This window comes from Sinohyriopsis cumingii, unplaced genomic scaffold (genome assembly GCF_028554795.1).
Source record: "Sinohyriopsis cumingii isolate HCF-2022 unplaced genomic scaffold, ASM2855479v2 utg003151l, whole genome shotgun sequence".
NCBI classification, from domain to species: Eukaryota; Metazoa; Mollusca; class Bivalvia; order Unionida; family Unionidae; genus Sinohyriopsis; species Sinohyriopsis cumingii.
This window is the reverse complement of record NW_028316410.1, coordinates 28,037-100,125: the sequence shown is the minus strand read 5'-3', so window position 1 is coordinate 100,125 and position 72,089 is coordinate 28,037. Positions and strand designations below refer to the sequence as shown.

The 72,089-nt window shown below is 34.4% G+C and overlaps 1 protein-coding gene across 1 annotated transcript; it reads left to right on the top strand.

Annotated features, from left to right (window-relative positions):
- The first annotated feature begins 29,206 nt into the window (after positions 1-29,206).
- LOC149769857 (uncharacterized) lies at positions 29,207-34,757 on the top strand. The gene is made up of 6 exons (XM_089949734.1): positions 29,207-29,286; positions 30,351-30,524; positions 31,305-31,433; positions 32,664-32,780; positions 33,172-33,301; positions 34,549-34,757. Exons 1-6 carry the CDS (start codon positions 29,284-29,286, stop codon positions 34,644-34,646), a joined length of 651 nt encoding a protein of 216 aa, XP_089805860.1. The 5' UTR covers positions 29,207-29,283; the 3' UTR covers positions 34,647-34,757.
- Positions 34,758-72,089: the final 37,332 nt, after the last annotated feature.

Genomic DNA, 72,089 nt, shown 5'->3' with positions numbered 1-72,089 from the left:
AATCCTAATACCGTATGTACAAGTTAGAACGTTAGTCCCTGATAAGAAAACTTCTGTAGAACATTCGTATTTCATTTGGATTTTTGACACGGGCCAACCTTCTCGCACATGCATATGGTTTGAGAAAAGTTGCATTCATCCCTACAAGGGCTATTTCTGCAGTTTGACACATTTGATGAAATACTCTGATCATGCCACTATTCGTTGTCAATATAATTTGTCCCAAAAGGTATGTCTACACAGTGGACACATTACATTCACATGAAAAATATATACGCACTTACACTCATGTGTAACATACGTGTTAAAGCGTATATTTAATGTAGTCAAATTTATCTCATAAAACATACACAAATGTCAACACCATTTCCTGCCACATAATTCTTTTAAATTTGCATTCATGTCATTGGCTCTAAAGCAGGATGGAAATTTTCATTGTAATTTCCAACTAACTGCTAAAGATGGAAATAAGACGTCACTTATACAATTTAGATTCAGAATTTCTAATAAAACGTAAAACGATTGCAACATATTGGCGAACTCCATATTGATATACTTCTACATTGTCAAAATATATCTTGGCCAATCTAAATAAATACCGGACAGAAAGAAAAGGTGTTGATCCCTCAGAATTGAAATTGTTCAGTCAGAATAGAAAACCATTATCTCGAGTTCGTAGTATATAGTCCCAGTAGATGTTGGACATACAGACTAAATATTGGTAAATCAGATTAGGTGGCATTCAGTCACAAGTAGGTATAGTACACTCACAATAAATATTGGTTAATCAGAATATCGTCATTCAATATAGGCAATGGTGCGACATTATATGCATTAGTGAGTAAAACAGGTATAGGTCCCGCAGAATAGGCATTGGTCACGAATATATTGTACTACATTATAACTTATGTTCGTATCACAGAAGATGTTTTCCCGTTCAAAATAGGTGATGGACAGTCACAAAAATCTATTGGTCGGAAGGAATAGTGGCTAGTCGGTGTTTATTAGTGACTGGACCGTGGCAATGGTGGTTGATGAGCCAAAATACGTATTGGTCAGTCAGACTGAGATCTTGCCGCTCCTCCCTCTCTCTCTCTCTCTCTCTCTCTCTCTCTCTCTCTCTGTAACAATAACAGTGAATAATGTCCCACTTCAACAGTAATACAGATATATAACTTGTAACAATGTATCTATGTTGTGATATTGAAAAGGGCACTGAGTACGCATAATAACATTAGTGAATTTTAAGCGTGTTTTCTTTGTGTTTTAAAACGAATATTTGGTTATTTATCTCTCCGGTCCGATTAATATTCAAAAACCGGGCTTTAGTGACATTATTGATGTTGCATTTTTATAGGGCCCCATAGTTTCCTACACTAAATGTATTAATTAATCTCAAAAATAATGTTAATTTCGTATAGATCTCCATACATTCGAATGTTTGCTTTATTGACTATTTCCCACGTACAGTAGCAAATGTTGTGATGATAAATTACCATATGCAGCCTCCCCATAGCGCTGGAAATAGAAATTCTTTATGTGGTTATTATTATTATTATATTTAGTCACTATAAACTAAGCATTATATAACAAATTGTTATCTGCTGCGTAAGGCAATTTGAATTTTATCTCTCTGCATTAAAATCTTTTGTTTCCTTTTGGTAGGAATTATTGCCCCAAAACAAGAATTCCTTTCTAACATATTTGTTTAACATTTTGTGTTCACATTTATATGTATCCGTGAAAGCATATAAATATATAGGTAAGGGGTACAAAATGCATAGAAATCAAACGTCTTAAGGAAAACAGACACTTTAAAAGCACATGAGATAGAAATGAAATAAAAAAGGCACAACCATCAAGAATAACATGGTAAAGAAAATGCAAAATTCTTGGAATAAATAGAATTATTTACATTTGAATGATACATCTTAAATCCTGGCTCACCTTCGGAACACGAGGAATCAAATAGATGTGAATAATATAGATAGTAGTCAAAAACAAAGCGAGTCTATTGACCTACTATAATACACAAGCGTAATGGCAGCTATTGTGTTCAAGTTCATTTGTTCTTCTGTTCTGTGATTCTACTCCTTCTGCCACCAAACACATGAATTTGTGACATGTTAGATCATCTGTACACGAAACGTTTCTCACGCTCTTACCCAAGAAGATGTGATGTACATAGTCACTGTCCTGACATGAAAGCTAGTGTGAGTCTATTATGTATATTATGTCTATTATTTGCTGAGACATAATACTGCGCTCATCTTTTAGGGCTTAGCAGCAAAGAAGCATATACTGGGCTTTGTCTGCAACCAATCACTTATAAAGTTTACAGTTTTATTCAAGCTAGAACGAAATTGAACACACTGTTAAATAAGCAAGATTTGCAAATTACCAAAATCCATCGGGCGAACATTTTCCGAGCCTTATGACAGCAAATGGTTGATGATAAGTATCGACCGTTGCATAATATAAAAGTTCAGGTCTTCATTCCAGTTTAGATCTCTTCGAAACAGTGTCATATTTTGGAATAAAGTATAGAGCGTTCACGTATTGGTGGAAAAAGTCTCATTGAACACTGTATAGATCTTTACAAAACCAATGCTGTCACTCTCGTGCGTCAGGAAATAAAGAAATCGTCTGTTGATTACGAGTGTTTCATGCCAAGGAACCCTTAGGTCTGTAGAATAAGAAAATTAATTTGATTTTATCAAGATATCCTTCTATTGACCATAATCCATGACTTCTTACTGTTGTCTCTTTAGGTGAGATCTGATCAAGACCTAGTACTAATATTAGTACCCTTACTCGTACCTCGTGGACAGGGTACTAACATGAGCATATACGTGTTAATGGAGCAAGCCGGGTGTGATTCACACCCGGCATTCTTTTAGCCTAATAATAACACTTTAAACATAGTCCTTGCATATAATCCAATAAATTGAGTAGTCCTCTTATTTAATACCGGAAGTATCGAAAATCATTGTAGAAATAGTTGTAAAACCTGGTTTACCTTTTTTAGCCGATATTTTCGTTTAGATCGTCCACCATATTATTTCAAATAATGATTACTTCCGTTCCCAGCCTCGTTTGTTTGTGTGCCATATAAGGACACTGAAGCCATATTTGGAAATGTAAACAAATCGTAGTAAAAATTTGGCGCCGTTTGGGTCAGAAATTCTGCGCAATAAAAGTAAATACGGTTTATCGGCAACTTTGAAATTCCGCCAAGAAGCGATTATTCGCACTTAATTGATAATAATTTAGCGTAGAATATCCAAAATATGGTCTGGCAAGCCTTACGTAGAAAAGCCTCTTCAGTGTCATTTTGCTTTATGGTATCACACCATTTATCGTATGTCCCCTCTTCAATATTTGAGTCCTCGATTTTCTTCATCGTGCCCCTAATTTCATCTGCAAACGATTTATTGAAATCAACATCAGATGTTTCAGTTGCTATATTTCCAAATGAAGACATCATGAATGATAAATCAAATGAGGGTGCGAATTTTCTAAACAACTTCTTTTGGCAGCACTGTATTGAATAAACCACAAATAATCTAATATCCTATCTGACCATACTCATCATAAAGGCATTCCACAGTTTCCATTACTTATACTCATCTAGAGGTGGAAGGAAACTACACACAGAACATGAATAATCTAACAGCGCAAACGAATTTCACTTGCAATAATTATGTCATTACCGACGTTTTTATAGGACAGAACGGCAGTGAGTTTCGATAGAGAATTGCAAATCCTTTAAATCCGAAAGGACATCCACTTAGCCATGGACACATATGAATTTAGTTATCCGGTGTATCAAAAGTATTAATTTTTTGCATGCTTTGTAAAATGTGAAGTTGTTATGGCGATGGCAAATGCTCGTGTATGCAAAAAGTATCTAAATTATAGAGTAAATAACAAATATAGGACGTTCCTGAAATAATATCCTTTGCTTTCCAAGTCAATATGTTTAGAGTAGTCATGCAAATTATAACCAATCACTCAACCGCACGACGTGTATTTTGTAGTATTCGAATGTTTGTAATATTCAATCCGAGATTCAATGCATGTCTGTACATTACATACTTTAGCTGCTCTGGGCCATAATATGCCTTAATACGAGATAACGAGATAACAACTGAAAGACATTTCGCTGCTTCGTACATGTATTAGGTTAGATACAATATTTGTAGTATTCCTCTGAAATGTTTTGACTGGGGCATTTCTATTTATCGATAGCTGATATTGATTTATTTTCTTATCTCCTGTTTTACCTTTAACTGTAGCTCGTATACACCGTGTGCTGTCTTGTTTGGGGTATTTGATTCCGGAGATTGCAGCATTTCTGTCGTTCTACTTCATACTGTCTGAAGCCGATATTTCCTTAATCCTTTTGGTCTGACATTTGATGATGATTATCGATTACACTTATAATCGGTGTTATGTTTGGTACATTTGTTGAATTCGTAGATAGGCAAGAAAAACTGGCCATCTTTGCCTATGAGCATGACAGCTGTATACAGTTTGTAAGTTGAACTTGAATTCCATGAATCTTTGCACTTACTGTTTCATTTTGCTTCTCTTTTTGGCGTGTAGCTTTCCAATAAACCATTGTTTGACTGTTACTACTGCCAACGCACGCAGGTCTGCCACCAAACGTATTTCCGACTCCCTTGCCTTGCCCATGCTAGATTCGAGTTTTCTTAACTTTCGCATCCTTTTTTGTTATCATCTCTTTCACACGAGCACACTCATTTCTGCATTTTTCCATAACATTTGCAGAATTAACGTTTAGTGTATCCTTCACAAATTGTTTAGATCAATACACTTTTCATGTTGCAATATGGAAATGTTGGTATCAGTTTTCTCATTTTGACTATTAACATCCAAAATCGTTTTTTTTACATTCTCTTTCAATTGATCCATATCAATATATTATATTGTTCTATTTCTTGCAGAAACTGTATGCAGCTCAGACCATCGATTCTACTCTATTTGCTTTTGCCATATCCAGTCATACAAGCTCTCACTTAACTAGTGTTAATATCACCCTCTAGAAAATGAAATATTGCATATATAACGGTTGCTGCGTTTTCTTTCACAGGAGACGAGAGCGATACCGTAGGTAGCTAAGCCTACCAATATCATATAATGATCTACGAATATGGCGACGGGACGTTATATCAGGACTATTTTATAGCTCTTGCTTGAATGATTGTCTGTCTAATTTGCCATATTTTTCTCTTATACTATGTTGTCATAGAGAAGCGCACGCAACAACACTCTTTTGCATATTGGGTGCTAATTCTTATTCTTAGAATCTTATAGTAACGGATGACCCCTAATTTTAAGGATATTTATCACACTTAATACGATATTACGGTAACCACGGAAGGCATTCATTAATATAGACTGTTACATGTTCATAAGAACAATCTGGAGGTTCTCTGGAGGAACGAGTGAACTCAGCCCAACTCGAGGAACATAAATGAATGACACTGAAAACAAAACGAATAGTTACATCCAATCACACAGCTGGCACCATACATATTTAGCGCAATATCTTAACATCTATTCAGCATCATATTGGATCAAATATACACTTAAAAGAAATCACGATAGACAAGAAAGTCATCATAACTTGATGCATCGAAATGGGACGAACGCAGTACAGTAGTTAAATTGTATTTCCTTGAAAGTGAAAGGCAGCGTAAACAAACACTAGTTACAGAGTACTCACACCTTTCAGTTCTCAACTTTTTCACAAAGCAAATATTTTAACACGAGAATGACACTGATCAGCACTTCTAAAATATTGCTTATTTCAGCATAGCTTGTACACATGTCCACCATCTGGTGCTGTTTTGGACATAATATATATGTATGTTCGTATGTATGTATATGTATGTATATCTGTCTGTGTTCGGTTTTACGACACGTTAGGACAGTACCCAATGTATGTTACCAATGGACAAGTAAGTCCTGAAAACTCTTATTTTAATTAATGCTTAACGAAATGGGTCCTATCGAAGAAGTAAGTTCGCTTTTTATTTGCTTGATGCTAAACTCATTAACAAACCAAAATTGAAAACAAATGTATAAGTTGACCTTATTGAAAATCAATATGCAATACTGCATATTGCGTCGAAAAGCAAACGAAACGGTATCTTCACAACAAGGGTCGCTAATATTAATTAACAGACTGATCATTAACGATTCGTCGAATTTTATGCTGCTTCCGGTAACAGATCAATCATATGAAATAAGTTTATAATAATGCAGCCGTAGGCAGCTTACTCAGGATAGTGATGATTAAAAGTACCATTATGGGGTAAATGTGTCCGGATAAAATCAGGTCGATGCTGAATGCGGAACGCGGAGTCTAGGTTGCACATAACTGCACTAATGTATGATAGTAAGTGAACATGGTCTCTCTACAGCATTTCTAGAGATTATATCAACTTTTAGAACTGTAAAACCTTTAGATCACTGATATATAGGACTATCTAGCAGAGTCAATATTTAATATTCTTATTCTTACTAACTGTACTTCGGGTTCTTTTACAACATTCTTAAAATCCAAGCTTGAATTGTTTTTCGATAGAGTGCAGTAACTGCTTTTGCAATACAATGATGATGATAGTTCATATATAGTTAGTGTTAGGACTGGTCGGCCTGGTGTCAGGATAATGTGACTGGGTGGGACATCATGCTACATGTCTGCGGCATGGTGCCCCAGTGCTAGACATCACTATAAACTGCCACATTGCAGACATCGTAGCGATATGACTGAAAAATTGTTAAAGCTACGTTAAATCAAAATCACATCACACATCTGGGAAGACTGATTGTAATAGTGCAAAGTTTAAAGCCACATTGTCCATTTGTTTAAACTGTCAATGTACTTGTAGAATGTACAGGTGGGCAGTGAAACTATCGGTACGAATCAACCGCTTGTGTATAAGAAGGCCTGAAAGACTCCATTTTGCCTAAGGGCACTTTATACTATGTAATACTGGCTACCAACATTAGCTATTTAGTTCATATCGTATTATTTTTTCAACAGAAACCGGAGGATTCTGACACAAATGGAGACGAAAAACAGACTTTCAAAAACTGAATTCTGAGATAACCAAGATCGACATCACTTTGGACAATAAACTGATTGAACAGCGTATTCTAGACTGTGAAAAGGTATAAATACACTGGTCAACAGTGAAATCATTACTGACTTGAAAAGGCCCTAATCTGTAGTATTTTGGTGTGCCGAACACGAATATAACCGTGAAAAATTTGTATTGGCTCTCGTTTTGAAGATATTCATATACCTCATTTTCTATGTTGCAATGTGTAAATTTCTCCAGTAGGACTGCAGCAACATCCGGAATAATGATGTAACATTGCATAATACCATCATGCTCACATCATCCACAGCTGATTGCATCATTTTCTGATGCAATGCAATACTAATGCCATGCGGCTGCTGAAGTAAGTTGACGTCAGCAGTGTACTATACATGTGTAGGCCTATTATACTAATGCCAGGCGGCTGCTGAAGCTGACGTAAGCAGTGTACTATATAAAGCCCAATCAGATAGGTTTAGCATTTAAAATATTTTAGACGTTGTGCGAGACAGTTCAAGCTACTGTTACATAAAACTTATTATTTTATCCATTTACGTACAATAAAGAACAGTAATGCCTCGAAAGTGTGTTAATACCGCGGACAATTTTTGCTATATTTGTGGGGAAGTGACATTTGCCAACCAGAAGAAAAGTATCAATTCTCAAGTGAAGAAGGCATATCATCTTTACTTCGGATGCAAGGTTGGTGACCAAGACAAGCCTTGGGCTCCGCATATATGCTGTGCTACATGTACAACACAGCTTTCACAGTGGTTGAATTGCAAAAGGTCATCAATGCCGTTTGCAGTCCCAATGGTGTGGAGAGAGCCAAGCAACCACCTAAATGACTGTTACTTCTGCTTGGTTCCTCCTCTTTCCGGCGGAATAACGAAGCGAAAGAAGTCGAGAATAGTCTACCCAAACATTCCGTCTGCATTGAGACCAGTTCCACATGGTGAGGGACTTCCTATTCCAGAACCTCCAGCAGAATATTCTCTTGATTCATCTGACGAAGACAAAGGTGAGTCGACCTGTTCTTCTCCTGGTCCATCAGCATGCAGTGATCCAGATTTTCACTGTGGTGCATCATCAACCCCACACAGAATAACACAGGAAGAACTAAATGACCTGATTCGTGATTTGGACTTATCAAAGAACAAGGCAGAATTGCTAGGATCAAGACTCCAACAATGGAATCTTCTAGAAGAAGATGTCACAATTACTGCATATCGAAAGCGCCACCAGCAATTGGAGCCTTTCTTCAGAAAGGAAAGTAATCTGATATTCTGTTCCGATATTGAGGGCCTCATGAATGCTTTAAAAATCACTCATGACCCACAAGAATGGAGACTATTTGTGGACTCTTCGAAACTGAGTCTCAAGGCTGTGCTTTTGCACAATGGAAACATTCTTCCATCTATTCCAGTAGCGTATGCTGTCCACATGAAAGAGACATACGATAGCTTAAGGCAGCTACTGAATTCCATTGAGTATAACAAGTACAGCTGGCACCTCTGTGGTGATTTGAAGGTAGTTGCCCTTTTAATGGGACTGCAGCAAGGATATACAAAATACATGTGTTTCTTATGCGAGTGGGATAGCCGAGCAAGGGAAATGCACTACATGAGGAAGGAATGGACTCACAGGCAGAATGTAGCCATTGGAGAGAAGAATATCCAACACCCAGCTCTGGTTGAGGCTCAGAAAATCTTGCTACCACCCCTTCACATCAAACTAGGTTTGATGAAGAACTTCGTGAAAGCCATTGACTGGACTTTGCCAGCATTCCGATACCTGCATGAAAAATTCCCTCGACTCAGCGAAGCAAAGATTAAAGAGGGAGTTTTTGTGGGTCCTCAGATTCGAGAGCTTTTCAAAGATGACCGGTTCAACAACTTGCTGGAAGGTGACGCGAAACAAGCATGGAATGCTTTTCGCCTAGTTTCTACAAACTTCCTCGGAAATGTTAGGGCAGAAAACTATAAGGAACTAGTAGAAGACATGTTGATGAAGTATAAGAAACTTGGCTGCAATATGTCTCTAAAGATTCACTTCCTTCATTCCCATTTGGATTTCTTTCCTAGCAACTGTGGTATTGTTAGTGATGAACACGGCGAATGTTTTCATCAAGATATCGCAACAGTGGAACAAAGATACCAGGGAAAATGGTCCACTACAATGCTGGCTGACTACTGCTGGACACTCCTCAGAGATGCTCCCGAACAGCTGTACAAGAGACAGGCGAAGAAATCTAAGATGTAGTCAATGATTTGATTTTTTATAGGTAGGCTATTACAGTTGACCTTTTACTATTGGAATGCATTTCGTTATGTAAACATTAATTTCTTGCAGATTACAAAAAAACTAGAGCCAATTTTGCAATTTGACTGTCATATTCGTGTTCAGCACATAAAAATTGATAAGAATTGACTAATTTTATTTCAGTAACATGACTTTTGTAAAAATTTGTTGTCCAGTGATATTGACTCAACACTGTGATAAAATTAAAATTCTTCCTACATTTATCCATCTTTCCAGTACCTAAATAGGTATCCCACGCACTAGATTGTTAGATACATGCAAGCAACATGATGAATTGTGTCTATTTAAAATGATTCTTGACTTGTAATACTCTATTATAGGTTATAATCGATGATGTCTTATCATTATAATCCTAACCATAATTGATGAACATCACTGAAGATAAATTAATATAGAGATTCACTAGAAACGAGGTATAATGCAACAACAGTGCCAGCAAAGCTTTTGTTATTAAAAGTGTCTTTCAATAGAATTCGGACAATTTTAAAATTCATGTTAAATAGTATACCATTGTGAATCGCGATAATCTTCATCACATATGTGAACTCTAGTAGTTATGTATAAATTTTCATAATTTTTAAGCAATTTCCGTTCCATTCCAAAATATGCATGCAGCTGTATTATTGTCTCCGATAAACATACATAATTTGATCCCTTCTTAGTGAAAGCAGACGTTTTCTTTTACCTGATATTTTAGAATATGGTGACACTTACCAACAAATCTGTACACTACAAGCTTAGAGACTTTAACTTATTGGAATTAGAATGTCTCTATTTAACATGTCTCATATTATAGATCTTCGTTGACAATTTTGCGCATTCACGGAATCTAAAGCTAAAGTGAGATTATATCTCAACCACAATATCTGATCGAACAATATTTGTTTGAGATTGTTATTGTTATTGTTGTGGGGTTTAACGCCATTTTTCAGCACACGATAGGCTATACATGGCGGCCAGTATTATTGGTGGAGGAAAAACCCAGGAAAACACCGGAAAGAACCACCGACCCACGAGAAGCTACTGGCAAGCTTTCTCACATACCCACATTGGCTGAATCCTAGACTCGAACCGCCGCAGACAGAGGTGAGATGGCAGTGATCCGTAACGAAGAGCGCTTTAGACCACTCGGCCACTCGGGGCCCCTTTGTTTGAGATAGTAATTATTATAAATATTTGATATACCAACGTTAGACATCATATATATGATATACATAAGCCTACGTGAATTCGAATTCGTAATCTTCTATATGTCATTGCTTTATTGATTCTGATATTTTGTCATCATATTTTAGATAATATGATTCCATTGTCGCTTCTTACATGGTTTTAATGTTCCACGTTGGTAGTTTAGGAATCGATTATTGGCTCTAGCTAATATTAGGAATTACCACAATATTATTTTGCAATTGATTTTGCAATTGTTACCAAATATCTTCTTGTGATCATTATGAACATGCTTGACTGTTATGGGACATTATTCACGCTTCCTATTTTGTATAATCAACATACTCAACACACAGGGGTACGAGATGGTCATTACCAATAACAATGGTAGAACGAAGATAATTGAAGCTGGCTACCTGCACAAAATGGATCATGCGCTCGTTGATTACGTCTGCAAGGAAAAAGGAGAAAGGGTATGTTCCTAACTTTACTATCATTTCAGGCTTCTTGAAAACATAAGCATATTGGCCTACAATTCTAAATTTAGTCTTATGGCATACACTGCTAATTTTAACGCAGAAGCTGTCAAATTCAGTTATTTATGTTCGAATGCAAGATTCACAACAAATTGCAATGTATACCTGATATTTAATGTTTCTTTTAAAATTCACCATACCTAATATAAGTATCCATTAAAACCTACATAATCTAGAAAACTAACCGCAGAACAGTTGATGTTGTCCAACTATATTTAGTGTAATAATGCATTATCACCGAAAGCACCCTGCTATTCAACGAGAAATTAAACATTCTTCCAAAGTGGGGATTTTAATTCGGGTATACCTTATATGTTTTATATTGCAGGATATTATAGTCTACAAGATAAAGCAGGAGGTAAAGGACAAAGATTTCCTATCCCAAGACGGCCCTGACAGCGTCTGCAAGAATCGGCCGATGTTTATGATTGTGCCCGTAGAAAAACGATGCCCAACAGGTCCTCTATAGTAAGATCAGGATTTGTGTCATCGGATGCAAATGCAATTTAAACGGTAAAACTAGTATTACTCAGGTTGATTCTTTCTTGCGTTGAGTGCCATAAACTTACACTCGCTCAGAATTTAAAAGTAAATACCATCTAAGAGCCGTGGAACATGCAAATAATTAACTAGGAACGTATTTGAAAATGACTAATTGTGGCAAATAAATGACATCTCAGAAAAAACGCAATTCACCTTTAGAAATCTTTTACGCGTACGAAATAGTCAGGTTTTATCTGCCCTTGTTGACATTTGTAAATTCGTTGGTTTTGTTATCATCTACAAAACTAAGCTAAAATATATTAGAAAATGACCAGACTCAATGTAGAAAGAATTTAAATATTGTCTCAGTTGAATACAGAAATCTTTACGCAATTTGCTGCCATCATAGAAAGACCATGTTGCACATGCGTACTACATGTTAACACTCTTAGGTTTTATGCCCTTTTTACACGGGAAATATCACAAATTAATTTTGAAATCATATAGACCTAAATTTTAATATTCATATTTAGTTTCGTCATTTTTGCCCGAGGATATCGGATTCTTTTCCATTGAATCTTTTCATGAAATTATTTCACAGGTACATACTATAGCTGTTCTCGTATATTTACTCTTTCGACCTCCTCGTGTACCATTACAATAACACTAGAATTTTAGGCTCTTGGTCGTGTTTGAGAAGAAATGTGTTTCTTCTAACCCATATCTTTAGATGTGTACCCTCCATCTGGTACATATCGATAACAAATAAAGTAATCTCTAGTTCTCCTTTCATTTCTTGTAACCGCATATGAGCATTATTGAAAAATAGTTTTACAAATTTAAATGTAATGAGACATATTTTTACAACGTAAGGTTGTATGTCTATCAGGCCAGTTTATATTTCTTATCATACTCATGATGCTTTGACATGATCAAATTTGGAGTCTTTTTAGTTATGTTACATACTACCACCATTACACATACATGAAGATAAAAAGCTAACATCCTCACAAAAGTATATAATTATATTGTTGTGTTTCAAACAATGTACATGTATCAGCTTATCTATATGTTATACAATCATGTGACCAGTTGTACATCAGTTAAATACATTTTTGCTTCTTGGTAAATCAGATGACAACTGATATTATATTTTTATTTTATTTCCAGACGCATCCAAAGATAAAAGATCTTGTTCTCAGTAATGCTGCTCATGGGGTTGGTGGTGGGGTCGAAATACTTGCAAAGCTCAGTGCATGCAATGCTGAATAACTAAACAAAAGTGAACATTCACTTTGCATGCCTAATTCCAACAAATCTGCTGTAAGAAAATGAAAATCATTGTATATCCGAAGACAATAAAAGTCTTTTAGATTTGAGTATTGTGTATTTTATTATGCTAATATATCTACTTAGGAGAACATGTCCGAATAATTACAAGAATACACATCATATGCATTCCATCAGTGGATGTACATTATTTAATGATAGATATTAAACAAAATTACATAGAAAATGAAACCACTTGTCATAATTTAATCTGCTGTTTGATTAGAATGTTCATAGTGAGCTAATATGTTTTCACCTGAAATTTGTGAGATACATCAAAGAATATTATTCGGTCGGTAACTTCAATATAGCAAATGAAACCACGCCATCGTCATACAAGCACCTACTGGTAGGAACACGAATAGGTTTACGACATAAAATGTAAGGACAAAAAAACCCACAATGAATTATAAAGGATATAGAAAAGTCTGTCACATTAGCCCCACTTAATTTAAGGCTGATATACTTTAATAAAAGCCGATATTTCTATATAATTTTTTACGGAACAAATCTTTCCTGTAGCAATGTGTTCTGTATGGCTCAAATTATTCCTGGACAGTTGCAGTCATTCGCTAAATACAATAAAGGTTCTAAAGGAAATACAATGAGTAGATGTTAGAGTTACAATAGTCAAAACAAATAAAAATATTGCTAGTCATGAGTAAAACTGTTTTTAGTAGCTTTCAGTCTAATAATGGTAATGGATTAACATAGTGAAACCTTTTATATTCCAAAATGAATAAATTCTTAATTTCAGGATCGATTAGTCGGAAAGTATTAAATATACATATGTATGACGTGATTTCTAAGCTACAAACACACACGCAAAACACACAACTTTGAGACAACTTCAGCTATTGAAACCATAAACGTACCCTCTATCATCGACTGAAGGCTATGTCAAGACGAGGACTATACCTTAAAAATGTAAATTTAAACGTTTGTCCGAAGAAATGGACTGGTCATATGAACCATCTTACCACTACTTACATATACTTCACCGAGTATATTAATGATTCCTCTTACATATAGATACAAGCCGATATATAAAAAAGAAGACTAGAGAATGGATGGAAAAACGTGGAATGAAGTACACATATGGCAGTCGTCAGCATACAACATATGGACTTTTTAGAACTAAACGAATACCATTAATGATGATAGAATTAAATGTGTGAAAAGATTGCAAACTTCCTCCATAAATTTGCACCCAAAAATATATTAAAGATATACGGTATAAAACTTGAGCGCAATAGAAAATACAATTCCGAACTACAAATATAAGCAAAACGAGAGAAACAACTAAATAGGAATTAGCAAAACCATTGCAAAAGAGAAGAAGAAAGTAAGAAGCGAGCGAGAAAAAAAAATACTGAATATCTTAGAGTTTATAACTTACTTAAACTCTTAGGTTTCCTTGGCAATTCTAGTCTGGGATTCGCCCATTGTGGGTATGTACAAAAGCTTGCCTGTAGCTTCTCGTGGGTCGGTGGATCTTTCCGGGTTTTTCTAGGGTTCTTCCTCTACCGTTAATATTGGCTGCCATGTATACTATCATGTGCTGAAAAATTGTGTTAAACGGTACAACGATAACAACAATGACAATGCTTCACAATTAGTGATAGACTTAAGATTTTATAGACACACTAACAATCATTTCACTTCATCCCACTCCAGCAACTCAGTATAAGAATTTAATTATCCGAAACATTTAACAGAATTTTAAAAATGTGCTCCACAGGAAACAACTAGTTTACATGCAAGACGCTAAATAGCTATGACAAGATCTTTTTAGGGATTACTTGATTGTCAGGTTGGAGTCCATGGTGTCATATGAAATTCTGTAAGAATTAACTAAATTTGGCAATATGTTAACATTTAGTTGCTTAATATCTTATTCGAATGTCAAGGATTACAGGCTATCAATGTTAATCAAGTGTGAATACAATTCTCATTTTTACCTGAAATTAGAAAAACATTTGTCTGAACTTGCAGCTGTATTATTTTATCTGATGATCAGGCCTTTAAGACAACCACGAAGGCATATCTGAAACAATATAACATAATGTGCAGTAGCTTTACGATTCCACAAGACGTAACTGTTTCTTTTATAATAGACAGGAAGAGCAATATAAAGTACACAGAGGTTTTGAGCGGCCTCGACCAAACTAAGTTCAAGACATATACACGCTTATAGAGCTTTGCAGCAGTAACGTATGGATACTGGTAACGATTTGTGTCCCAGTGGAAGCTAATTCTGAAACCCCGATAGTAGTATAGACCTAACAGAATAGACTGAATCAAATATGAGTCTCATGAGATATTAATCTTGGGTGCTCGGGTCAAGAACAATGTTTTTATCGAATGTATTATAAGCATAAAAGAAAACAAGTTGTTATAAGTGCCGTAGTAATCTTGTTAATTATCGTAACTTTCTCTTTAAACCTTTCTCTTTAAGAAGTTTGTGGTAATTATATAATGTTGTGTCGACTTCTGTTTATTCCTCGTGAATGGCTCTATTGGTTTCGTTGGTTCATTTTTGTTCTCGGAAGCTTTCATTTATGTGATTTTGTACAATAATAGTTTCATAAGTTTTTTAAGTCCTGCAGATAAGATTATTTAATGCTTGTTCCTGATCATATACATCTGAAATTCAATTACCACAGTAGTGGCTGCAGAGTTATGTGCCAATTGTTTATTTGGACCCACCGTTTTGGAACATTGCTTTGGGTTTTGCCTGTTTATTAGTAGTACAATGTGTTTATTCGGCTTTTGAATAAATCTTAATTAATACCGGCTTCCATTTGATTAAGGAATTATGAAAGTTGTACATCGGCCACTTACTCAAAGCTACTAGAGTGAAGTAGCCAGAAAGAAAGGATCTCACACATTTCTTTCAATTTATAAAAGATTACAATATATCTTTAAGGTGCTTTAATTGTCTTGCACGGCCCTTCGCAGTTTATTTTTAATTCCGAATGACAAATAAAGCAGAGGAAAATGATGTGACATTATTACAATAATTTAGCTATGAATTAAACTTAACTACAAAGTACATTATAAATTAGTCAATCCCGTTGTAAGTAAACTGAAGCAGTTAGTAACCAAATAAAATGAAAAATAATCGTATTTCAACTTTGACTAACCCATCAAATGTTCTTATTTCTAAGAGGTCAAGGGCTCGGTCATGAACAGAAAGTTATACATTTGTTCGTCCAAACAAACCTCAGTTTTATACTATTATGGAGAATAATGAACCATTCATGTCCACATGTTCTATATCACATATTAATCGTTCTGCCATACATATATCTATTAAAGGTTTAAGGGACACGGGAGCTTCTTAGAGTTTTTTTATTATCCTTTCCTTCTTCCTTTATGAGAAGTCTTCTTTTAAGCGTTTTTATTCAGGGAGTATAGTACAGTTTTTTTTCCTCTCCACTGTATAAATTTTGTTCTCATCAGACTTACTCTCAGGACTCGTGACAGTTGGAACAATTAAATTTCTGCCCATCGAGGGTATTCATTTATTACCAGACACTGACCTAGCTTCAGAAACGTTTCTGGTTAATACACATGTTACTGACAAGCCTTGTTTGGATCAGAAAGCCAATCCAATTGAAAATAAAATCCCTGATAATAACCCACCTTGTGCAGTTACAGTACAAATAAAGCTATTGAGGATGATGCTGGTTAGAAAATTATTCCTTCAGATGACATTTATTGGTCAGCCTTTTCATGAGGTCATTTTGCTCATCGAATTGATCAGTCAATAGGTATTGGTCTCTCCGATCCTATTATAATTATTCATTTTTTTTTCCATTCAGGGTGACAAACAATAATGACTCATTGTCGAACAGGTGCAATATCCTAAGATCTTCTATTTGTTTCTAAAGGTCATTAGAGAACCGTAAACCACACAAGTACCTGTGTTTGATTTTATTGACATAGAGCCTTATGCGAAAATGGAGAACCGCTGGTGACACCTGGCCAGTGAGCTGTTACATTGTCGTACCTAAGTCGTATCGACTTGAAATTCTTTGTCTAGTCCATGAAAGTGTATTGGCTAGTAAAACTTTTGACAAAGTCTTTTTTTAAAATATTTTATACAGTTTGGCTTTCCCAAATCTGGCCAATCTGATCAAGGGTCAATTATTATGTAAGGAATTTTTTCAACAGGTTATGCCTGAAGTAGGCATCAATAATTTACATCTTCTGCGTATCAACCTGATACCTCCTGAAGTCTACACTTCCCTGTCTGTACAGCAACATGCTCACTACGATGTAGTTAAGGAATGTATATTGAGCTGGTACCTGTGGCCTATCGAGAAGGGTTTAGGAACTGTAGAAAATAAACTGGACAGACAATGTGTCGTATTTTCAAAAGAAAAAGAACAATGTAATAGGTGGTGCTGAGCCAAGAAAGTATATTAAGTTTATGATAACCTCAGACAGCTAATGATAGTTAAAGAGGCATGAATTGCCTACATTGTGACCCAGACACCTAACTGGATTGGCAAGGGATCAAATCTGTCGAAAAAGCTGCTTATAATGATGATTCAATAACCCACAAAGCTTCATTTGTGAGTACGTCCTCCTCTTATCGAATGTTTGGTATAAATGCATCTCTGTCTTATATGAGAACTTCCAAATCTCGATCTAGCAGAACATTTAGATATCAATGATAAGACTGTTCACAAATCCTTATTTCTTTCTGCGCTCTCTTATCTCTATTTTGTTCCCCTCCATTCTGATACATTGTCATCAGACTTAGTCTCACGACTTATCTGCACACTGAAGGCTTTCATTTATTCAGCAATGCCCAAATTGGAAATAAGGGTGTCTTTAATCCACATGAAATTGACAAGCCTTGCTTGGATCAAAATGTAGATGCTATTAAAATTTAGGTCTCTCATTTATTCCGTGTTTTTGCAGTTGCGTTTACTATGGCATAAAGAAGTTTTGAGAACGATGGTGGTCAGAAAATTATTTCCTTATTCACCGCATTTAATGACCAGTCTTTTGATTCCTCTTGGTACTCATTAATCAAAAGGCACAACGATAAAAATTCTGCTACTCATCATCTTTAGTTTCATTAATGTGATTAAAATTATTCACTCGCTACTTGCAAGGAACAAGATCCTGAGATCTCCTTTTTGTTTCAGAGGGCTATTATAGCACCTGAAGCCATGCAAGTACTGATTCCGTTGTTTTGTGAAACATTGGGTCCTTGTGTGAAAATGAAGACAACCCGTGGTACCCACGGGTAAGGCGTGTTCAGTGTGCTATCAAATAATTGGCATTCCTAAGTCATACTGACAGGGAATTCCTTTGACAAGAAATTGCTTTGATAAAGATTGTATAATAATATGGCCTTCCCAAATCTGCCTAATCTGTTCAGGGGTGAAATATTATGTCGGGAATTTTCAAACATGTTAGGCATCCAACAATTTAAATCTTCTGTCTATCGACTTGAAAGGTCGTGAAGTTCACAGTCAAGTCAGCATAGCACAATGCTGGCGACAAAGTGGTTAATGAATGTATGTTAAAGGGTTATGAGCTGGTACCTGTGGCATATCGACAAGAGATTAAGAATTATAGAAAATAAACTGGAATCACTTTTGTCAATTTTGCTATGCAAAAAGAATTATGTGATAGGCAGTGCTCAGCAAAGAATGTTTTTCAAGAGTATGGTAATCTCCGACAGTTCATTTTAGTTAAAGAGTCCAAAAATTGAGTCCATTGTGACCTCCAGACCTATTTTGATGAACAAGAGGTTGCAAAGTTCGGAAAAAAAGCTGCTCATAAAGATGTGGATGATTACTTAACTCACAAAGTTTCATTTGTGAGTAAGTCTTCCTCTCATCGAAGGTTTGGTAAAACTCGTTTCTGACTCATATAAGTACTTTCAAATCTCAATCATGTTATTCCGATGGCTAGTCATTTGTGGATAAAAAAGACTGATCAGAGTATCTTCAATAATTTGTATTGGCCGAAACTTATAAGTGATATTCGTAAATCTTTTTACACTTGTCAGATGGTATGAAAACCCAATCAGGAGATACCTAAGGTTCATTTGCAACCTATTCCTGCATTGAACAAACCATTTAGCAAGAAATAGTAGACTGCGTTTATCCTTAATGTGTGTTTCTACAAGATTTCCAGAGGAAATTCCTTTGAGGATTACCACAATTAGAACTGTATTAAAAGCGTTGATAAAGTTTAAAACAGTTTATGGTTTTTCTAAATCAACTGAATCTTACTAATTTCTGGAATTTTCCACCAAGTAATGCAAGAATTAGGCACCCAACAGCTTAAATCAACTGCCTATCACCCTGAACGTCAATTGGCGTGGGAACGATTACAACACACTTTAACGAATATGTTCTGTTCATTTTGCTTTCATAAGGAAAAGATTGAAACAATGGTGTTCATTTGCTAACCTTGTTGGATTTTGCTACTCTTTTTACTTAGGTTGAGTCCCTAGAGTCGCATTAATCTCGTTTAATTTTATACCACAATGATATTAAATTTCAAATCAAATGAACATAAGAGGTTTAAATAAACGTGGCTTAGCATTGTCAATTTTTGTCTGCAGTTCTTGGGTTTAAGAAAGCAGAGAATATATCTTTTAAACGTTTCATTTTTATGTTTGACATATTTACTATCTTCTGACCAGCACAATGCATTTTGGTTTATAATGAAGATCAAACCTCTGATTCATGGTCAAATTTTACCCAACCATGTATTGTGATCGTCGATCCAACTATTATGATCATTCAACCTTACAATACTAACATCAATATAGATAATGCTTGCTCCCATTAACTTTCTGTGTTCAAACAATTCTTTCAACTAATGATACATTCATTTTATCCATTTCATTATTTTTTTATCATTTGATCTGTTTTGTTCTTACATCGAATGTTTCTACTGTTTACGATTTGTTTTATCATGTAACACTCTTTAAAAGTTTTACTATTGTCCGATTCGTCAATGCTTCATTCCACCTTATCAATATCATGAACAATTACATTAGATAGATACATACGTACATACATGCATACATATACACATACATACATACACACACAAACATACATATATACATATATGCATACATACATACATAATTGCATACATATATACATACATAATTACATAATTACATACATACATACATACAAACATACAAAAATAAATACATACATACATACACAAACATACATACATACATAATTAACTACATACATACATTCATACATACATACATACATACATAAAAACATACATACATACAAAAATAAATACATACATACATATATACACACACATACATACATACATACATACATAAATACATACATACATACATACATACATACATACATACATACATACATACATACATACATAGCCACTCAAATGGAAAGATAGATATTAATGTCTATAAAACGTTTTCTGATAGCATTTGTTCACTTGCTCTCCATGTCTCTATGTATTTAACCTATAATTCTCCAAAGTCTTAGGAGCATAAGGAAAGACAAGTTTCTGCACAAAACCTTTATTAGCTGCAACAGCTTTTCTATCAAATCTGCTCCGTTTTTTACACGACTGCTGTTCCAGTGTAAGGCATTGCTGAGTGTCTGTCTTAGTACATCGTCTTTATTTTATTTTCATCTTTCTCTAACATTTAGAATTAATCACAGGGAAATCTTAAAGATATTTCTGTCACTTGTTCAACGTGCATAGGCAAAGAAAATTTGCTTTATATATTTTAATATGCAATTTGTAATTGATATATCTAGCATTACCATCGTACTGAATTTATGAAGGCGAGAGGAAAAATAGTTTAATCGATACGAAGTCTAAAATGGAGAGACAGAGAGAGAGAGAGTCATTGCAATATCTCTTTGTACTGTTCTGCTGATGAGGGAAACTTTACAATTTAATGCTCAGCAAACCGACTCTGATTCAGTAAGTGTATTTACATATCTCACAATATTAAAATTGTGCCTAGTGGGACAGAGTGGCCTCAAGCACTCCCCTCCTCGGATCATTGCCATCTCACCTCTATCCACGCGGGTTTGTATCTCACGATCGGACAGTCTTCATATGTGTGAAAGCTTGCCAGTAGCTTCCCTTAGGTCAGTTGTTCATACTGACGTTTCCCAGGATTTTCCTCCAGCAGTTGAAGAGAATGTAAATACAGTTACACGATCCTGTGTCTATCATTATATCCAAATAATCGAATGCCACATTTTGGGACGAAAATGATATCAGTATGAAACACACTCCATGTATGGATGGATGGCTCTAAGTTTCAATGTCTGTAATTTTATATGTATGTATGTATGTATGTATGTATGTATGTATGTATGTATGTATGTATGTATGTATGTATGTATGTACGTATGTATGTATGTATCTATGAATGTATGTATGTATGTATGCATGTATGTATGTATCTATGTATGTATGTATGAATGTATGTATGTATGTATGTATGTATATGTGTGTATGTATGTTTGTGTATGTATGCATATATGTATGTATGCATGTATGTATGTATGTATTTATGTATGTATGTGTGTGTGTATGTATGTATGTATGTATATGTGTGTATGTATGTTTGTGTATGTATGCATATATGTATGTATGCATGTATGTATGTATGTATTTATGTATGTATGTGTGTGTATGTATGTATGTATGTATGTATCTATGTATCTATGTATCTATGTATGTATGTGTCTATGAATGTATGTATGTATGTATGTATGTATGTATCTATGTATGTATGTATGAATGTATGTATGTATGTATGTATGTATATATGTATGTATGTATGTATATATGTATGTATGTATATGTGTGTATGTATGTTTGTGTATGTATGCATATATGTATGTATGCATGTATGTATGTATGTATTTATGTATGTATGTGTGTGTGTATATATGTATGTATGCATGTATCTATGTATCTATGTATCTATGTATGTATGTGTCTGTGTATGTATGTGTGTGTGTATGTATGTATGTATGTATCTATGTATGTATCTATGTATCTATGTATCTATGTATGTGTGTGTATATATGTATGTATGTGTGTATGTATGTATGCATGTATGTATGTACATATGCATGTATGTATGTATGTATATATGTATGTATTTATGTATGTTTGTATATAATATGGTATATATGTATGCATGTATGTATGTATGTTTGTATGTTTGTATGTATGTATGTATGTATGTATGGATGGATGGATGAATGGATGACTTCATTCCTCTTCAAACGAGATTTCATTTAGTTATTTTCATTATTATGTAATAGTAACAGGAACATCAAAGTGACATTAATGAATATACAACACACAAAACATGTAATATATGTACACAAGTACAATGATAGAACGTATCTCTGTATATTACATGATTTTAACTCTTCTCGACCATAGTCTGCCTTTTTTTGAGATAACTAAAGCGATTTTGCTTTGATGCTTCTCTTCACTCCACTAAAAGTCATTTAGTTGATTCGTACTTGTATTTGGTTAGATACCATATATGTAGTAATTTTGTGACATGTTTTGCCGGTGGCATTTCTGGTGAGCAATAGCTGATTTTGAAATGATGTCTCTCATTTATCTTCTCTTAACATGTTTTCCCTTTTTTGATGTTCGTATTACACTTTGTTTTGTAATGCTTTTGAAATTTCATGCCGGAGATTGCAGAATGTCTGCAATTATATTAACTTGATTTTTCTCTCTCTGACGCCAGAAGTTGATTAATTATAGAATGAGTAGCAGATTAACAACATTCTAAAGGACGTTGTAGTAGAAAACGCACAAATATTGTCATTGGTAGGCTTGGAAACTCATCGACCATTACAATGCAAGTTGAAGATGATGTCATCAATGACAACGCTGAAAAGCGAAGCTTCACCGTCATTTATCAGATGAAGAAATTCGCGCGATGAAAGAAACAAATTTAACTTCACACAAAGAAGAACAAATTAATAATGTTTACGTGAGTAAAGTATAAGATGTTAGGTAGCTGTATGTCGTTAGGTTAATGGCACATTATCACAAGACTGGCTATATTTTACTAACTGAAATTAACAATTAAAGTTCCCAAACAAGCCTTCCTTTCATCATTATTTAACGCCCACACAGTTACACATACAAACATATAAATGTGGTGTGTGTGTGTGTGTGTGTGTGTGTGTGTGTGTGTGTGTGTGTGTGTTGTGATATCATACTACAATATCTCTGGTTCTTCGGTATCGCGGTGTTCCAAGTTTTCTTTATATTTTGCATAGTGACAGCTATCGTGTACTTATATATACTAGACAACCATCCGTTACTAGTTCTGCATGACGAGCTGATTTCCGGAAAATGTTGGATATATATATATATATATATATATATATATATATATATATATATATATATATATCCTTCTTGACCATACGATGAAGATATGTTGTGCATTACATGCAATAGGTATCATAGTGAATAGTCATCTCCTTGATAGTTTTGTCAGCAAAACAACCTTAAGCGAAACTTGACTCTTTTCCAAAAGCTTGTGTTATCGATTTAATCTTAACATCGCTATTGTTTTCTTTATATTGTCTACGTACGCCTAATGGTTAAAAAAGATTCAAAAATTTTGCAATTTGAGCGAATGGATTTGTTTCAGCCGCTAGCATTTTTAAATCAGATATCCATCTTTTCTGACACATTGTTTCTACTCAAAAACACTTTACATCTGTATTTAGCACGAGATATTAATGTGCGCTGCAGGTATTTTCTGTGCAAACTTGTATAAGAATTTTACTTCGATGATATATCGTTTTTTCACATGGTCGAACGTACGATTAAGAACTGCGTCAGTCATTTTGACACACTCTACAGTTAAAATAATTAACATCATCTACTGAAATAATTTGTATTTTTTGAACGTTTTATTAACATAATATTTCAAAATATGGTATTATGTTCTCTATATTTGACAACATTGTTTTCTTGTTGTTTTCTTTACAAATAAGGAAACAGCAACATTTTCTTGTTGTACGATGTGTCCAAGGTTATTTTTTGTATGTGGTGTGAGTCGTATCTACCTGCAGGCAAGATCTAATACAGCATTAGCAAAAACATTCATCTTTGTTAACAGATCATCCTAAATTACGTCATATCAGTAAACATAATTTTTAATACACTGATTATGGGATAAAGGGGAAGATAAAAGTAAAGAGACTGAGTCAGAAACACAACTACTCATATATTTTTTCTTTCAGGGATCAGTTGCAGGGATATAATTATGCTTACGATCGCAGCCTGTCTAATTGCAGTCAACTATACATGGATATATCACTTAAGAAAGTTGTACTATGTCCGATTGACTGTGTTAACTAATAACGAGGAAGATAGTTACGTCAAACGCATTGCTCACTCTCTATCCTTTATTTCAGTAATAATATCGGACTACATAATATCTTCTGGAGTTTATGGTTGTATTTAACTGTAGAATGGAACGTTTAAAACAATTAGAAATATATAATTTTTAAATACTAATGTAATATATATATATATATATATATATATATATATATATATATATATATATATATATATATATATATATATATCGGTCTCAATCTTGATTATTATCATGAAAGTTGCTTCTTATGGAACTAATCTGCACTGAAATGACACCATGTATTCAGAATATACATCTACATTAATGTCAAAAACAGACAAAACTGGACAATCCCATCCCACAGAGCTCCTTATTACACAAAACCTATTCACAGCACAAGGTTATTAAATGATTTTGATTGTTTCTCACTCCTACGTTACATTAAATGCAAATATAACGTATAGTGATTTTTCTTGGATAAAATCTTTCAAAGCATGATGTTTTATGTTTCCTCCAAAACATTAATACAGGAAAAAAATCAAGTGTTAGTTTTCCTGTTGTCTTCAAGAAGAAATGATATCGTGACTACTAGTAATCATGAAACTTTGAGGTCTGTTGGTATGATTGTTGCTGATGGTTTAAAATAACAGTAATTAAACAGTACAGGTTCGATCGTGCTGTGGAAATCTGAGCTAAGTGCCTTACCCAAGGTCTCACTCAGGCACACAACTCCGGATGGCATAATATAGAGGATTGCATCATTATAGCATATGCTTCTATGAAGCAGCGTGCAATTAGTTTAAAGGAAAATCATCATATGTCTGACTAAATTCTGGTAACTGAAACGAGAGTTCAAAATAGAAGCCTTTTTTTCCTTATTATTTAACGGCACACACATGCAGACAATATATATATATATGTGTGTGTGTGGGAACGAGGCTTGCGGAATTTCTTCTTAATTGAAAAGCTATATAACGTGCGCTTTAGCATTGATACAGTGTACATACTATACATATATTTTATTTATATCAGATACAAATACACAACTTCTTGTACTCTGAATGATTAGGCATTCACGAACTGGTGTATGGAAATTAGTGCGAATAGAATATAAGCGAAACGACGAACCAAGAAGAGGTAATTACAATATGTTAACATATTTACAGTTGATCTAAGTCATAAATCCCCTTTAATTAATATTACTATCGACCTTTCATTTCATCTCTCTTACTCTCTCTCTCTCTCTCTCTCTCTCTCTCTCTCTCTCTCTCTCTCTCTGTCTCTCTCTCTCTCATTTTCTTTTGATCGGTTTGGCTTAACTTTACCATCATTCATAGGTCCAGGGACATCGTCGTAAGACACAAGCGAAAATCCCCATCGCTCATATTCTCATGGATTTTCGACCATATCTAGAGAGAAGGCGGCCTTTTGGACATTTTCATATTTAAGTAATAATAATCGATATTAAGAACATTATAATAGGTTTGAAAAGCAACGACAACAACAACGACAAAAAAGTTTTCAATACGTTACGGTACGTGTGTCTCGTAGCTGGTAAATTTAAGGTATAGTGTCGACAGGTTATTGCAACTTTGCATCATTGATATTCTGAACACTGTAGACAGATCCCAAGGAAAGTGTAAACATACCGTTTGTTAGGACGAACCATATCCTTGTAGGCTGTTTGGTGCAAGTTGAGTTTTAGCTGTTTCATCCAGCCCAAACTGCTTTTCTCTCATTCCAGATTGCTGCCTTTATATCCTTATACATGAGAGAGGAGAGGAGAACGGAAATAAGAAAGGATTGCGTTGAAATTGATTGCCATGTTAAATTTGTTTAGAAAACGGGGACTGTTTATACTTTGTATCGTTATTTTCATACGTCATTACTGATTAATGAGTGGAAATTCATCATTGATTTATAGGCCTGAAAGAAATTGTATATATTAGTACTATTGCGCCATGGACGAATCACAATTTGATACACCAATAGTATTGGTATTTCAAATTGCTTTATGCCTACACTTTAAAAGCCATACTATTGTTAATGTGTGTGATCGCGATTTAGAGACTCTCATGTACAAAAACTTGCTATATAAGCCACAAAAAACACGAATAACAATATAATATACAAACATTTGGGCAATAAACAGATTCCATTTTCCTATTCTTCTGAGGACAATGAATCGTGAGGTTTTTCTTAAAATACATTGTTTAATCATACGAAATTTAAAAGCAAATATTTTAGGAACTCAACGGACCGATTCAAAATGTAAAACACATTATCATATTTTAGATAATAACTGTTGCATTTTGTTTGTGTATTCGTATTTATGTCATCTGATAAATCTGCATGTTCCCTTCTTTTGAAACAGTCAATGCATGCATTGGAAAGAGGTTTATCCCAAGTCATCTTCTTGAGAGCTTTGTCAGCATAATTTTAATAATGTTAAACAAACCCTGACTTTTTTCTAAAGACCTATGTATGTAATCGGTTAAATCTAAACATTGCTTTTGTCTTTTCCATATTGTCTGTATACGCCAAATCGTTAAACAAAATCACATAGTTTGAAAGTTTAGCTAATGATTTTTTGTCATCCTTCAGAATTTTTAAATCAGATATTCGTTTTTCTGACACATTGTTTCTACTCAAAAGCACCTTACATCTGTATTTAGCACACGATATCATTGCTGTGTGCTGCAGTTATTTTCTGTGCAAACTTGTATAAGAACTTCTCTTTGTTGATATATTGCATTTTGCCATTGTGAACACAAGTTCAAGAATATACCTCAATCATTTTAACACACTCTTCAATTAAGTTAATTAACATGACCTAAAGAAATAATCTGGATTCTTTGAACGTTTATTTAGCGTAGGAAGTTAATTGGCAAATAAGCACAAATCACTGTTTCCTTGCGATCAAGTTTAGCCTTATTAGGTGGCCTGAGTCGTATCTACCTTCAAGCAAGATCTAATACAGTTTTAGAAAAGTATTCATCTCCGTTAACAGATCAGCCTAATTTTCGTCATCATAGCAAGTTCTTTTCGTAATGCATGCACCTCTTTTTTAAGCAAACGAAGGAAAAGAGAAAAAGAGAGACTGTTCTAGAAATGGTACTAGTCACACATCCATATCCGTTTCAGGGACTTGATGCGGAGAAATAATAATGCTTTCTATCGCAGACAGTCTAACAATGGTAATACAGACTTGCATCTATCAATGCAGAGAAGTCTACACCGTCCGATTGTCTATATTGACTAACACCACGAGAGATAGACGAGTCAAAGCGGGTATATATGTATTTCTCGTCGTCGGAACCAGGTTTCTCTAAATGTCTAAATAGTTTCCACAAACTCTTGATTAATTAGTTAGCATGATCTATAGAATTAATCTCTGTTGTTGGAACAATTTGAATGTTTGTATATTTATTTATCATAGTGTTTCAAAATATATGATGAATCTCTCTATAATCTTCAGTATTTGTTTGTGTTATTTAAACTCGCGAAGCACCATGTTCAATTGTTAAGTTCGTCCATAATTGTCTTGATGTATGAGGCATAATGTTATTTTTCTTTATAAACATCACTCGAAGAGTGAAAAAAGAGAAAAACTTGTATAACTAACTGATGTATACAAACTTTATGAAAATTTGTATATTTACAACAACACAGAGCCTAACTACGGTCACACATTCCTGGCCCTACAACTGCTGACAATCTGAGTATATCTGATTTAATTGTTCTATTAATACTTAGGATACGGGCTATTCATGACTATGTGCATTTGACTTTTTCATGTCTCCTTGACACCATCTGAAACATTTTCAGTGATTCAGGTTCGACAAAAATCTGCTGTTTGTGTCTATTCCAAAGATTCCATTGTCCAATTTTCACTACGTGCATACACCAGGTCATTTTTATGAAATACATCGATACTAGTGTATTACACGGAGTGAATATTGTTCCTGTTGCACATTTATTGAAATCATATCAATCTTACCAAATGAATGTTACACATCAGCGTTACCTATTATGGTGATTGGCAATTGAAACTTAAAGACCTTATTGACCAACTGTCATTGTTAATCAGATACAGAGGAGGTTTAATTGGCCTCGTAATCAGTGCACATATACATTTATTATACTGTGTTGTGTGATTTGCACCTTGAATTGTTTGATAAAGTTATGTAACTTTACCAATCATATCTAGTTAATTTTATCTAACTCTTTCTAGAGACCTACCATTTTCAACCATCGAACTTTCAGGGAAAAAATCAAGTTAACAACCGAAATTAGTTTAAATAAATTTTGATAAGAATTAATAAAGGTCCAGTGTTTTTCTCAACTGGTCACCGGATCAAGGGATGTCAAAAAGGTGTTACCCTTGATCTTTTCACTAATACTGATGGTCATTCCACAACGAATGTTAGACCATATCACTTATCTCTATGCCGGTTCGTGCATATTGTACATGGGTTTCTAGCCTGGCACTACAATAGTTCTCGGTACATATATATTTATCTTGCAATAAACCTCCATTAAGTGCCAAGTTGTGTCATTTTGCTAAGCGATGAATTTGCATTCCTATGACATTGGTCTTGCAAACTTTGATAGCAACGTTTCAGTTCTTAAGATGTTTCTATACAAATGAGTAGATAGAAGAATGTCAATTGTCTTTCAGACTTATACGATCAAAGCAGATTTGTATGTTACAAACAATAACATCGGTTTGATCGTATTGGTCGGTAGTTATCTTAGATCAACCCAATAAGAAAGTAGAAACTGTATATATTGGGATGTTTCAAATAGTGTCACAAAGCATCGGGTGGAGGGAAAGAGGAAACGTGAAAGAATCATTTGTAATTCTGGTAAAGGCGAAGGTATTATGGTATGTGATACAATGTTGTTTTCATATATATATATATATATATATATATATATATATATATATATATATATATATATAATTACACCTCAAGAGAATTAATATTTGGATGATTTTACCTTATTCTTTGATATCAAACTTTATTATTATTTTTAGACATTTTTCAATTTTACGCTTCTGGAAAGGAAGAACCACGTTAACCACATTCCCTGTCAATACTGTATGAATATGGTCGTGTTATTCAGGAATAATTGTAGACTCTAGCTATGCTAAATGACGAACGTTCTGTGTACGTCTATTACATGCATGTTTTCACTGACATCTGTTTTCATAGATAAAGGTTACCATCACATTTATGTAGTTATTCTCTTTCAAAAAAAAATAAGTGTGTTGGTATCTAAGATAATTACTAATTTTGTTTCACACCATTACAAGGAATATTGTTGTCATTCCCTGACTTCTGTGATAATCTCTAGTACTTAAATAGTCTCATCACGAGACCACAGTCAGCACACAGAACGTATTCTCGTGCGCCTGAAGCCCTTATGGACGAACGTATTGCGCAGAGAATTCGGGCGCGGGAAAGCCAACCGACATGTTCCGTTCCTGGCGATGCGGGCTTGATACCAGTCCGAGACAGATTCGTGCCCCCTTCTGTTTGATTAAATTGGTCTCATCTCAGACATAAATATTCTCAGCTCAGTAGATACACTTGAAAAAGGCTCATTATGCACTGACAAACAAAACAAGAATCAATAAACGCTGATCATTTTCACAAATGTATCATTTTTTACCAAAATTCAACTTGTTGTGAAAATTTTACAAGCTAACATGCTTTTTACTTTTTCCTCTCAAATTGAAAGTGAAATTGTTTGAAAATAAGGAATGGCAATTAAAATAAATTTCATTTGACAGGAAATGTTGTGAAAGTATGAATAAAATTTCAGATTTTGAAAGAGCGATGCTCTACAATCTTGAGTCAGTTTGACTGGCAAAACAGACCCACAAGCCAATCTGTGTGTTAAACTTTTGTCTTAGTCATGTGTTTGGTATTATTTATTTTTCAGATGGCCTCTATTATGGTTCGTCTGACTATAGTTGCTTGCTGTTTACTCTTGTCCTTTGCTATGGGTGGTCCAATCGACGAAGGCAGAGATATTGACCAAATTAACCTGGATGATCATCTTGAGGAAAGACTTCTGGCCCGACTTGAGGAGTCTCAGAGGGAGACTGCACCACAGGTAGGTATCAAGGCACATACAATATATCTCCAAGGTTTCGGATTTCGGTGGCCAAATTAATTTAGGTATGGGAATTACAATGTCGTCTAATCTTGGTCGTGGCTTCTATGTTATCTCAGAAGAATGTTCAAATTCGATTGGACAACATCAACAGCAATATTCTTCTTATTCTTGCTGAGATTGGAGAATTGAATAACAAATAGAAAAGGACTATAATAGATGCATGACTACCGCAATCATGTAACGAATAATCTTAAAATTGTGGGTGAGAATTAACCACTTGTGTATAAGAAGGACTGCGACACTCACTTTAGCCTTAGAGAATTTTACACTTAATAATATTGAGAGACAAAATTAGCTATTTATCTCATGCCCTATAGATTTTTCATATATTCGTATGAAAACAAATTGTTTTTCGATAGAGTGCTGTTGAAATAAAATGATGAAGAAAGTTCACATATAGTAGAATATGAAATCTCCTCTTACATCAAGGAACCTCTCTGATCTGCGAATATTGATTGCAATAGTAAAAAGTTTACAACCAGCTTGTCCATTTGTTTAAACCATCAATGTAATTGTAAATTGTTCAGGATGGTAGTGTGAGGCTAGTCGGCTTTATGTACATTCTTTTCTTTCTTTTCTTAAAGCTGTCGGTAAGAATCAACCACTTACATACAATAATGTATGTAAGACTCGCTTTTTCTTAATGGCAATTTATACTATGTAATACTGAGTACCAACTTTAGCTATTTAGCTAATATCTTATTATTTTTTCAACAGAAACAGGAGGATTCTGACACAAATGGAGACGAAAAACAGACCATTCAAAAACTGAATTCTGGCATAACCAAGATCGACATCACTTTGGACAATAAGCTGATTGAACAGCGTCTTCTAGACTGTGAAAAGGTATAAATATTGACTGAACACTGTGATAAAATTAAAAATGTTCCTAGAGTTATCTATCTTTCCAGAACCTAAATGTGAATGTCATAGATCTTTAGATAAATCCAACCAACTTGATTAATTGCGTCGATTTAAAATGATTCTTGACTTGTAATACTCTATTATATGTTATACTTGATGATGTTCAAACCGAAGGACTCAAACCATTTTTGATAAAGATAATAACTAAAGTTGAATTAGTAAACAGAGACACTGGAAACTGTGTAATGCCACAACAGTGATAGCAAACACCTTATCATTAAAAGTGCATTTTGCATTTTAATTTACTTTTTATATCTTATCATAAATAAAATTTTCTTGTAGTCTTGCACAGTTCTATGCATAATCTGTGAAGAATTCCATGCTGGCATAATTAAAGGGGTAATCCTTGTTCTAATATGTTCAGTCGTAGTCGGACAACTTTAATGGTCATGCTAAATAGTATACCATTGTGAATTTCGATAATCTTCATCGCATATGTGAACTCTAGTAGTTATGTAAAACTTTTCAAAATTTCTGTACAATATCAATTGCTTTCCAAACCCTGTTGACAGCTGTATTATTGTCTCGGGTAAAAAGTCGTAATTTGATCCATTGTTAGCAAAGCCAGACATTTCATTTTACCGGATTTTTTAGAGTATGATGATACAAACAAATCCGTACAATACAAGCTTAGAGACGTTAACTTATTGGAATTAGAATGTCTCTATTTAACATGTCTCATGTTATAGGTCTTCGCTGACAATTTTGCGCATTCACAGAATCTAAAGCTAAATTGAGATTATATCTCAACCACATTATCTGATCCAACAATGCTTGTTGGAAATAATAATTATTATAAATATTTGATATACCAACGTTAGACATTATATATATGATATATATAAACCTACGTGAATTCAAATTCGTAATGTTCTATATGTCATTGCTTTATTGATTCTGACATTTTTTCATCATATTTTAGATAATATGATTCCATTGTCGCTTGTTACACGGTTTTAATGTTTCACATTTGTTGTTTAGGACTCGAGTATTGACTCTAGCTAATATTAGGAATTACCACAATATTATTTTGCAATAGATTTTGCAATTGTTACCAAATATCTTCTTGTGATCATTATTAACATGTTTGGACAGTTATGGGACCATTAATCTGGCTTCCTATTTTGTATACTCAACATACTTAACATACAGGGGTACGAGATTATCATCACCAATGACAACGGTAGAATGAAGGGAATTGAAGCTTGTTACCTGCACAAAATGGATCAAGACCTCCTTGATTATGTCTGCAAGGAAAAGGGAGAAAGGGTATGAATCTAACCTTACTATCATTTTAGCCTTTCTGAAAACACATACAAACATATTCGCCTACAATTCAAATTCTTTTCATATTGGCATACACTGCTAACCTTAATGCAGAATTCTCAAACTTCTGTTATTTATGTTCGAATGTGACATGTCCAACAAATTGCAGTGTATAGATATTTAATGTTTCTTTTAAAATTCACCATACCTAATATAATTATCCATTAACATCTACATAATCTAGAAAACTAAACTCAGAAAATTGATGTTGTCCAAGGATTTTTAGTGTAATAATGCATTATCACCGAAGAACCCTGCTATTCAACGAGAAATTAAACATTCTTCCAATGGGGAGATTTTAAGTATAGTAAACCTTATATGTTTTATATTTCAGGATATTATAGTCTACAAGATACAGCAGGAGATAAAGGACAAAGATTTCCTATCCGAAGACGGCCCTGACAGCGTCTGCAAGAATCAGCCGATGTTTATGATTGTGCCTGTAGAAAAACGAAGCCCAACAGGTACATGGATATTTACGGCAAAAATATTAACATGTTTTCTTAGAAACCTCAAAGTCCTCTGTAGTAAGTCAGGATTTGTGTCATCAGATACAAATCCAATCTAAACGGTAACACTAGTATTACTCAGACTGATTCTTTCTTGCGTTGAGTGCCATAAACTTACACTCGCTCCGAATTCAAAAGTTAATACTATCTAAGAGTCGTGGAACATGCGATTAATTACGTTCGAACGTATTTGAAAATGACTAGCTGTGGCAAACAAATGATATCTCAGAATAAACGAAACGCACCATTAGAAATCTTTTACGTGTACGAAATTGTCACGTTTTATCTGTCCACGTTGACTTTTGTCAATTGGTTGGTTTTGTTATCATCTACAAAACTAAGATAAAATATATTAGAAAATGGTTGGACTCAATGTAGAAAGAATTTAATTATTGTCTGAGTTTAATAAAGAAATCTTTACGCAATTTGCTGCCATCATAGAAAGACCACGTTGCACATGCGTGCTACATTATGTTAACATTCTTCAGTTTTATGGTCTTTATATACGGGAACTATCGCAAATCAATCACGAAATCATATAGACCTAAATTTTAATATTCATATTTAGTTTGATCATTTGTGCCCGAAGGTAGTGGATTCTTTTCCATTGAATCTTTTCTTGAGATTATTTCACAGACACAGTAGAGTTGTTTCCGTATATTTTCTCTTTAGACCTCCTCATGTACCATTACAATAGATCTAGAATTTTAGGCTCTTGGTCGTGTTTGAGCAGAAAAGTGTTTCTTCTAACCCATACCTTTACTTGTATGCCCTCCATCTGGTACATATCGATAACGAAAAAAGTAATCTCTAGTTCTCCTTTCATCTCTTGTAACTGCATATGAGCATTATTGACAAATAGTTGTACAAATTTAAATGTAAATGAAATATATTTTTACAACGTAAGGTTGTATGAGTATCAGTCTCGTTTATATTTCCCATCATACTAATAATGCTTAGACATGATTAGATTTGGAGTCTTTTTAATTTGCTACATACCACCACCATTGCACTTACATGAAGATAAGAAGCTAACATCCTCACAAAATTGTATAATTATATTGTTGTGTTTCAAGCAATAAACATGTAGCGGCTTATGTATATTTTATACTATCACGTGACCAGTTGTCCATCAGTTAAATACATTTTTGCTTGGTGGTAAATCAAATGACAAATGACATTATATTTTGTATTTATTCCAGACGCATCCAAGGATAAAAGATCATGTTCTAGTTATTGCTGCTCATGGGGCTGGTGGTGGGGCCGAAATACTTGCAAAGCTCAGTGCATGCAATGCTGAATAACAAAACAAAAGTGAACATTCACCTTGTATCCCCAATTCCAACAAATCTACTGTAAGAAAATGAAAATCATTGTATATCCAAAGAAAATAAAAGTCTTTTAGACTTGATTATTGTGTATTTTATTATGCTAATATATCTACTTAGGAGAACATGTCCGAGGAGTTACAAGAATACACATCATTCGCATTCCATTAGTGGATGTACATTATTTAATGATAGATAAAAAAAAAATTACATACAAAATGAAACCACTTGTCAAAATGTAATCTGCTGTTTGGTTAGAATGCTCATAGTGAGCTAGTATGTTTTCCCCTGAATTTGTGAGATACAGCAAAGAATATTATTCGGTCCGTAACTTCAGTATAGCAAATAAAACCATGACATCATCATACTTGCACCTACTAGCAGGAACACGAATAGGATTGCGACATAAAATGTTAGGACGAAACACCAGAACAAATTATAAAAGTTATAGGAAAGTCTATCACTTTAGCACCACTTAATTTAAGGCAGATATGCTTTAATAAAGGCCGATATTTCTATATAATTTGTTACGGAACAAATTTTTCCCATAGCAATATATTCTGTGTGGTTCATTTTATTCCTGGACAGTTGCAGCCATTCGCAAAATACTATAAAGGTTCTAATGGAAATACAATGATTAGACGTTAGAGTTAAAATATTCAAAACAAAGAGCAATATTGCTAGTCATGAGTAAAACTGTGTTTAGTAGCTTTGAGTCTAATAATGGTAATGGATGAAGATAGCGAATTTTATATTACAATACGAATAAATTCTTAATTTCAAAATCGATTTGTCGGAAAGTAGTAAATATACATATGCATGCCGTCATTTGTTATGATTTCGTACGACGTTGACAATATGCCGTTGAATCTAGCTACAAACACAGACACACACAGAGAGAGAGAGAGAGTGGAAACGTCATCTATTGAAAACTTTAATGTACCCTCTATCATCTACTGAATGCTATGTCAAGACGAGGACTATACCTTAAAAATATGCATTTAAACGTTTATCCAAAGAAATGGACTGGTCATATGAACCATCTTACCGCTACTTACAAACACTTCACCGTGTATATTAAAGCTTACTTTGACAAATAGATATCAGCTGATATATGCGATAGAAGAGTCTAGAATAGATGGAAAAACGTGGAATGATGTACACATATGGCAGTTGTCAGCTTACAACATATGGACCTTTTAGAACTAAACGAATGCCATCAATAACATGATTAAATGTGTGACAAGATGGAAAATTTCCTCCATATATTTCCAACAAAAATATATTAAATATATACGGTATAAAACTTGAACGCATTAGATGATACAATTCAAAATTACAAGTATAAGCAAAGCGAGAGAAACAAGCTAAATAGAAATTAGCAAAACCATTGCAAGAGAGAAGAAGAAACTAAGAAGAGAGTGAGAAACAAAATACTGAATGCCTTAGAGTTTACAATTTAGTTAAACTCATAGGTATGCTTGAAAATTAGTGATGGACTCAACATTTTAAAGACACATTAACAATCATTGCACTTGATACTACTCCAACAACTCAGTATAATTTAATTATACGAAACATTTAACAGAATTTTAAAAGTCTGCTACACAGGAAACAACTAGTTCATATGCAAGACGCTTAACAGTTTTGACAACTACACTTTAACATCTTTGTAGTGATTACTCGAATATCAGGTTGGAGACCAGGCGGTCATATGAAATAATGTAAGAATTAACTAAATTTGGCAATATGAAAATAACTGGATGCCGAATGTTTTATTCGAATGTGAAAGTACACAGGCTATCCAAGTTAATAAAGTGTGCATAATCCTATATTTACCTGAAATTACGAAAAGTTTTGTCTGAACGTGCAACCGTTTTCCTTAACATCAGGCTTTAATGGCAACCATGGAGATCAGTGTGAAACAATGTAACATACCGTGCAATTACAATATAATTCCACAATATACAACTGTTTGATTATTAAGAGACATAAATAACTATAACAGGTACATTCAGGCTTTTAAACGCTACAATAGATGTGAAGCAGTAACCGATGAGTACTGGAGACATCTTGAGTCTGAGAGGAAGCAAATCTTGAAAACTTGATAATAGTATAGCCCCAACACTAACCGAACAGACAAAATTGAAACATCGGTCACATGATAAATTTATTTTCGGAACTCTGTCAAAAACAAAACCCTTGACACAGTCCTTTCGACTCTACATTGTTTGCCAGTTATTGAGAATAATAGATTTGTCGAACAAGGTTATTGCTGAGATAGCTTATTGTGACAAGATTTAAGCAATATAATTCTATCAGCTGATAAGCAGCCAATCGTAACTCGTCAAAAGTTAGGAACATGGGTACACCTTATCTAGACATGAAGAAATACAAACAGGGAAAAACACTTTAATGTATATATATATATATATATATATATATATATATATATATATATATATATATATATATATATATATATGTGTGTGTGTGTGTGTGTGTGTGTGTGTGTGTGTTTGTGTGTGTGTGAGTGTGTGTGTGTATCTGTGTGTGTACTTCTCGTCGGTATATATATATATATATATATATATATATATATATATATATATATATATATATATATATATGTGTGTGTGTGTGTGTGTGTGTGTGTGTGTGTGTGTGTGTGTGTATGTGTGTGTATCTGTATGTGCGTGTACTCCACGTTAGGAATCATTCATCATTGGGCTTAAATAGTGACGCATTGATGTTGGCTAGCAACTCTAGGTACAAGAGGTGTTAGATATTCACTGGAGAAGAAAAGATTCTAAACTGACCGATAAAGGAACGAAACACAGCAACTAAATTCTTACAGTAATAAGATTTATGATGATTTAACCTTTACACATACACAAGCGCATATGCACACAGGCACTTTCAGCTATTGAAGACTTAAACGTACCCTCTATCCGTTACTGATGATTACGTTAAGACCGGGACAATACCATAAAAGTATCAATTTGAACGTATGTTAGAAGAAAGTGACTGTTCACATGGACCATCTTACCACTACTTACTTACACTAATTTAAAGGTTACTATGACAAATAGATACAAGCTGATATATAAAATAGAAGAGCAGAGAATGGATTGAAAAACGTGGAATGAAGTCCACCAATGGCAACTGTCAGCATACAACTTGTGGATTTGTTAGAATTAAACGATAAATTTCATCAATACATTTCCAGCAAAAGAAAAGTATATTAAAGACATACTTTATAAAACATTTTTCATAATTACAAATATGTACAACAAAATAGAGACATACATCCTAAGATGAATTATGAAAACAATTGCATGAGAGAAGAAGGATCTAAGAAGCAAGCGATAAACAAAATATATGTATGTCTGTTAGCTCATAATTTTGTTAAAGTCTGAAGAATGCTTGATAATTAAATGATGGACTTATGATTTGATTTTAAAGACAAATTAACAATCATTTCACCTGATCCCACTCCGACAATTGAGTGTAAGAATTTATTGATCCGAAACATTTAACAGAATTTTTTAAATCTACTGCACAGGAAACAAATATTTAACATGCAAGACGGTATAAAGCTTTGACAACTACACTTAAAGATCTGATTATTCTATTGTCAGGTTGATGTCCATGGTATCATATGAAATTCTGTAAGAATTAACTAAATTTGGCAATATGACAATAACTAGTTGCTTAATATCTTATTCGAATGTCAAGAATTACAGGCTATCAACGTTACTAAAGTGTGAATACAATTTTAATTTTTACATGAAATTAGAAAAATATTTGTCTGAACTTGCAGCAGCATTGTTTTATCGGAAGATCAGGACTTTAAGACAGACACAAAGACATATCTGAAACAATATAACATAATGTGCAGTAGCATTACGATTCCACAAGAAGTAACTGCTTCTTTTATAATAGACAGGAAGAGCAATATAAAGTACACTGAGGTTTTGAGCAGCATAGACCAAACTATAAATTCATGACATATACACGCTTATAGAGCTTTACAGTAGTAACATATGGATACTAGTAACGATTTGCGTCCCAGCAGAAGCTAATTCTGAAACCCCGATACTAGTATAGACCTAACAGAATAGACTGAATCAAATATGAGTCTCATGACATATTAATCTTGGGTGCTTGGGTCAAGAACAATGCTTTTAACGAATGTATTATAAGCACACAAAAAAAAGTTGTTATAAGTGCCGTAATAATCTTGTTAATTATCGCAACTTTCTCTTTAAACATTTCTATTTGAGAAGTTGATTGTATGTTATAGTTGCTCTTCTTTAAACGGCTCAGGTCGCCAAATGCTGAGAGCGTCCTCCTCGGATGCGGGAGGTCGTGTGTTCGATCCCCGGCCGAGTCATACCAATGACTTGCAAAAAGGTACTAACAACTGCCTCGCTTGGCTCTCAGCATTTATAGGTTAGTGTTAGGACTGGTCGACCTGGTGTCAGGATAATGTGACTGGGTGGGACATCATGCTTCATGTCTGATGCAGGATGCCCCAGTGCTAGACATCACTATAAACTGGCACACTGCAGACATCGTAGCGATATAACTGAAAACTCGTTAAAATCCCAAATCACACACTCTTCTTTAACTTTAGAATCATTTTAATATTATCTTTAAAGTTATGTTTTAGAGCTGTTGTAGAAGTTTTTGTTTTAGCCAAGTTACCCATGGAGATGTAGTTTGTGGTAATTATATAATGTTGTGTCGACTTCTGTTTATTCCTTGTGAATGGCTCCATTGGTTTCGTTGGTTTCATTTTTGTTCTCGGAAGCTTTCCTTTATTTGATTTTGTACAACAATAGTTTCTAAAGTTTTTTTACGTCCTGCAGATTGGATTATTTCATGTTTGTTCCTGATCATATAAATTCAATTACCAAAGTAGTGGCTGCAGAGTTATGCGCCAACAGTTTATTTGGACCCACCGTTTTGGAACATTGCTTTGGGTGTTGCCTGTTTATTAGTACTACATTGTGTTTATTTGGTTTTTGAATAAATCTTAATTAATACCGGCTTCAATTTGACGTAGGAATTATGAAAATTGTACATCGGTCACTTACTCAAAACTACTAGAGTGAAGTAGCCAGAAAGAAAGGATCTCACACATTTCTTTCAAGTTATAAAAGATTACAATATATCTTTAAGGTGCTTTAATTGTCTTGCACGGCCCTTCGCAGTTTATTTTTAATTCAGAATGACAAATACAGAAGAGGAAAATGATGTGACATTATTACAATAGTTCCGCTATGATTTAAACTTAACTACAAAGTGCATTATAAATTAGACAATCCCGTTACAAATAAACTGAAGCAGTTAGTAACCAAATAATGAAAAATAATCATATTTCAACTGTGACTAACCCATCAAATGTTCTTATTTCTAAGAGGTCAAGGGCTCGATCACGTATAGAATGTTATCCATTTCTTCGTTCAAACAAACCCCAGTTTTATATTATTATGGAGAATAATGAACCATTCATGTCGACAGGTCCTATATCACATATTAATCGTTCTGCCAATTATATATATCTATTTAAGGTTTAAGGAACACGAGAGCTTCTTAGAGATTTTTTATTATCCTTTCCTCCTTCCTTTTATGAGAAGTCTTCTTTTAAGCGTTCTTATTCGGGGTGTATGGTTCAGTTTTATTTTCATCTCCACTGTGTACATTTTTTGTCATCAGACTTACTCTCTGGCCTCATGACAATTGGAACAATGAAATTTCTGCCCATCGAGGGTATTCATTTATTACTAGACACTGACCTGGCTTCAAAAATGTTTCTGTTTAATACACTCGTTACTGACAAGCCTTGCTTGGATCAGAAAGCCAATCAACTGGAAAAAAAATCCCTGATAAATACACCGCCTGTGCAGTTACAGTTCAACGAAAGACCTTAAGGATGATGTTGGTTAGAAAATTATTCCTTTAGATGACATATTTATAAGTCAGGCTTTTCATGAGGTCATTTCGCACGTTGAATTGGTCAGTCAATAGGTATTGGTCTCTCCGATCCTCTTTTTAATACTCATTCTTTTTATTCAATTCAGGATGACAAACGATAATGACTTATTGTCGAACAGAGGCAATATTCTGAGATTTTCTGTTTGTTTCCAAGGGTCATTAGGGAAACATAAACCACACAGGTGCCTATTTTTGATTTTGTTAACATAGAGCCTTATGCGAAAATGTAGACCACCTCAGGTGATGCCTGGAAAAGTGAGCTATTAAATTGTTGTCCCTAAGTCGTATCGACATGAAATTCTTAGTCTAGCCCATGAAAGTCCATTGACTAGTAAAACATTTGATAAAGTCTGATTTTTATTTTTTTCCTATACAATTTGGCTTTCCCAAATCTTTCCAATCTGATCAAGGGTCAATTATTATGTAAGGAATTTTCCAACAGGTTATGCATGTAGTAGGCATCAAGAATTTACAACTTCTGCGTATCAACACTTTCCTGTCTGTACAGCAACATGCTGATCACGATGTAGTTAAGGAATGTATCTTGAGCTGCTATGAGCTGGTACCATTGGCATATCGACAAGGGTTTCGGAACTGTAGAAAATAAAGTGAACATACCCTTGTCGAATTTGCAAGAGAAAAAGATCAATGTGATAGGTGGTGCTGAGCTGAGAAAGTTGTTTCAAGCTTATGATAACCTCAGACAGCTAATGTTAGTTAAAGAGGCATGAACTGCTTACATTGTGACCAAGACACTTACCTTGATGAGCAAGGGATCGAAACGGTAGAAAAAGTTGCTCATAATGATGATGATGATTCCCTAACTCACAAAGCTTCATTTGTGAGTACGTCCTCCTCTTATCAAAGGTTTGGTACAAATCCGTCTGTCTTATATTAGAACCTCCAAATCTCAATCTAGGACAACATTTAGATGTCAATAATATGCACAAATGCTTATCTCATTTTGCGCTGTCTTATCTCCATTATGTTCCGCTCCATTCTGATACTTTGTCATCAGACGTAGTCTCACGACTTATCTGCACATTGAGGGCTTTCATTTATTAAGCAATGCCCAAACTGGAGATAAGGTTGTGTTTAATCCACTTGTAGCTGACAAGCCTTGCTTGGATCAAAATCTTGATGCCAATAAAATTTAGGTCTTTGATTTATTCCGTGTTTTTGCAGTTGCGTTAACTATGGCAAAAAGAAATTTTGAGAAAGATGGTTGTCAGGAAATTACTTCTTTACTTAGAGCATTTAATGGCCAGTCTTTTACATACAAAGAAACATACATATATACATGCATACGTACATACATACATACATAGACAGTCAGACAATCAGATGGAAAGATATATATTAATGTCTATAAAACGTTTTATGCTAACATTTGTTCACTTTCTCTCAATGTCTCTATATCTTTAACGTATAATTCTCCAAAGTTGTAGGAGTATGGGGAAGGACATTTTTCTGCACAAAACTTTTATTAGCTTCATCAGATTTTCTATCCACTCTGCTCAATTTATAGAACGACTGCTGTTCCAGTTTAAGGCATTACTTAGTGCTTGTCTTAGTACATCGCCTTTCTTGCATTTTCATCTTTCTATAATATTTAGAACAAAACACTGGGGACTCTTAAAGGTATTTCTGTCACTTATTCAACATGCATAGGCAAAGTAAATCTGCTTTATATATTTTAATGTGCAATTTGTAATTGTTATATCCAGTATTACCGTCGCAAAGGATTTATGAAGGCAAGATAAAAAAAAGTAGTTTAATCGATATCAAGTCTAAAATGGAGAGAGAGAGAGAGAGAGAGAGAGAGAGAGAGAGCGAGAGAGAGACGGACAGAGTAATTGCAATATCTTTTTGTACTGTTCCGCTGATCAGTGAGACTTTGCAATTTAATCCTGTTTAAAGCGACTCTGATTTATAAGTGTATTTACATATCTCACAATATTAAAATTGGGCCCATTGGTCTGACTGATTAAAGCACTCCCCTCTTCGAATCACTGCCATCTCACCTCTATCCACGCGGGTTCGTGTCTCGCGATGGGACAGTCTTGATATGTGTGAAAGCTTGCCAGTAGCATCCTTTAAGTCGGTTGTTCTTACGGAGGTTTCTCAGGATCTTCCTCCACCAGTTGAAGTGACTATAAATAGTTATACGATCCTGTGTCTAATAATATATGTAATCATCAAATATCAGAATTTGAGACGCAAAAAGATATCAATGTGAAACAGTTTCCATGAATGTATGGATGGATGGCTATATGTATGTACGTATGTATATAATGTTGTATGTATGTATGTATGTGGGTATCTAAGTATGTATTTACGTAAGTAAGTACCTGCGTAAGTAAGTAAGTAAGTATGTATGTATGTATGTATGTATGTATGTATGTATCTATGTATGTATGTATGTATGTATGTATGTATGTATGTATGTATGTATGTATGTATGTATGCATGTATGTATGACTTTATTCCTCTTCAAACTAGAATTCATTTAGTTATTTTCATTATTATGTAATAGTAACCGGAACATCAAAGTGTCATTAATGAATATACAACACACAAGACATGTAATATATGTACACAAGTACAATGATAGAACGTATCTCTCTATATTACATGATTTTAACTCTTCTCGACCATAGTCTGCCTTAATATGAGATAACACAAACGATTTTGTTTTGGTGCTCCTCTTCACTCCACTGAAAGTCATTTCGTTGATTCGTACTAGTATTTGGCATAAATTCAAAATATGTGTTAATTTTGTGCGATGTTTTGCCGGTGGCATTTCTGTTAACCAATAGCTGGTTTTGAAATGCTGTCTCTTAGTTGTTTTCTCTTCACATGTTTTCTCTTTTTCTGATGTTTGTATTACATTTTGTTTTGTAGTGCTTTTGATATTTGATGTCGGAGAATGTCTGCAATTCGATTATCTTGATTTTCCCCTCGGTGATGCCAGAAGTTGATTAATTATAGAATAAGTAGCTGATTAATAACATTCTAAAGCAAGTTGTAGAAAAAAATGCACACATATTGTCTTTGGCAAGCTTGGAAATTCGTCGACCATTACAAAGCAAGTTGAAGATGATGTCATCAATGACGATTCTGTAAAGCGAAGCTTCAACGTTTTTTATCGGACGAAGAAATTCGCGTGATGAATGTTAACACAAAGAAAAATAAATTAATAAGGTTTACGTCAGTAAAGTATAAGATGTTAGGTAGCTGTATGTATTTAGGTTAACGGCAGATCAACACAAGTCTGGCTATATTCTGCTAACTGAAATTAACAATTAAAGCTCCCAAAGAAACCTTCCTTTCATCAATATTTAACGCCCACACAGTTACACATACATTCATATATATGTGGCGCGCGCGCGCGCGTGTGTGTGTGTGTGTGTGTGTTTTGTATGTGTGTGTTTGTTGTGATATCTTACTACAATATCTCGGGTTTTTCAGTTTCGCGGTGTACCAAATTCTCGTTATATTTTGCTATCGTGTACTTATATATACTAGATGACCATCCGTTACTAGTTCTGCATCACGAGCTGATTTCCGGAAAAGGTCGGAATTAGTCAAAGAGTACACTATTTTATAAAAAGTACACTCATATATATATATCACTCTTTCTAAATAATGGCTGTCCCCCATGTTCTCCAATGGAATCTATATCCTCTTAAGATTGGTATTACTGTAATAAGTCAGTCAAAGGTTTGCCATCTGGGAATGTCAACAAACGTTAAGCAAGAGTCAGATCATATGATTACCGTATTGCTCAAGAGCCAATAGATCGAATGTATAGAAGCAAATCATAGTCGAAATGTGATGTATAGACGGTTGTTTTTTTCTGGTGGCTTTGCAATTGTCAGGTGTTGACTTTAAAACTTTGATATACACCATACATTATTTTTCACTGAAACATAGCTGACATGTACTTTCATGTTCATGTTGGAGGTCCACTACCATTAATAATCACGGCGCTAGCACAACTTCACAGGTGATTATAGATATATTTCTTTAATAATCTCCGATAATATTTTGTTGGACGGCACGAGTGTCAGAATGATTGCCATGAAAGAAGAGTCCATTTTAAAGTTAATTTACACGTTGTGTAACATAGACATCAAGTTCCGAACATTAGCACAAGTATATGCCATTGTAAAATTATTTTTCCTCTATTACCGAGATATCAGAGTAACTGCATAACTAGGAATCTACATGGCGTCTGTTTGTGGGTCGTTACCCGCAGTCATCTGATTGAAACTAGAAATTATATGCATTTGAACATGGAGCAAAGAACAACCATATAACAATCATTCTTGAGCATATGATGAAGATATTTTGTGCATTACATGCAATGGGTATCATAATGAATATCATGTACGACACAATTGGCAAACAGAGTGAATTTTCTGCTTTCTCGAAAGACGATGCAATGAATCACATTTGTTTGTTTCATTTTCTTGCAATACCAAGTCTGAATACACAAATTTGACAGCAAATATTTCAGTAACTGAACAAACGGTATCAAAGCGAAACGAACATAGAAGTTAGATAATAAATATTGCATCACGTTTGTGTAATGGTATTTATGCCATTTGGAAAACAAACTTGTATGTTTGCCGAATGTCTTGAAAAATGATCTCATGACTACGGGTAATCATGAAACTTGTATTCTTACATATTTGATTGTTTTGTTTCTACACAACAACGATTATTACACAGTATAGGCCCTATCATTCTGTGTAAAATGGAAACTAAATGCCTTTACCAAGGACAACCCAAGGCAGACGACTCAGGATGGCTTGATATAACGGCTTACAGCAGTAAAGTAAGTGATGCTTTGTAGCCGCGCGTAATACATTTAATGACACATCAATATAAGTCTGACTAAATTCTGCTAAATGAAACGAGAGTTCCAAAAAGAAACCTTTTTTCATTATTATTGCAAGTCATGTTCTTGTCAGCATACCTTGAATAATGTTAAGCGAATTTGACTCTTTTCTAAATACTGGTGTTATCGGTTTAATCTAAACATCGCTTTTGTTTCCTCTATATTGTCTACGTACGCTTAATGGTTAAAAAGATTCATATATTTTGAAATTTGAATGAATGCATTTCTTTCAGCCGCGAGAATTTTTAAATCAAATATCCGTCTTTTCTGACACATTGTTTCTACTCAAAAACACCTTACATCTGTACTTAGCACGTAATATCATTATGTGAGCTGCAGATTTTTTTTATGGAAACTTGTATAAGAATTTCCGTTTCATGATATATCGCTTTCTCACATGGTCGAAAGTACGATCACGAACTGTTTGAATCATTTTAACACACTCTTCAGTTAAAATATTTAACATCATCTACGGAAATAATCTGGATTTTTTTTAACGTTTTATTTGCATAAAATTTCAAAATATGGTATTATATTCTCTACATTTGACAAAATTGTTTTCTTGTTGTTTTACTTACAAAAAACAAAGCATCAACATTTTCTTATTGTAAGATGTGCCCCTGTTTATATTTTTGTATGTGGTGTGAGTCGTATCTACCTACAGTCAAGATCTAATACAGTATAGCAAAAACGTTCATCTTCGTTAACAGATCATCCTAATTTACAACATATCAGTAAACCTAATTTTTTAATGTGCGCACTTTGATTATGGGGATACGGGGAAGATAAAAGTGGAGAGATTGAGTCAGAAACACAAGTACTCATATATTTTTTCTTTCAGGGATCAGTTGCAGGGAAATAATTACGCTTACAATCGCAGACTCTCTAATTGCAGTCAATTATACACGGATATATCACTTAAGAGAGTTTTACTATGTCCGATTGATTCTGTTAACTAATAAGGAGGAAGATAGTTACGTTAAACGCATTGCTCGCTCTCTATCCTTTATTTCAGTAATAATATCGGACTACGTCATATCTTCTCGAGTTTATGGTTGTATTTAACTGTAGAATGGAACGTTTAAAACAATTAGAAACATATAATTTTTAAATACTAATGTAAAAGATATATATATATATATATATATATATATATATATATATATATATATATATATATATATATATATATCGGTCTCAATCTTGAATATTATCATAAAAGTTGCTTGTCATGGAACAAATTTACAGTGAAATGGCAACAACATTTTCATAATAATCATGTACATTAATGTCAAAAACAGACAAAACGGGACAATACCATTCCATATAGCTCCTTATTGCACAAAACCTATTCAAAACGAAAATAATCGACGCTCATATTCTCATGGATTTTCGACCATATCTAGAGAGAAGGCGGCCTTTTGGACATTTTCATATTTAAGTAATAATAATCGATTTTAAGAACGTTATAATAGGATTTAAAAGCAACGACAACAACAACAACAAAGCATTCAATACGTTACGGTACGTGTGTCTCGTAGCTGGAATATTTAAGGTATAGAGTCGACAGGTTATTACATTTTTGCATCATTGATATTCTATACAGTGTAGACAGATCCCAAGGAAAGTGTAAACATACCGTTTGTTAGGACGAACCATATCCTTGTAGGCAGTTTGGTGCAAGTTCAGTTTTAATGGTTTCATCCAGCTCGAACTGCTTTTCTCTCTCATTCCAGATTTCTGCGTATTATGTTCCTTATGCATGAGAGAGGAGAGGGGAACATGAATAAGAAAAGACTGCGTTGAAAGAGATTACCATGTTAAATTTGTTTAGAAAATGGGGACTGTCTTATATTTTTTATCGTTATTTTCATACGTCATTAATGATTAATGAGTGGAAATTCATCATTGATTTTTAAACATGAAAGAATCTTTATATATACGTATTATTGCGACATGGGCGATTCACAATTTGATACATGAATAGTGTTGGTATTTCAAATTCCTTTATGCCAAAACTTTAACAGCCGTGCTATTTTTAATATGTGTGGCCGCGATTAGAGCCTCTCATGTACTAAAACCTGGCGATATACCCCACAAAAATCAAGAATAACAATATGATATACAAACCGTTGGACAATAAAAGATTCCATTTTCCTATTCGTCTGAGGATAATGAATCGTGAGGTTGAAGTACTTTGTTTAATCATACCAAATTTAAAAGCAAATATTTTAGGAACTCAAGAGACCGATTCAAAATGTAAAAAGACATTATCAGATTTTAGATAATAATTGTTGCATTTTGTTTGTGTATTCGTATTTCTGTCGTCTGATAAATGTGCATGTTCCGTTCATTTGAAACACTCATTGCACGTATTGGAAAGAGGTTTATCCCACCTCATCTTCTTGACAGCTTTGTCAGCATAATTTTAACAATGTTCAGCAAACCTTGACTCTTTTCTAAAGACCTGTGTATGTTATCGGTTAAATCTAAACATCGCATATGTCTTTCCATATTGTCTGCAAACTCCAAATCGTTAAACAAAATCACATAGTTTGAAAGTTTAGCTAATAATTTTGTGTCAACCTTCCGAATTTTTAAATCAGATATTCGTTTTTTTTCTGACACATTGTTTCTACTCAAAAGCACCTTACATCTGTATTTAGCACAAAAAATTATTGTTGTGTGCTGCAGATATTTTCTGTGCAAACTTGTATAAGAACTTTCCTTTTTTGATATATTGCTTTTTGCCATGGTCGAAAACAAGTTTAAGAAAATTCCTCAATCATTTTAACACACTATTCAAATAAGTTAATTAACATGACCACTACAAAAAATCTGGATTCTTTGAACGTTTATTTAGCGTAGAAATTTAATTGCTAGCATTTTGTTATATTTGTTTTCTTTACAAGTAAGCACAAATAACTGTTTCCTTGCATTAAGATGCGTTCAATGTTAGCCTTATGTATGTGGCTTGGGTCGTATCTACCTTCAAACAAGATCTAATACAGTTTTAGAAAAGTACTCATCTCCGTTAATAGATCAGCCTAATTTACGTCATCGTACCAAGTTCTTTTCGTAATGCACGCACCTTTATTTATGCAAGTGAAGGAAAAGAGGAAAAGAGAAACTGTTCTAGAAATGGTACTAGTCACACAACCATATCTATGTCAGGGACTTGATGCGTGGAATTAACAATGCTTTCTATCGCAGACAGTCTAACTATGGTAATACAGACTTGCATCTATCAATGCAGAGAACTCTACACTGTCCGATTGTCTATGTTGACTATCACCAAGAAAGATAGACGATTCAAAGTCGGATATATGTTTTTCTCATCAGTAAATATCTAAATAGTTTCCACAAACTCTGATTCATTAGCTCGCACGATCTATAGATTTAATCTCTGTTGTTGGAACAATTTGAATGTTTGTATATTTATTTATATTAGTATTTCAAAATATATAATTAATCTCTCTATAATCTTCAGCATCTGTTTGTATTCTTTAAAATCGTGAAGCACCATGTTCAAATGTTAAGTTAGTCCATAGATGTCTTGATGTATGCGGCATAATGTTATTTTTCTTTATGAACATCACTCGAAGAGTGAAAAAAGAGAAAGATTATATGACAAACTGATGTATACAAAGTTTATGCTAATTATCATCTTTCCAACAACACAGAGTCAAACTACAGTCACCCATTACTGGCCCTACAAGTGCTGACAATCTGAGTATGTCTGATTTAATTGTTCTATAAATACTTAGGACACGGGCAATTCATGATAATGTGCATTTAACATTTTTCATGTCTCCTTGACACCATATGAAATATTTTCAGTGATTCAGATTCGACAAAAATCTTTAATACTTTGCTGTTTGTATCTATTCCAAAGATTCCATTGTCCAATTTTCACTACGTGCATACACCAGGTCATTTTCATGAAATACATCGATACTATTGTATTATGCGGAGTGAACAGTATTCCTATTACACTTTTATTGAAATCATATCAATCTTACCAAATGAATGTTACACATCAGCGTTACCGATTATGGTGATTGGCAATTGAAGCTTAAAGACCTTATTGACCAACTGTCATTGTTAATCAGATACAGAGGGGGTTTAATTGGCCTCGTAATCAGTGCACATATAAAATTATTATTCTCTTGTGTGATTTGCACCTTGAACTGTTTGATAAAGTTATGTAACTTAGGTAACGTAACTTTACCAATCATATCTAGCTAATTTTACCTAACTCTTTCTAGAGACCGACTATTTTCAAACATCGAACTTATAGGAAAAAATTCCAGTTAACAACCGAAAATAGTTTAAATAAATTTCGAGAGTAAGGTTAAGATAAGAATTAAGAAAGGTCCAATGTTTGACTAGATGCTAGCACTGCTGAATGCTTTGTTCCCCAGCCATCAAGGAAAACATTTATAGCCTCGCAAAACATTTTTTCTCAGCTGATCACTGAGTCGAGGGATATCAAAGGAGGAATCACCCTTGATCATGTCACTAATACTGATGGTCATACCACACCGAATGTTAGACTAAACCTGTTATCTCTATGCCGGTTCGTGCATATTGTACATAAGTTTCTAACCTGGCACTACAACAGTTCTCGGTATATATATATATATATATATATATATATATATATATATATATATATATATATATATATATATATATATATATATATATATATCTTGCAATAAACCTCCATTGAGTGCCAAGTTGTGTCATTTAGCTAAAGCGATGACTTTGCATTTCTATGACATTGATCTTGCAAACTTTGATAGAAAATTTTCAATTCTCAAGATGTTTCTCTACAAATGCGTTTATATAGGCATGTCAATTGTCTTTAAGGTTACAAGATCAAAACAGACATTATTTTAAAAGCAATAACATCGGTTTGATCGTATTGGTCGCTAGTTAATTTAGATCAACGCAATAAGGGAGTAGGAACTGTATATATTGGGATGTTTCAAACGGTGTCAGAAAGCATTGGGTGGAGGGAAAGAGGACACGTGAAAGAATCATTTGTATTTCTGGTAAAGGCGAAGTTAATATGGTATCTGGTAATATATATATGTGTGTGTATGTGTTTGTTTGTGTGTGTGTGTGTGTGTGTTATTACATCTCAAAAATTGGAATATTCGGATGATTTTACCTTATTCTTTGAGATCAAACTTTATTATTTTTTTAGATATTTTTCTTTAATGCAGAAACTCTCAAACTTCAGTTATTTATGTTCGAATGCAACATTTCCATCAAATTGCAATGTATACCTGAAATCTAATGTTTCTTTTAAAATTCACCATGCCTAATATAATTATCCATTATCATCTATATAATCGAGAAAACTAAAGTTTGTGTTGTCCAAAGATTTTTAGTGTAATAAAGCATTATCACCGAAAGCACGTTGTTATTCAACGAGAAATTAAACATTCTTCCAAAGGGGGGGGGGGTTTAAAGTCTATTAAACCTTATATGTTTTATATTACAGGATATCATAGTATACAAGATATAGCAGGAGATAAAGGACAAAGATTTCCTATCCCAAGACGGCCCTGACAGCGTCTGCAAGAATCGGCCGATGTTTATGATTGTGCCTGTAGAAAAACGAAACCCAACAGGTTCGTGTATACTTACGGCAAGAATATTAGCATGTTTTATTAGATACCTCAAGATCCTCTATAGCAAGATCAGGATTTGTGTCATCGGATACAAATCCAATCTAAACGCTAAAAGTAGCATTGCTCAGGTTGATTCTTTCTTGCGTTGAGTGTCATTAACTTTCACTCGCTATGAATTTAATAGTAAATACCATCTAAGAGTCAAGGAAAATGCGATTAATTACCTTCGAACGCATTCGAACGTACTTGAAAATGAGTAATTGTGACAATCAAATGATATCTCAAAAATATCGAAACGCACAATTGGAAATCTTTTACGCTTTAGAAATTGTGACTTTTATGAGCCCATGTTAACATTTGCCAATACGTTGGTTTCGTTATCATCTACAAAACTAAGATAAAATATATTAGAAAATGGTTGGACTCAATGTAGAAAGAATTTAATTATTGTCTGAGTTTAATAAAGAAATCTTTACACAATTTGGTGCCATCATAGAAAGACCACGTTGCACATGCGTGCTATATGTTAACATTCATCGGTTTTATGGTTTTTATATACGGGAACTATCGCAAATCAATCACGAAATCATATAGATCCAAATTTTAATATTCATATTTAGTTTGGTCATTTTGTGCCCGAGGATAGTGGATTCTTTTCCACTGAGTCTTTTCTTGAAATTATTTCACAGAAACATAGCAGAGTTGTTCCCGTATATTTTCTCTTTGACCTCCTCATGTACCATTACAACAGATCTAGAATTTTAGGCTCGTGGTCGTGTTTGAACAGAAAAGTGTTTCTTCTAACCCATATCTTTAGTTGTGTACCCTCCATCTGGTGGATATCGATAACGAAAAAAGTAATCGCCGGTTCTCCTTTCATCGCTTGTAACCGCATATGAGCATTATTGAAAAATAGTTGCACAAATTCAAAAGTAAATGAAACATATTTTTACAACGTAAGGTTGTATGACTATCAGTCCCGTTTGTATTTCTCATCATACGTTTCGAGTAAGGCGTACTCAGTGTGCTATCAAATAATTGGTATTCCTAACTCGTATTGACAGGGAATTCTTACTCCTGCCAACGATATTCCTTTAACTAGAAAATGCTTTGATAACTATTGTATCATAAAATGGCCTTCCCAAATCTGTACAATCAGATCAAGGGTCAAATATTATGTCGTGAATTTTCAAACATGTTAGGCATCCAACAATTTAAATATTGTGTCCATCTACTTCAAAGGTCGTGAAGTTCACAGACAAGTCAGCACATCACACTGCTGGCGACAAAGTGGTTAACGAATGTATTTTAAAGGGTTATGAGCTGGTACCTGTGGCATATCGACAAGGGTGTAAGAATTATAGAAAATCAACTGGACAGACCTTTGTCAATTTTGCTAGGGAAAAAGAATTATGTGATAGTTAGTGCTCAGCAAACAATGTTTATCAAGATTATGGTAATCTCAGACAGCTCTGATAAGTTAAAGAGTCCACAAATTGAGTCCATTGTGACCTCCACATAAGTCAAATCGATAGGAAATTCTTTGGCTAGATCATCTTATTCCGATGGCTAGCAATTTATGGATATAAAAGACTGATCCAAGTATCACCAATAATTTGTATTGGCCGAAACTTAAAAGTGATATTCGTAAATCTTTTTACACTTGTCAGATGGTAGAAAAACACAATCAGGAGATACCTAAGGCTCATTTGTAATCTATTCCTGCACTGAACAAACCATTTAGCAAGAAATAGCAGACTGCGTTTGTTCTTAATGTGTGTTTCTACAAGATTTCCAGAGGAAATTCCATTGAGGATTACTACAGTTAGAACCATAGTAAAAGCGTTGATAAAGTTTTTAAACAGATCGTTGCTTTCCTAAATCAATTGAATCTGACCACTTTCTGGAATTGTTTACCAAGTATTGCAAGAATTAGGCTTCCAACAGCTTAAATCAACTGCCTATCACCCTGAAAGTCAATGGACGTGGGATCGATTATGACACACACTTTAACGAATATGTTTTGTTTATTTCGCTTTGATAAAGAAGGGATTGAAACAATGGTGTTCATTTGATAACCTTGTTGGATTTTGCTACTTTTTTACGTAGGTTTAGTCCGTAGAGTCGCAATAATCTTGCTTAATTTTATACCACAACGATATTAAATGTCAAATCAAATGTACATAGAGGTTGTGGCTGCAGTTCTTGGGTTTAAGAAAGCAGAGAATATATATTTTAAATGTTTCATTTCTATGTTTGACAAATTTACTATCTTCTGATCAGCACAATACATTTTGGTTTATAATGAAGATCAAATCTCTAATTCATGGACAAATTTTGTGCAACCCTGTATTGTGATCGTCGATCCAACTATTTTGATCATCCAACCTTTCAATACTAACATCAATATAAATACTAATTGCTCCCATTAACTTACTATGTTCAAACAATTCTTTGAACTAATGTTGCATTCATTTTATCCATTTCATTATCTTTTTATAATTTCAAATGTTTTGTTATAACATCGAATGTTTCTACTGTTTACGATTTGTTTTATTATGTAACTCTCTTTAAAAGTTTTACTATTGTCCGATTAGTCAATGCTTCATTCCACCTTATCAATATTATTAACATTAGGTAGAGACATACATACATACAAACATAAACACATACATACATACATACATACATACATACATACATACATACATACATACATACATACATACATATATATATACATACATACATACACAGATGCATGCATAGACAGAGAGACAGACAGATCGAAAGACAGATATTAATGCCTATAAAACGTTTTATGCTGGCATTTGTTCACTTTCTCTCCCTGTCTCTATGTATTTTAATATATAATTCCCCAAAGTCATAGGAGTATAGGGAAGGACACGTTTCTGCACAAAACCTTTATTAGATGCAACAGCTTTTCTATCGAATCTGCTCAGTTTATAACACGACTGCTGTTCCAGTTTAAGGCATTGCTTAGTGCCTGTCTTAATACATCGTCTCTCTTATATTTTCATGTTTCTCTAATATTTAGAACTAATCACTGGGGAATCTTAAAGGTATTTCTAACACTTATTCAACGTGCATAGGCAAAGTAAATTTGCTTTATATATTTTAATATGCAATTTGTTATTGTTATATCCAGTATTAACATCATAGTTAATTTATGAAGTCTAGAGAAAAACTAGTTTAATCGATATGAAGTCTAAAATGTAGAGACAGAGAAAGAAAGAGAGAGAGAGAGACATTGTAATATCTCTTTGTACTGTTCCGCTGATGAGGGAAACATTGCAATTTAATGCTCTCTTAACCGACTCTGATTCAGTAAGTGTATTTACATATCCCACAATATTAAAATATTGCCCAGTGGGACTGAGTGGCCTCAAGCACTCCAATCCTCGGATCGTTGCCATCTCACCTCTGTCTACGCGGGTTTGTGTCTTGCGATCGGACAGTCTTGATATGTGTGAAAGCTTGCCAGTAGCTTCCGTTAGGTCGGTTGTTTTTACCGACGTTTCCCATGATCTTACTCTTCCAGTTGAAGAGAGTGTAAAAACAGTTACACGATCCTGTGTCTATGAATATATAAAATCATCGAATGTCTTATTTTGAGACGAAAAGATAACAGTATGAAACAGATTCCATGTATGGCTCGATGGCTGTATGTATGTATGTATGTACCTTTGTACGCATGTATGTATGTATACAATGTGGTATGTATGTATGTATGTATGTATGTATGTATGTATGTATGCATGCATGCATGCATGCATGTATGTATGTATGTATGTATGTATGTATGTATGTATGTATGTATGTATGTATGTATGTATGTATATATGCATGCATGCATGCATGTATATATGTATGTATGTACCTTCGTACGTATGTATGTATACAATGTAGTATGTATGTATGTATGTTTGACTTTATTCCTCTTCAAACGAGATTTCATTTAATTATTTTCATTATTATGTAATAGTAACAGGAACATCAAAGTGACATTAATGAATATACCACACACAAAACATGTAATATATGTACACAAGTACAATGATAGAACGTATCTCTCTATATTACATGATCTTAACTCTTCTCGACCATAGTCTGCCTTAATATGAGATAACAAAAACGATTTTGTTTAGATGCTTCTCTTCACTCCACTAAAAGTCATTTCGTTGATTCGTACTTGTATTTGGATAGATACAAAATATGTAGTAATTTTGTGACATGTTTTGCCGGTGGCATTTCTGGTGAACAACAGCTGGTTTTGATATGTTATCTCTCATTTATCTTCTCTTGACACGTTTTCCCTTTTTTGATGTTCGTATTACACTTTGTTTTGTAGTGCTTTTGACATTTGATGCCGGTGATTGCAGAATGTCTGTGATGCCAGAAGTTGATTAATTATAGAATAAGTAGCAGATTAACGAGATTCTAAAGGACGCTGTAGAGGAAAACGCACATATATTGCCAATGATTAGCTTGGAAACTCGTCGACCATTACAATGCAAGTTGAAGAAGATGGAATCAATAACGACGCTGATTATTACGGCACTTATAACAACTTGTTTTTTGTGTTTATAATACATTCGATAAAACGAATGTTCTTGACCCGAACACCCAAAATAAATATGTCATGAGACTCATATTTGATTGAGTCTATTATGTTATGTCGATACTAGTATCGGGCTTTCAGAATTATCTTCCAGTGAGACGTAAATCGTTACCAGTATCCATAGTTACTGCTGCAAAGCTCTATAAGCGTGTATATGTCTTGAACGTATGGTTTGGTCGAGGCTGTTCAAAACCTCAGTGAACTTTATATTACTCTTTATGTCTATTATAAAAGAAGCAGTTACGTCTTATGGAATCGTAAAACTACTGCAAATTATGTTATATTGTTTCAGATATGTCTTCGTGGTTGTCTTAAAGGCCTGATCGTCAGGTAAAACAATACAGCTGCAAGTTCAGAAAACTACTTTTCTAATTTCAGGTAAAAAAAGAGAATTGTATTCAAACTTTATTAACGTTGATAGCCTGTAATCCTTGACATTCGAATAAGATATTAAACAACTAGTTATTGACATATTGCCAAATATAGGTAATTCTTACAGAATTTTATATGACATTCGGGTCTTCCACCCGACAATAGAATAATCATTATCAGATCTTTAAGTGTAGTTGTCAAAGCTGTTTACCGTCTTGCATGTTAAATCGCTGTTTCCTGTGCAGTAGATTAAAAAATTCTGTTAAATGTTTCGGATCACTAAATTCTTACACTCAATTGCCGGAGTGGGATCAGGTGAAATGATTGTTAATTTGACTTTAACATCAAATCATAAGTCCATTATTTAATTGTCAAGCATTCCTCAGACTTTAACAAACTTATGAGCTAAAAGACATACATGCATTTTGCTTCTCGCTTGCTTCTTAGTTTCTGTTTCTCTCTTGCAATTGTTTTCATAATTCCTTTTACCTTGTTTCTATCTTGATGTACATATTTGTAATTATGATAAACATTTTTATAAATTATATCTTTACTATACCTTTTTGGCTGGAAATAAATTGAAAAAATGTATCATCTTATCACACTGTTAATCATGTCATCATTGATGGGATTCGTTTAGTTCTGGAAAGTCCACATGTTGCATGCTGACAATTGCCATTTGTATACTTCATTCCACGTTTTTCCATCCATTCTCTTATCTTCTATTTTAAATATCAGCTTTTATCTATTTGTAGGTACATACGACCAATCCATATCTTCGAACAAACGTCTTAATTTACATTTTGAAGGTATATTCTTCGTCTTGACATAGCCTTCAGTAGATGATAGAGGGTACATTAAAGTTTTCAATAGCTGACGTTTCCCCTGTGTGTGTGTGTATGTGTGTGTGTGTTTATTGCTAAATTCAATGGCATATTGTCTACGTCGTACGAAATCATAACAAATGACGTTATGCATATGTATATTTATTTATTACTTTCCGTCAAATAGATTCTGAAATTAAGAATTTATTCGTATTGGAATATAAAAGGTTTCACTATCTTCATCCATTACCATTATTAGACTCAAAGCTACTAAAAACAGTTTTACTCATGACTAGCAATATTTTTTTTTTTGTCTTGACCATTTTAACTCTAACGTGTACTCATTTCATTTCCTTTAGAATCTTTATAGTATTTTGCGAATGGCTGCAACTGTCCAGGAATAAAATGAACCATAATAATATATTGCAATGGAAAGATTTGTTCCGTAACAAATTATATAGAAATATTGGCTTTTATTAAAGTATATCTGTCTTAAGCTAAGTGGGTCTAAAGTGATAGACTTTTCTATATCTTTTATAATTTGTTCTGGTTTTTCGTCCTCACATTTTATGTCGTAAACCTATTCGTGCTCCTGCTAGTAGTTGCTTGTATGAGGATGTAGTGGCTGTATTTGCTATAATAAATTTACCGACCGAATAATATTCTTTGATGTATCTCACAAAGTTCAGGAGAGAACATACTAGCTCACTATGAACATTATAACCAAATAGCAGATTAAATTTTCACAAGTGGCTTCATTTTGTAAGTAATTTTGATCAGTATCTATCATTATATAATGTACATCCACTGATGAAATGTGTATTCTAATAACTATTCGGACATATTTTCCTAAGTATATACGGTAGCATAAAAAATACTCTATACTCAAATCTAAAAGACTTTAATTTTCTTTGGATATACAATGATTTTCATTTTCTTACAGTAGATTTGTTGAAATTAGGCATGCAAAGTGAATGTTCACTTTTGTTTAGTTATTCAGCATTGCATGCACTGAGCTTTGCAAATATTTCGGCACCCACCACCAGCCCCATGAGCAGCAATACTGAGAACAAGATCTTTTATCCTTGGATGCGTCTGGAATAAATACAAAATATAATGTCATTTGTCATTTGATTTACCAACAAGCAAAAGTTTATTTCACTGATGGACAACTGGTCACGTGATAGTATAAAATATACATAAGCTGATACATGAACATTGCTTGAAACGCAACAATATAATCATATAATTTTGTGAGGGTGTAAGCTTTTTATCTCCATGTAAGTGCAATCGTGGTAAGAAGTGGCAAGTTAAAATGATTCAAAACCTAATCATGTATAAGCATCATGAGTATGATGGGAAATATAAACGGGACTGATAGTCATACAACCTTACGTTGTAAAAATATGTTTCATTTACATTTAAATTTGTACAACTTTTTTTTAATAATGCTCATATGCAGTTACAAGAGATGAAAGGAGAACTAGAGATTACTTTTTTCGCTATCGATATGCACCAGATGGAGGGTACACAACTAAAGATATGGGTTAGAAGGAACACTTTTCTGTTCAAACACGACCAAGAGCCTCAAATTCTAGTGCTATTGTAATGGTACATGAGGAGGTCTAAAGAGAAAATATACGGGAACAAGTCTGCTATGTTTCTGTGAAATAATTTCAAGAAAAGATTCAATGGAAAAGAATCCACTATCCTCGGGCACAAATGACCAAACTAAATATGAATATTAAAATTTACATCTATATAATTTCGTGGTTGATTTGAGATAGTTCCCGTATATAAAAACCGTAAAACCGATGAATGTTAACATATAGTACGCATGTGCAACGTGGTCTTTCTATGATGGCACCAAATTGTGTATAGATTTATTTATTAAACTCAGACAATAATTAAATTCTTTCTACATTGAGTCCAACCATTTTCTAATATATTTTATCTTAGTTTTGTAGATGATAACAAAACCAACGAATTGACAAATGTCAACATGGGCTGATAAAACGTTACAATTTCGTACGTATAAAAAAATTTCTAATGGTGCGTTTCGATATTTCTGAGATATCATTTGTTTGCTACAATTAGTCATTTTCAGATACGTTCGAAGGTAATTAATCGCATGTTCCATGACTCTTAGATAGTATTTACTTTTAAATTCATAGCGAGTGAAAGTTTATGGCACTCAACGCAAGAAATAATCAGCCTGAGCACTACTACCTTTACCGTTTAGATTGGATTTGTATCCGATGACACAAATCCTGATCTTGCTATAGAGGATCTTGAGGTATCTAATAAAACATGTTAATATTCTTGCTGTAAATATACATGTACCTGTTGGGTTTCGTTTTTCTACAGGCACAATCATAAACATCGGCCGATTCTTGCAGACGCTGTCAGGGCCGTCTTGGGATAAGAACTCTTTGTCCTTTATCTCATGCTATATCTTGTAGACTTTAATATCCTGTAATATAAAACATATAAGGTGTACTAGCCTTTAAATCTCCCCTTTGGAACAATGTTTAATTTCTCGTTGAATAACAACGTGTTTTCGGTGATAATGCTTTATTACACTAAAAATCCTTCGACAACACAAACTTTTCTGAGTTTAGTTTTCTAGATTATGTAGATGATAATGGATACTTATATTAGGTATCGTGAATTTTAAAAGAAACATTAAATATCAGGTATACATTGCAATTTGATGGAAATGTTGCATTCGAACATAAATAACTGAAGTTGGAGAGTTTCTGCATTAAAGTTAGCAGTGTGTGCCAATATGAATATCATCTGAATTGTAGGCAAATATGTTTGTATGTGTTCTCAGCAGGACTAAAATTATAGTAATCTTCGATTCATAGCCTTTCTTCAGTTTCCTTACAGACAGAATCAAGGAGGTCTTGATCCATTTTGTGCAGGTAACAAGCTTCAGTTCTCTGCCTTCTACCGTTGTCAATGGTGATGATCATCTCGTACTCCTGTATGTTGATTATGTTGAGTATGCAAAATAGGAAGCCAGATTAATGGTCCCATAACGGTCCAAACATGTTTATAATGATCACAAGAAGATATTTGGTAACAATTGCAAAATCAGTTGCAAAATAATATGTGATAATTCTTAATATAAGGTAGAGTCAATAATAGATTCCTAAACTACAAATGTGGAACATTAAAACCACGTAACAAGCCACAATGGAATCATATTATCTAAAATTTGATGACAAAATATCAGAATCAATAAAGCAATGACATGTAGAAGATAACGAATTCGAATTCACGTAGGCTTATGTATTTCATATATATAATATCTAACGTTGGTTGATATTGTAAAGAAATTTTGAAAAGTTTTACATAACTACTAGAGTTCACATATGCGATGAAAATTATCGAAATTCACTATGGTATGCTATTTTGCATGACCATTAAAGTTGTCCGACTACTACTGAAAATATTAAAACAAGGATTATCCCCTTTAATTATGCCAACATGAAATTATTCATAGATTAGGCATAGAACTGTGCAAGCATGCAAGAAAATTTTATTTGCCTTAAGATGTAAAAAGTGAATTAAAATGCGAAATGCACTTTTAATGATAAGATGTTTGCTAGCACTGTTGTTGCATTACATCTAGTTTCCAGTGTCTCTCTATATTAATTCAACTTTAGTTATTATCCTTATCAGTTATGGTTAGAGTCCTTCAGATTGAACAACATCATCAAATATAACATATATTAGAGTATTACAACTCCAGAATCATTTTAAATCGACGAAATTCATCATGTTGGTTGCATTTATCTAAAGATCTATGACATTCACATTTAGGTTCTGGAAAGATAGTTCACTCTAGGAACATTTTTACTTTTAAGACAATGTGGAGTCAATATTTATATCTTTTCACAGTCTAGAATACGATGCTCAATCGTTTGTTATCCAAAGTGATATGGATCTTGGTCATGTCAGAATTCAGTTTACATAGTGCAAAATTCTCTAAGGCAAAAGTGAGTGTCGCAGTCCTTACTATACACACGTGGTTAATTCTCAACCACAATTTTAAGATTATTTGTTATATGATTTCGGTAGTCATGCATCTATTATAGTCCTTTTCTAAAGTTTGACGTGTATTGTCAAATAACTATTAATACTATAATATTAATAAAGTCGTGGGATAAATAATATCTTAAATTAATTATAAATAAAAAAGTACATACAACCGAATAGCCTCAGACTGCCAAGCTGTGCAGTTTGCAAATACATTGATGGTTAATTCCAATACACAAGGTGGCTTCAGACTTAATACTATTATATTCAATAGTACTCTAAGTAATCTCATTTCATTGTTATTTGTTATTCAATTCTCCAATCTCATCAAGAATAAGATGAATATTGTTGTTGCTGTTCTACAATCGAATTTGAACAGTCTTCTGAGATAACATAGAAGCCATGACCAAGATTAGACGACATTGTAATTCCCATCACTAAATTAATTTGGCACCGAAATCCGAAAGCTTGGAATTATATTGTATGTGCCTTGATACCTACCTGTGCAGTCTTTCTCTGAGTCTCCTCAAGTCGGTCCAGAAGTCTTTCCTCAAGGTGATCTTCCAGGTTAGTTTGTCCAATATATCTGCCTTCGTCGATTGGACCATCCATGGCAAAAGTCAAGAGTAAACCGCAAACAACCATAGTCAGATGAACCATGATAGAGGTCATCTGATAAATAAATAATACCATACACATAACTAAGACAAAAGTTTAACACACAGATTGGGCGGTGGATCTGTTTTGCCAATAAAGATTGTAGAGCATCGCTCTTTCAAAATCTGAAATTTTATTCATACTTTCACATTTCCTGTCAAATGCAATTTATCTTAATTGCCATTCTTTATTTTTTAACAATTTCATTTTCAATTTGAGAGGAAAATGTAAAAAGCAAGTTAGCTTGGAAAATTTTCACAACAAGTTGAATTTGGTAAACAAATGGTACATAGGTGAAAATGATTATCGTTTATTGATTCTTGTTTTTGTTGTCAGTGTATATAATGAGCCTTTTAAAGCTGTATCTACTGAGTTGAGAATCTTTATGTCTGGGATGAGACCAATTTAATAAAACAGAAGGGGAGCAAGAATCCGTCTCCTACTGGAATCAAGCCCGCATCGCCAGGAACGGAACATGTCGGTTGGCTTTCCCGCGCCCGAATTCTCTGCGCAATACGTTCGTCCATAAGGGCTTCAGGCGCACGAGAATTCGTTCTGTGTGCTGACTGTGGTCTAGTGATGAGACTATTTAAGTACTAGAGATTATCACAGAAGTCAGGGAATGACAAAAAAAAATCCTTGTAATGGTGTGAACCAAAATTAGTAATCATCTTAGACACCCATACACTTAATTGTCTTTGGAGAAAGAATAACTAAATAAATGTGATGGTAATCTATATCTACGAAAAAAGCTGTCAGTGAAAACATGCATGTATTAGAAGTACAAAGAACGTTCGTCATTTAGCATAGCTAGAGTATACAATTATTTCTGAAAAACTCAACCATATTCATACTGTATTTATAGGGAATGTGGTTAACGTGGTACTTCCATTACAGAACTACAAAACTGAAAAATATTAAACAAAAATAATAAGTTTGATCTCAAAGAATAAGGTAAAATCATCCGAATATTCCTAATTTTGAGATGTAATAATACACGCACACACACACACACACAAACACACACACACACACACACACACACACACACATATATATATATATATATATATATATATATATATATATATATATATATATATATATATATATATATATATATATTACCACATACCATATTAACTTCACCTTTACCAGAAATACAAATGATTCTTTCACGTGTCCTCTTTCCCTCCACCCAATGCTTTCTGACACCGTTTGAAACATCCCAATATATACAGTTCCTACTTCCTCATTCGGTTGATCTAAATTAACTAGCGACCAATACGATCAAACCGATGTTATTGCTTTTAACATACATGTCTGTTTTGATGTTGTAACCTTAAAGACAATTGACATGCCTATATCTACTCATTTGTACAGAAACATCTTGAGAACTGAAAATTTTCTATCAAAGTTTGCAAGACCATTGTCATAGAAATGCAAAGTTATCGCTTCAGCTAAATGACACAACTTGGCACTCGATGGAGATTTATTGCAATTTATTGCAATTTACAATATGCACGAACCGGCATAGTGATAAGAGGTATGGTCTAACATTCGGCGTGGTATGACCATCGGTATTAGTTACATGATCATGATTCCTCCTTTGACATCCCTCGACTCGGTGATCAGTTGAGAAAAAATGTTTTGCGAGGCTATAAATGTTTTCCTTGATGGCTGGGGAACAAATCATTCAGCAGTGCTAGCATCTGGTCAAACATTGGATCTTTCTTGATTCTTATCTAAACCTTACTCTCGAAATTTATTTAAACTATTTTCGGTTGTTAACTGGATCTTTTTTCTTTAAGTTCGATGTTTGGAATTGGTCGGTCTCTAGAAAGAGTTAGGTAAAATTAACTAGATCATCATCATCATCATCATTAGTCTCATGACCTAGTGTGGTCGTTGAGGCACTGTGCTGCTGAACATCTGACCAGTTCCCTCCACTTGTCTCGATCATGTGCCAATGCCTGTGTCTCCGTAAAACTTTTCCTGGTCCATTCTGTGATGTTGTCAGTCCACTTTTTTCTCTGTCTACCTCTCCTTCTGCCACCATGGACGCTGCCCTGCAGGACTGTTGTGGATAGACTGTTGGCTCTAGTGACATGGCCATACCATTTCAGCTTTCTCTTTTTGACGATGGTGAGGAGGTCCTCTTATTGGCCTACTTCGCGCCTAATGTTGTTACGTACTTCTTCATTTGTGATGTGGTCCATGTAAGAGATGCCAAGGATTGTTCTGTAGCATCTCATTTCAAGTGACTGGATTCTTCGTTGTAATTCTGCTGTCAGGATCCATGCCTCACATGAGTACAAAAAGACTGAGATGACTAGAGCTTGCAATAGTCTGATTTTAGTTTTCAGACAGATATTCTTGTCTCTCCAGATGGATCTTAGCTTTGACATAGCTGCCATTGTTTGTGCTGCTCTTGACAAAATTTCTGCTCTTCAGTGATTATGGAACCAAGATATTTGAACTGGCTCACTGTTTCCAGTTCATGTCCTCTGACTTTAGTCTTGGCTGAGATTTGTTTGCCACTATTTGTCATCAGTTTTGTCTTCTCAGCGCTTATCTCCATGTCAAATCTGGAAGATGTTTCATCCAGTTTCTTCACTAAGGTGGCAAGCTCGTCTTCACTGCCTGCCAGCCCATCAATGTCGTCTGCAAAGCGGATGTTGGTTATGTTACGCCCTCCAATGTTGACTGTCCCACAGTGGTTTTCCAGGGCTTCGCTCATGATGCGCTCTAAGTAGATGTTGAAAAGCGTGGGTGATAGGAGACAGCCTTGACGCACTCCCACTTTTGTCTGGAACCAGTCCCCCAGAGAACCTTGGACAATTACTGCACTGGTAGCCTTGGCGTACAACTGCTTGATGGTACTGGTTAACTTTTGACCCATGTTATACTTCTTCATTGTGGCCCACAATTCCTCATGCCACACTCTGTCAAAGGCCTTTTCGAAATCTATGAACACATGATAGATGTCTTTCTGGTGTTGCGAGTACTTTTCGCACAGAACCCTGAGATTGAATATTTGTTCTGTTGTGCTTCTTCCACTCCGGAACCCAGCCTGTACTTCAGCGATTATTTCTTCTGCTTGTGGTTTCAGTCTGTTCAAGATGATCTTCAGCATTACCTTACTAGCATGGCTCATCAAACAGATAGTTCTGTAATTTTGGCACAGCTGGAGATTGCCTTTTTTGGGAAGTGTTATAATCAGTGACTGGGTCCATTGTGTTGGCCATTCACCTGTCTGCCAGATCTTGTTGCAGATTTTTGTTAGTAACTCTTTCACTGATTCTCCCCCATTCTTGATAAGTTCAGCTGGGATGTTGTCTACTCCAGCTGCCTTCCCATTCTGCAGTGCTCTTATTGCTGACTCCACCTCTTCTTTGAGAATGGGGAAGTCATCATCATTTGAGGAGTTTTGAACTTCAAGCACCTCTGGGTCTCCTGTGGACTGATGGTTGTAGAGTTCTTTGAAATAATCAGTCCATCTTTCTGCAGTGTCACTCGCTTCTGTGAGGCATTTTCCATTTTTGTCTTGAATGGTACTGACTCTTGGTTGTTTCTGTCTGGTGAGGTCTTTCACAATTTGGAATGTCTTTTAGCTGTTATTCTTTATCAGACTGTTCTCCATTTATATGCACTTTTGTCCAATCCAATTTTCTTTTGCTTTGCTCAAGTTTTTTCTGATATTCTTGTTTATTTCTCGGTACTTCAATGCACCTGTTGTGAGTCTGGTGTTTTTGAGTTCTCTTCGGGCATCACACAACTTCTTCTGTAACCCAGGGTTTTTTCTTCGGGCGATGGAGGCCAATGATGTCCTTGGCAGCTGCTGTCATGACTGTGTTGAAGGTGTCTGTCATCTCTTTGGCATCACCATCCATCACAAGGAGTATAGCAAATTTTCCTCCAATTGTGGCTTGGAATGACTTGCAGCTGTTAGGGTCCTTCAGTTGTTCAAGGTTGAATTTGAACCTGACGTTCTTTGGCTTGTTAATTTTCTTCAGCCTCACTCGGAAGTTCATAATCACGACGTCGTGATCACTCCCAACATCAGCACCTGGGAATGTCCTTGTTTTTGCTCTATTGATGCCAGATCGGTAACGGTTTTGAACCAGTATGTAGTCGATCTGGTTGTGATGGGTTCCATTTGGTGAGTGCCATGTCCAGCATCGTGAAGCTTTATGTTGTCCCAGGGTGTTGGCAAGTACCAAGTTGTTGTAGCTTGTGAACTCTAGCAGCCGTCTCCCTCTTTCATTAGTAAGCTCATTGCAAGAAGGTCCACAATGTACTTCCCAGTCTTTTAGAGCATCTTTGCCAACTTTGGCGTTCTAGTGGACTTGGACAATGAGGATATCTTTCTTACTGACCATGTTTAGAATACCCTGTAGTTTGTTGTAAAACTCATCTATTTCTTCATCATCATGACCGGTAGTTGGAGCATAGACTTGGATAATTGTGATGTTAAAGGGAGATGCTTTCAGACGAATGGAAATGATTCTGCTAGATATGGGGCAGCATTCAAGCACAGATCCCTTGATGGCTTTGTTTACAAGGAAGCCTACTCCATTTATGGACTTGTCACACTCTCCACTATAGTATAATATATGCCCATCTTCGGTTCGGTGTTCTCCTAGGGATTTCCATCTAACTTCACAGAGTTCCAGAATGTGCCATGTGTAGTGTTCCAGCTCATGTGTCAACTCTTGGAGTCTTCCAATTTGCGCCAGAGTTCTAATGTTCCAGGTGACGATGGCAATGATGTCTCTCATTCTGAATGTATGCATAGTACCAGTAGCACACTTGTCACCTCCGTCCTCGTGGACAACGGCAGGCGCGGTCCTTGTTGACCCAGGCGACGACCGATCCGGTATTGTAAGCTCCCATTTGTCCAGCATTATCAGTGTGTCTTGGGCAAAAGTCGTCTGGCGGATCCCATCCCTCTCCAGACCAAGGAGTTGCCAGAAGGGGATATAGTACATCGTCCAGCTGCCTTAGGGTCTCCACTCCGGATTTTCTTTTAGGGTTTACTCCCTTAGCCTTTGGCTAACCAAAGCCGACCTGCAAGGCAGCAGGAGACTCGTGCATGGGCGGGTGCGTCCATTTCCCGAGCAGATAAAGCATCTGCCACTGCCCACAATTAACTAGATATGATTGGTAAAGTTACGGCACCTAATTTACATAACTTTATCAAACAATTCAAGGTGCAAATCACCAAACAGAATAATAAATGTATATGTGCACTGAATACGAGGCCAATTAAACCCCCTCTGTATCTGATTAACAATGACAGTTGGTCAATAAGGTCTTTAAGCTTCAACTGCCAATCACCAAGATAGGTAACGCTGATGTGTAACATTCATTTGGTAAGATTGATATGATTTCAATACATGTGTAACAGGAACAATATTCACTCCGCATGATACACTAGTATCGATGTATTTCATGAAAATGACCTGGTGTATCCACGTAGTGAAAATTAGGAATGTAATCTTGGAATAGATACAAACAGGAAAGTGCTACAGATTTTTGCTGAACCTGAATCACTGAAAATATTTCATATGGTGTCAAGGAGACATGAAAAAGAGTCAAATGCACATTATCATGAATTGCCCGTGTCCTAAGTATTTATAGAACAATTAAATCAGACATACTCAGATTGTCAGCACTTGTAGGACCAGTAATGGGTGACCGTAGTTTGACTCTGTGTTGTTGTAAAGATAATAATTTACATAAACTTTGTATACATCAGTTTGTCATATAAGGTTTCTCTTTTTTCACTCTTTGAGTGATGTTCATAAAGAAATATTAACAACATTATGCCTCATACATCAAGACAACTATGGACGAACTTAACAATTGAACATGGTGCTTCACGATTTTAAAGAATACAAACAAATGCTGAAGATTTTAAAGAAATTAATTATATATTTTGAAACACTATAATAAATAAATGTACAAACATTCAAATTGTTCCAACAACAGAGATTAATTATATAGATCATGCCAACTAATTAATCAAGAGTTTGTGGAAACTATTTATACGTTTACTGAAACTTGGTTCCGACGATAAGAAAAACATATATATCCGCCTTTTACTCGTCTTTCTTGTGGTTAGTCAACATATGCAATCACGACAGTCTAGACTTCTCTGCATTGATAGATGCAAGTCTGTATTATCGTAGTTAGACGGTCTGCGATAGAAAGCATTATTATTTCCACGCATCAAGTCCCTGATACAGATATGGATGTGTGACTAGTACCATTTCTAGAACAGTTTCTCTTTTCCTCTCTCCCTTCACTTGCATAAATAAAGGTGCGTACCTTACAAAAAGAACTTGCTACGATGACGTAAATTAGGCTGATCTATTAACGGAGATGAGTACTTTTCTAAAACTGTATTAGATCTTGCTTGAAGGTAGATACGACTCACGCCACATACATAATGCTAACCTTGAACCCATCTTAATGCAAGGAAACAGTTATTTGTGCTTACTTGTAAAGAAAACAAATATAATAAAATGCTGCCAATTAAATTCCTCGGCTAAATAAACGTTCAAAGAATCCAGATTTTTTTCTTTTGGTCATGTGAATTAATTTATTTGAATATTGTGTTAAAATGATTGAGGAATTTTCTTGAAAGTTCTTATACAAGTTTGCACAGAAAATATCTGCAGCACACAGCAATAATTATGTGTGCTGAAAAGGACGTAAGGTGCTTCTGAGTAGAAACAATGTGTCAGAAAAAAACGAATATCTGATTTAAAAATTGGGAAGATTGACACAAAAACATTGCCTAAATTTTCAAACTATGTGATTCTGTTTAACAATTTTGCGTATGCAGACAATATGGAAAAGACATATGCGATGTTTAGATTTAACCGATAACATATACAGAGCTTTAGAAAAGAGTCAAGTTTTGTTTAACATTGTTAAAGTTATGCTGACAAAGCTGTCAAGAAGATGACTTGGGATAAGCCTCTTTCCAATGCATGCAATGACTGTTTCAAAAGAAGGGAACATGCACATTTATCAGACGACAGAAAAACGAATATACAAACAAAATGCAAGAATTATTATCTAAAATCTGATAATGTTTTTAACATTTTGAATCGATCTCTTGAGTTCCTAAAATAATTGCTTACAAATTTCGTATGATTAAGCAATGTACTTCATCCACACGATTCATTGACCTCAGAAGAATAGGAAAATGGAATCTGGTTATTGTCCAACGGTTTGTATATCATGTTGTTATTCTTGTTTTTTGTGGGGTATATCGCCAGGTTTTAGTAAATGAGAGGCTCTAATCGCGGCCACACACATTAAAAATAACATGGTTTTTAAAGCGTTGGCATAAAGCAGTTTGAAATACCAATACTACTGGTGTATCAAATTGTGAATCGCCCATGGCGCAATGATACGAATATATAAAGATTCTTTCAGGCTTAAAAATCAATAATGAATTTCCACTCAATAATCATTAATGACGTATGAAAATAACGATAAAATGTATAAAACAGTCCCCGTTTTCTAAACAAATTTAACATGGTAATCGCTTTCAAAGCAATCTTTTCTTATTTATGTTCCCCTCTCCTCTCTCATGCATAAGGAACATAATACGCAGAAATCTGGAAAGAGAGAGAAAATCAGTTTGGGCTGGATGAAACCATTAAAAATGAACTTGCACCAAACTGCCTACAAGGATATGGTTCATCCTAACAAACGGTATGTTTACACTTTCCTTGGGATCTGTCAACAGTGTACAGAATGTCAATGATACAAAGTTGGAATAACCTGTCGACACTATACCTTAAATTTACCAGCTACGAGACACACGTACCGTAACGTATTGAATGCTTTGTTGTTGTTGTTGTCGTTGCTTTTAAATCCTATTATGATGTTCTTAAAATCGATTATTATTACTTAAATATGAAAATGTCCAAAAGGCCGCCTTCTCTCTAAATATGGTCGAAAATCCATGAGAATATGAGCGTCGATTATTTTCGCTTCTGTCTTACGACGATGTCCCTGGACCTATGAATGACAGTAAAGTTAAGCAAAACGGTTCATAAGAAAGAGAGAGAGAAAGATGAATTGTAAGGTCGGTAGTATTGTTGTTTAAAACAGAATTATGTCTTAGATCAACCGTAAAGATGTCAAAATATTTTAATTACCTCTTGTTGGTTCGCCGTTTCGCTTAGATTCTATTCACACTAATTTCCATACACCAGTTCGTGAATGCCTAATCGTTCAGAGTACAAAAAGGTAACCGTGTTTGTAGTGTTCTACTTTCTACATGGAAAACATCTTTTATGCTTAAGTCATAAGTGTGTCTTATATTGGTTTAATCAATGTGAATAAAGATAGACAATAATAAAGAAAACAATCAACGTATCAATTTGCAAAAGTGATTGTCAACAACAAGAAAAGACACAAATCTTAATTTTGTACCGGACACACTCGGCAGGATGTGAGGCTTTAATTCACTAGGTCAATAGACAGTTGCCCTGGGCATATAAATATAAAGTGTCCGCATGTGTGTGTGTTAAAAAATAACGAAAAAGGCTTCGTTTTGGAACTCTAGTTTCAGTTACCAGAATATAGTCAGACTTATGATGATTTGCCTTTAAACTAATTGCACGCTGTTTCACAGAACCTTTTACTATAATGATGTAATCGTCTATATTATGCCATCCCGAGTTGTGTGCCTGAGGGAGACCTTGGATAAGGCACTTAGCTCAGATTTCCACAGCACGATAGAACCTGTACTGTTTGATAACTGTTGTTTAAGCCATCAGAAAGAATCATATCAACATACCTCAAAGTTTCATGATTGCCAGTAGGCACGATATCATTTCTTCATGAAGACAACAGGAAAACTAACATTTGATTTTTTTCTTCTATTAATGATTTGGACTAAACATAAAACATCATGCTTTGAAAGATTTTATCCAAGAAAAATCACGATAATCTATATTTGCATTTGTTATTACGTAGGAGTGAGAAACAATCAAAATCATTTAATAACCTTGTGCTTTGAACACTTTTTGTGCAATAAGGAGCTATATGGAATGGTATTGTCCAGTTTTGTCTGTTTTTGAAATTAATGTAGATGATTATTCTGTTAATGTGGAACTGTAGAAACAACGTTCATGAAAATAATCAAGATTGAGACCGATATATATATATATATATATATATATATATATATATAGAGAGAGAGAGAGAGAGAGAGAGAGAGAGAGATAGATAGATAGATAGATAGACAGATATATAGTTGTACTTTGCACCATGTTTAAGTGCATATAATTTCTAGTTTCCATCAGATCACTGCGGGTAACGATCCACAAACAGACCCAATATAGATTCCTAGTTATGCAGTTACTCTGATATCTCGGTAATAGAGGAAAAATACTTTTACAATGGCATATACTTGTCCTAATGTTGGGAACTTGATGTCTATGTTACACAACGTGTAAATCAACTTTGAAATGTACTCTTCTTTCATGGCACTCATTCTGACACTCGTGCCGTCCACCAAAATATTATCGGAGATTAATCATGAAATGTATCTATAACCACCTGTGAAGTTGTACTAGCGCCGTGATTCTTAATGGTAGTGGACCTCCAACATGAACATGAAAGTACATGTCGGCTATGTTCCAGTGAAAAATAATGTATGGTGTATATCAAAGTTTTAAAGTCAACACCTGACAATTGCAAAGCCAGCAGAAAAAAAAAACAACCGCCCATTCATCACATTTCGACTATTATTTGCTTCTATAAATTCGATCTCTTGGTTCTTGAGCAATACGGTAATCATATGATCTGACTCTTGCTTAACGTTTGTTGACATTCCCAGATGGCAAACCTTTGACTGACTTATTACAGTAATAACAATCTTAAGAGGATATAGATTCTATTGGAGAACATAGGGGACAGCCATTATTTAGAAAGAGTGATATATATCGGTGTATTTTTTATAAAATAGTGTACTCTTGACTAATTCCGACCTTTTCCGGAAATCAGCTCTCGTAATGCAGAACTAGTAAAAGATGGTCATCTAGTATATATAAGTACACGATAGCTGGCGCTCTGCAAAATATAACGAAAATTGGTACACCGCGAAACCGAAAAACCCGAGATATTGTAACAAGATATCACAACACACACACACACACACACACACACACACACACACACACACACACACACACACACACACGCCTCATATATATGTATGTATGTGTAACTGTGTGGGCGTTATATATTGATGAAAGGAAGGCTTCTTTGTGAGCTTTAATTGTTAA

What these genes read in the sequence shown, in the direction of transcription:
- LOC149769857 (XM_089949734.1), top strand. An exon ending in GTCTTCTAGACTGTGAAAAG is followed by an intron (nt 31,434 to 32,663) that starts GTATAAATATTG and finishes CTTAACATACAG; the next exon opens with GGGTACGAGATTATCATCAC. An exon ending in AGAAAAACGAAGCCCAACAG is followed by an intron (nt 33,302 to 34,548) that starts GTACATGGATAT and finishes TATTTATTCCAG; the next exon opens with ACGCATCCAAGGATAAAAGA.